The 64,444-nt window shown below is 30.4% G+C and overlaps 6 protein-coding genes and 1 pseudogene across 18 annotated transcripts; 2 read left to right on the top strand and 5 right to left on the bottom strand.

Moving 5' to 3' along the window:
- Window positions 1-6,217: 6,217 nt before the first annotated feature.
- On the bottom strand, window positions 6,218-10,537 carry LOC112489253 (uncharacterized). Of its 11 annotated transcripts, none has more exons than XR_007237463.2 (6): window positions 10,342-10,537; window positions 7,725-7,770; window positions 7,344-7,474; window positions 6,803-6,966; window positions 6,626-6,699; window positions 6,218-6,538 (listed from the first exon to the last, which is right to left on the bottom strand). XR_007237463.2 is itself a non-coding variant. In XM_048462231.2 (4 exons), the coding sequence occupies exons 2-4, from the start codon at window positions 7,727-7,729 to the stop codon at window positions 6,362-6,364; spliced, it is 294 nt and encodes a 97-aa protein (XP_048318188.1). In that variant the 5' UTR covers window positions 7,730-7,770; window positions 10,342-10,529; the 3' UTR covers window positions 6,218-6,361. The 11 variants fall into 11 exon arrangements, 2 of the variants coding, with proteins under 2 accessions (XP_048318188.1, XP_048318190.1); XR_007237461.2 differs by having other exon boundaries at window positions 6,803-6,914; XR_007237465.2 differs by lacking the exon at window positions 10,342-10,537 and adding an exon at window positions 8,023-9,513 and having other exon boundaries at window positions 6,803-6,914.
- Window positions 10,538-11,747: 1,210 nt separating this feature from the next.
- LOC107434443 (vacuolar fusion protein CCZ1 homolog B) lies at window positions 11,748-18,911 on the bottom strand. Of its 2 annotated transcripts, XM_016045912.4 has the most exons (11): window positions 18,566-18,911; window positions 17,907-18,118; window positions 17,394-17,487; window positions 16,515-16,698; window positions 16,378-16,416; window positions 16,160-16,269; window positions 14,849-14,944; window positions 14,165-14,620; window positions 13,133-13,288; window positions 12,421-12,650; window positions 11,748-12,120 (listed from the first exon to the last, which is right to left on the bottom strand). In XM_016045912.4, the coding sequence occupies exons 2-11, from the start codon at window positions 18,089-18,091 to the stop codon at window positions 12,090-12,092; spliced, it is 1,581 nt and encodes a 526-aa protein (XP_015901398.2). In that variant the 5' UTR covers window positions 18,092-18,118; window positions 18,566-18,911; the 3' UTR covers window positions 11,748-12,089. The 2 variants fall into 2 exon arrangements, with proteins under 2 accessions (XP_015901398.2, XP_015901400.2); XM_016045914.4 differs by lacking the exon at window positions 16,378-16,416 and having other exon boundaries at window positions 18,566-18,908.
- Window positions 18,912-20,468: 1,557 nt separating this feature from the next.
- Window positions 20,469-21,647, top strand: LOC107434436 (12-oxophytodienoate reductase 3-like; annotated as a pseudogene).
- Window positions 21,648-23,460: 1,813 nt separating this feature from the next.
- On the top strand, window positions 23,461-28,229 carry LOC107434438 (cyclin-SDS). The gene is made up of 7 exons (XM_016045906.4): window positions 23,461-24,707; window positions 24,804-24,971; window positions 25,918-26,084; window positions 26,619-26,747; window positions 26,933-27,113; window positions 27,423-27,467; window positions 27,667-28,229. Exons 1-7 carry the CDS (start codon window positions 23,607-23,609, stop codon window positions 27,694-27,696), a joined length of 1,821 nt encoding a protein of 606 aa, XP_015901392.3. The 5' UTR covers window positions 23,461-23,606; the 3' UTR covers window positions 27,697-28,229.
- Window positions 28,230-28,845: 616 nt separating this feature from the next.
- LOC107434445 (binding partner of ACD11 1) lies at window positions 28,846-33,056 on the bottom strand. Of its 2 annotated transcripts, XM_048462113.2 has the most exons (6): window positions 32,853-33,053; window positions 31,366-31,449; window positions 30,823-30,926; window positions 30,671-30,746; window positions 30,276-30,359; window positions 28,846-29,700 (listed from the first exon to the last, which is right to left on the bottom strand). In XM_048462113.2, the coding sequence occupies exons 1-6, from the start codon at window positions 32,856-32,858 to the stop codon at window positions 29,131-29,133; spliced, it is 924 nt and encodes a 307-aa protein (XP_048318070.2). In that variant the 5' UTR covers window positions 32,859-33,053; the 3' UTR covers window positions 28,846-29,130. The 2 variants fall into 2 exon arrangements, with proteins under 2 accessions (XP_048318070.2, XP_015901402.3); XM_016045916.4 differs by lacking the exon at window positions 30,823-30,926 and having other exon boundaries at window positions 32,853-33,056.
- A 4,351-nt stretch (window positions 33,057-37,407) lies between these two features.
- On the bottom strand, window positions 37,408-39,617 carry LOC107434439 (protein RGF1 INDUCIBLE TRANSCRIPTION FACTOR 1). Its single transcript, XM_048462776.2, has 4 exons — window positions 39,430-39,617; window positions 38,712-38,978; window positions 38,072-38,230; window positions 37,408-37,941 (listed from the first exon to the last, which is right to left on the bottom strand). Exons 1-4 carry the CDS (start codon window positions 39,430-39,432, stop codon window positions 37,693-37,695), a joined length of 678 nt encoding a protein of 225 aa, XP_048318733.1. The 5' UTR covers window positions 39,433-39,617; the 3' UTR covers window positions 37,408-37,692.
- Window positions 39,618-45,125: 5,508 nt separating this feature from the next.
- On the bottom strand, window positions 45,126-51,358 carry LOC107408524 (protein POLLEN DEFECTIVE IN GUIDANCE 1). Its single transcript, XM_016015924.4, has 11 exons — window positions 50,588-51,358; window positions 49,824-49,975; window positions 49,360-49,463; window positions 48,478-48,566; window positions 48,263-48,336; window positions 47,491-47,641; window positions 47,227-47,394; window positions 46,853-46,950; window positions 46,611-46,733; window positions 46,249-46,317; window positions 45,126-45,722 (listed from the first exon to the last, which is right to left on the bottom strand). The coding sequence occupies exons 1-11, from the start codon at window positions 51,279-51,281 to the stop codon at window positions 45,516-45,518; spliced, it is 1,929 nt and encodes a 642-aa protein (XP_015871410.4). The 5' UTR covers window positions 51,282-51,358; the 3' UTR covers window positions 45,126-45,515.
- Between the last annotated feature and the right edge of the window lie 13,086 nt (window positions 51,359-64,444).

Raw genomic sequence — 64,444 nt, 5'->3', positions numbered from 1 at the left:
GCTACCCAATATTGCAGTTGCCATCTAGATTTTTTAATTTATTTCTTCATATTGGGGTTACTGCATATATGTGGCCATTCTTTTGAATTATAAACCCAGTCCCTTTTTTCTCATCTCTGAAGCATGAGGAAAAGTTTAAGTTTTGCACTTATTACCTAGAATTCTTTGAACATGATCATTTATAAGTTAATTGTTTAAATTGGTATTTAATTGTCTAGATATTCTCACACCTCATTTCCATTAACTGCCTAATCTTTTCTATAACAAAATAATATATATGGCGAATTACAATTTAATACCTTCAACTTTTAAAATTTTACTATTTAGATCTTAATTTTCAAAATAAAAATTTAAATCTTCAAAATTTTTTAACTTGTTGTAAATTAATTCAATCTCCAATTTGATTAAACACATTGATAACAATTTTGTCCGCATTGTTTTTTCATTTACAAACTCTACTGCTTTCAATTCCATGATTGAAAACAAGTTCTTAGACAAAATAATAATTAACAATTTGTTTGGCCATATTGGAGATTGAACCGACCTATAAGAAATTGAAAAATTACGAACCTAATTAAAAAACTATTTTTGAAAGTTAAAAATTTATATAAAAAATTTTTACAAGTCAAAGATACCAAAATATTAACCCTAATATATATATATATATATATATGGCAACTGAAATGATAAGTCTTATCTGCTATGTCCGTTGAATCTTTAATGTATCAAAACTAATACTATGGGCTTGATTTTAGAATATAAAAAAATCAGAAAGTCTTTCGAGTGAACGAATGTGAAAATGGCAATTTGTCAAAGTGAAACCTGTAAATGATTTTTATGTATGTGGTTTTCATTTTTGCTTTGGCAATGCATGATCATTACTGCCCATACTGTGTTCTAATTTTCCTTGAGCCAACCACATATAAGAAAAAGCAAACAAAAAAAGCCCAAAAAACCTCCTCCAAACGTAATGTAACAAATTAAATTATAGAATTATCATCAACGCTACATGTATCAAAATATTTATTAAATTTATTTATCAAATAACACATATTAAAATATTATTAATCAATATATTTATATAATCTAATTATGAAAAAGAAAATTTTTAAATAGATAAGTAAATTAAAAAAAATAATTAAATATTATTATATCATTTGATAAATTAATTTGATAGTTTTAACATTATTATAGACCTGTATAATAAAATTAATATGATGAATTTAACAAAAAATAATATAGAAATCAAAACTAAAATCAAAAGAGGAAGTCTCAAAGGTGATCACCCTTTCGAGCCTACCTACTCATAGACCTTTATCATCACTTTATATTTTTCATTTTCAATCAATAATTACCCTTTATCATTATAACAACTAATTATAACAAAGTGTATATATATATATATATAAGATATATGAAATTAAATACAAATATTAATTGTGTATTGAAAATAGTAACTGCAATAAATAAATGTATTAAAAGTTTCATATAGAAAGTGAGTATGACTTTTTAAAGTTTCATTTTAATTTTTAAATTTAAAATGCTCTTGAAGTTATAAAAAAATAGGTGTGATTTTATTAATGGAAGCTTTTAAAGATCCTATTAAAGATGTACTTAGAATATAGAAAAAGATAAAAATTTGTTTTTGTTAACAAAGTAAAGTGTAGCATATGAAAATTTTGATCTTGATTTGTTTAAATTTTTAAGGGTATTTCTGATATTTTATTAATGGATGATTTTAGAATATAAAAATATCTTAAAAGTATAATATGGTTAATAAAAATTTATACTGTGAATAGAATTATTTATAAAGTAATATCAAAGATACATATTAGTCTATCAAATTAATTAGTAAATAATGATTTAACATTATATAATTAATTTTTATTTAATTATATTTATGTTTTAAAAGTTTTACTTATCTAAATATATTGAATCTTCAACCAATAAAATAAAAACACAATATTTTACTCTATTATTTTAATAAATATATTGTTAAACTAGTTGATAAAAAAAAAAAAAAACTAGTCGATATTCATATTTATATGGCAATTGACATGATAAATCTTATCCGATATCTTGTTTACATCGAATCTTTACCGTATCAAAACTAATACGTGTAAACAAACTTGAAATGGACACGTGAGCAAAGTAAAGCCTGTAAAGTAGTGATTTTTATATATGTGGTTTCTTTTTAATTTGCTTTGGGAATGCATGATCATTGCCGCCCATGCTGTGTTGTATCTTTTTTCTTGAGCCAACCACGTTCAAACCCCAAAAAGAAGAAGAAGAAGAAGAAGAAAAAAGTGATTGAGAAAGAAAGAAAAAATAGTTTGGCAATCACAATCATACTGGTCCATATGTAATGGCACTTGGAAGCCACACGCCCTGACAAAATGTTTGAGAAAAGGATAAGATTTAAGAAGCACGGGCACTGTCTTTTTCTTTTTATTTTTATTTTATAACACCATTAAACCACGAGCTATTGACCCCTCGAATATTTCTGAATGTTCCTTTCCTTCTTTTTCTTCTGTTCTTAGTTGGTTCTTCCAAAAAAAAAAAAAAAAAAGTGTATATTCTTTGGTAAAATTGAAAAAATAATATTCTTATCTCTCTGTCTGTTCTGTAATTATTATGTATATATCTGGAATATTATCACATTGGTCTTCAGGAAATTTTTGCAGACAAAGCTGAAAAAGTCTCAGTATTACAACAGCAAATTTGTATGGAAAGAAAAAGAGGGTATTTATCCTCTGCATGAAAAAGACCCCCTCAATCATAGACACACACGCATACACACACGCGTATATATATATATATATATATATGCAATTTAGATTTGTTGTAACTATAGTTCTTATGTTGAAAATTTTAGGGAGATGCAATATAGATTTGTTGTAATTATAGTCTCAATTTATGTTAAAAATCTTAGAGAGATGAGCAAATGATAAAAAGTTGCTACTACACAACTATAAGTTTTTATAATTTTAAAATCATTAAAGGTGATATTTTAAATACTTGATACAGATCTTCAATATCCACCATTTAAGTTTTTTAAGCACTAAAATTTGAAAATTTAACAGTCGATTAAATATTAGAACATTAAGATGGAAAAATATATTTTATATAGTCTCAACTCTCAAACAAATTTAAAATACATTTTGAAATATCAATTTTTGGAATAATTTAATTGCTAATAAATAAAGTTCTGTTTGTTTCTATCATAAATAATCTTGACTTGAGATTTCCTACATATATACATCATGGAAATTAATGGCAAAAACTCCAACTTCATTTACTTGCACGACTCTAAGATACTATATTTTCATGAAATATTCTTTCTTTTGGTTCTCTCCTTTTTTATTATTATTGTTTATTTTTTTCCTGATCAAAGTGTGGAAGTGGGGCTGGTAATCAATGTGGAGAAATAATGTTAGAAGGTATTTAAAATTGAGTAAGAGACTGTTACAACTTTTGGCTGGAAGGGCGAAGACTAAGTGCGTGGTAGGTCATTATGGAGCAAAGACTTTTTTAAACCTTTTTCTTGGCTTTATCTACAAAGGAATGTGGAGGACGCGTGCCCACTAAGATATTATCATTTCCCATTTCAACATGTTTTCTTTTATTCTCTCTGACCCAAGCCAACCATGAATGCGAAAGGACAAAATTTTAGGAAAAGGAACCGTAAATTGTCGTTTTTCCATTAATGAAACACCTCTCTTTCTCTCTCTCTCTCTCTCTCTCTCTCGCTCTTATATATATATATATATATATATAAAAGAGCGAGAGAGAGAGAGAGAGAGAGAGAAATTCTACAAATTCTACCGCTTGATTAAAAAAGCATTAGGCTAAGTATGATCCATATGCGAATCAATTCGCATAGTAAAACTACTTTTTATATATATAAAATATACATACTTTACTAAACAAGACTAGGTTTTTTTTTTTTTTTTTGAACTCCTAATTAAACGACACAAGTTGGCAACATGATAAGGAAGTTAGAACCAAGTAGGAACTAAAATAAAATAAATATGATTGAGAAAGATGCTTGTGTTCCTTATTTTTAAGTGGTGGAGAAAAATGTAATGCTAGCTTTTTGTGAGTTAGCTTACATTAATCCACTAAATCATTGACCAGCCAGGCTTGGCCTACATGAGGTGATATGTATTAGTTAATTACAGATCTATATATTTATTTAATTAAAAAAAATTACAGATCTGTACATGAATTGATAAGAATAGTTAATTATAGAGATCCCCTCAACTTTTTGCGTAGTTGTATATCTGTTTAACGAAACGATGATTTTGATCTCTTATCTTTTTGTATGATTGTATGATTGTATATTTATATATATTAGACTATTTTCACACGACTGTATAATTAACATATTAAATTAGAATTCAAAAGGAATATGTATACATACATGTAAATATATTTGCAAAAAATAAGAGAAAAATAAAAAAAAAGGATAGAAATATACACTATGCTGTTTAAAAATATTCATACGATTTTGCTACTCTTTTTACATGACTGTATAATTAACATATTAAATTTTAATTCAGATGGAGTACTATCTATATATATATATATATATATATATAATTCATATATCATTTGGTATATTGCCCAAGGAAATCTAAAATGAGTCCACCAATCTCTTCTAAGTACTGACTGGACGTCAAAACGGAACCAAAAATATAAAAAAACAAGGTACGCCAAATAAATTCTAAAAGCTCGATATATTATCTAATATTGGACTATAAACAATTCACCAAAAAAAGAAAGAAAAATTGCACTTACAAACAGAAAATGGAAATCTGTAAAACCAAAAGGAAAACAAACGCAGATGTCTTTTAAATTTGTTATTATTATTTTTTTTGTTAATAGGAGGCCAAAATACTATACTCTAAACAAATAGATATAATTATTAATTTTCTTTTGTATAAATTACATAGTTTAAAAATTATTTAAAATCTCTTCATATATATATATATATATAATTCAAATTTATATTATTATACACATAAATAAAATTGCTCAATCATTGAATTATCCGCTTGGTGATATATATCATATATCTTAGGCACTTACAATTACAAGGCAAGCACATTTATCTATGTATTAATATATGAAAAGAATCCGCGGGACAATATCTACTCAAAACTCTTTTAAGCAATTTTTTTTGGCAATCAAACCTTTTTTCAACGTTCCTTAAACTTTTTTAAGGAATTATTTATAAAATAAGTTCTAATACGACAAGAAAATATAAAAATTCTTAAGTCCTAAAAGTCCTTCAGCTTTTCTTCTGACTCTCAGACAGCTTCAACCTCAAGAATTCACAAAAATAATAATAATAATAATAATAATAATAATAATAATAATAGTAAATTTAAAAATTTAATTAAAAAGAAAAAAAAAAAAAAAAAACCGAAGAAGAAGAAGGAGAAGTCCACCATCGTTGCAGATAATGAACTATATATTAAGTTTGCAAACTTTCAATAAAGAAAATTAAAAATCAAAAAGTTTTCATACTTTAAGCAATATATCTATGCAACATTTCTTTTAGAATAAGCTGGAAACAAACTCAAATCAATTATGTATATAGATGCAACCAAACTCATATCAGGTTGATATCAACCAAAACGCCTTACAATCATCATTAACTCCAATATCATCAAATTATGTCCACAGCTATGAGGAACAAAATTACTGGTTGGCTCCACATCAATTGACAGGTTCCCACTTCTATAGTACTTTGTGATATCTCCTCTAAAATCCATTCCATCATTTATTGGTATATAAAAAGGCATTACCACTTTTGATTACCATCACCTCCACATTCCTCCATTTCCATATCAAATTTGACAACAAGTCAAAACTAACATACCACAGAAACCAAACCATCAACATCCTTGATTCCACACCACCACCACTATCCTAGAGATCAAATGCATTTTCATAGGCGTTATGATAATCCACTTTCACAAAATATTTCATTGACTACCTTCTTGTCAAATATACATAAAAAACGTCTCTAACCAAATACCACATCTAAAAGGTACAATTACAAATAGGCATCATATACTAACTCAGTGAAAGCTACTCTGTTTTAGATGGCAAGATTTTTCTTCATATAATTACTTTCACAAATTTCACTCCACTTTTAACGACTAACACGATTGACAAGAAATTAAAACTGCAATTAATATGCGCGCAATAAATATTTAATAATTGATAGATAAAGGTAATACTGAAAGCAATTCAGATAGGAGCTTCATATATCCACAAGTGGAGAAATATCATACTTCAATTAGTATTCATCTGTGTGTTATAAAATTTACCAGTTAAAGTAAGTACTATTTCAACTGACTGGTAAGATGGTAAGTTGTAGGAAAAAGGGTTTCACAGCTATTATGTCTATCTCAAAAGGATTTCTGACCACAATGATTACAGAATCTCCACGGGGGAACATCTTATTGATTAATCTGTCTTTGGTAACAGGACGGGCTTTTTTCTTGTCTTTCCCAGTTTGTGGCACCTACACAGATGAAACCTAAGTCATGCAGTGAATCTAGAAAAAAATATCATGATAAAAAAGGATGTCGAACAAAAATGAAATGCACACGTCATGTTGAAGTGGCAATCGAAAGCTCTAACTCAACCCAGAAGCTTTCTGTTCCTATGACAGTTGATGAGCACCTGTTTGCAAAATATTTATGAAATCCCAGGCAAAACAACTTTTACTTGACATGCAATACCAGCAATGAAAGCACAAATTTGTGACATGATAAAAGAGCATTACCTCCATGTTTGTGACATGATAAAAGAGCATTACCTCCATGTTGTTTTTGACACTCATCATCAAGAACGAGTGGTCCTGCGTTAAATTCCAAATCCTCACTCTTGCCTCCTTGCTGCAATTCGCTTAAGCATCAGAATAAGATGGTAGAGAAACAGCAGTGATTTCTAGAATTCCAAAATGAGCAGGGGCAAAAAAAAAAAAAAAAAAAAAAAAGACAACGAAGAAGAAGAAGTCATTTAAAGTTCCAAACACAAAATGACACCAAAGAAGTAAAAGCGGAAAGAAACCACTGAGAAAAAAGGACCAAGACAATGGAGATATTAATTTAATGGAGACAATAATTTTACCTCAATGTTTCAGAGCTATTTATATGATACCTAATAGATTCACTCATTGAAATCCTATATTGAATCTTATACAACATGAAGTGGCCTCCACTAATTTCGACGAGGCATTGGAACACTTCTAATACAAAACAACAAAAGTATAAAAGAAATCAAAAACTAATAATAATAAACTTTTCTACGCGTCAGAAAATTACCTAGTGTTGTATGACTCCTACAGAATTCTTGCTTATCCAATTTCATCAATTTGCCATGCAAATTCCCTTTCCAATATAATGGGAGAAGAATACTTGATGGCATATTGTTAAAAATTTAAACATATATCATTCTGCATTGGAAATCAAATCAATAAACAGGCTGGAACATGGTAATCAGAGAAACAGGATTAAAGACAGAACACCAACTAACAAAATGGAAGCAATATCATAATATGGTAACAAGACGAAGTGAGTACTAAATTAGGTTATGAGAAAATAATAACTTAAATCTTCATCCATCAGCCAGCTGGGAGGATAAACAGAAAGAGAAAGTTGATGACCAATGGACATGCCAAAAAGTAAAAAAGGATTAACAATTACCTCATTTTTAAGTCCTAGATCCTTTTTATTGAGATCCTTGATTGATCTGACAATAAATATGCCAACCAAAAAAAATCAAATTAGAAATAGCTAATTATGGATGAAAAAAGCTAATAGATATTTGCAACAAATATCTATACTCATTTCCTAATGCATCCAAGTCAAAACTGAGGAATATAAGAATTACAATTAATTATACTCATTTCCTAATGCATCCAAGTCAAAACCGAGGAATATAAGAATTACAATTAATTACATAAAATTAGGACTTCAAAAAAACATTTATAGAACACCAGACCTTGTATCTATTGGATACTCTAAGATGCAACTTTAAATCCCACAAAGTTAGCTGTATGTATCAAGTGATTTTTTAAGGCTCCATACAATTTGAGATGCAAACTTGGTAATTAATTGAAGTATTGATGTGAAACAAATGAAAAGTTTCCTGAGAGAAGTGAACAAAGTTACAGGAGAAACACAAGTTTGTTGATGAATATCTATGTTAAAAAAAATTTGATAAAAGCAACACATGAAAGAAAAACAAATATATATATATATATATATGAGCAAATCAAGAGATCTTAACATGTTCTGCAGCTCAGCTTTCCACATTTTCAGCGTCAAAGTCTTATTGGAAACATAACTAGAGGCACAAGAAGATCGCTGTTCACTCAAAAATTAAAAATTTGTTCTGGATTTTCAGGAATAATGCTATTAATTTATGATCCTCAAAATAAAAATCTGACTAATTAGGTGGGAATGTTTGCAAAATCGGAAAGTAAGTTTACCATAAATTATAAGAATAGAGTAACTGCATAAGTTAGAAATTGAAGATAACTTACATGTTTGAAAATGGAAACAATTAGTACAATTCAATTAATTGGACCTTAGTTTCAATTTCAAATTTTTGTACTTTCACGCTTAAGCCTCAGATATTTTATGCATTCACAACTACATGAGATAGAATAACCATTACATAGGAAGCAACAATCATTATCAAAAGTGTAAAAGAATAAAGGTTTAGTAAGTTTTAGCAACTGTCTTAATACTGATCAACTCAAGAGAAGTAAAGAAACATACAAGCATAAATACAAATAACACCCGGTACAAGCAAACATGGTCATTAGGCCCCATTCTAACCAAACCCAACCGAACAGTTTGGAAAGAGATTGGCTGGACACCAACACAAGTAAAATGTAAAAACTTATCACCCGGGCTTTGGTCACCCAATTTTCAATTTAGTAGGTTGAGCAAGCAATCACATTAGAGTTAATAGCATTTAAGGGCAATTGACGGGATTCAACTCTAACTGAGTTTAGCCCAGACATGATTTCCACACAACAATTTTTATGCCCTAAGGACAATAAGAACCATAACAAAATATAGAAGCAAAATGGGAATGGCAGAAGGGCAGGGAAAGACAGGATTGTCCCTGTCCGGTTCGTTCCCACCCCTGATATCAGTCTCCCTCGTCAGTCCCATATCCTATCAATAAACAAGATATCGAACAACTTCTATTGTACAAACAGACACACTCAAATGGACATTTTATTGCCAAGGGGGTTTTAAGGTAGCTAAAAAAAATTCCAGAAAATAAAGATAAAACTTCAATCATGATCCACGGATACCAAGCCCTTTTTTGTTTTTAACTTTTATTATTTTTAAAAGAGGAAGGAACAAACAAAAATTACAAACCACAGGGTTATTGTTCAGTTCAGGTCTCCAAAAATTTTCCACATTTGGAGTATAGGAATAAAGAAAATAAATTTGCTGTCATTCTCAGAGGCTATTGAAGTTTAAGACTCCAATAGATTATGCCAAAAAAAAAAAAAAAAAAAAAAAAGTGTATATCCAGGAACTAGAAGACACATACATGGCAGTTTTTAACATTTTAGAGTACACAACACAACCAAGCAAGTATTAGTCAATGGACGGGACTTATGAGTTCATAAGATCTTAGCCAAAGAAATTATGTAAAAAATTATTCATGAACTACATTAAGAACTAACTTAAATCAAGAGAAAACGTAAAGCACATATCTGAACTGAACCCAATAAACAACATGGCTAACCTGGAGCGTACTAAAAAGCTAAGCTAGAGACTTAAAATGTTCATAAATCTAGGGCCCTATAGTAAGTAACCCACAATGTCCCCAAAAAAATATATGTTCTATCTTTTACTTGCCTCCTAAGCTATCAAACAGTGCAAAATTCTTACAAAAGAAGTCAAAATGCCAAATGCCCAAGTACAGATAAAAGTAAATAAAGCGTAGAAAATCCAAAGAATTTCCAAAGACCCAAAAATTATCACCATAGTTTAGGTCTCTATAAGCAGAGTAGGAAGCAAAAGATTCAAATTCTGATAGACTGCTATGTATTGCAAATACCCAAAGAAACAAAAAAAAAAAAAAAAAAAAAAATGCTGAATATGTACTGAAACAAAATTTCATCGGAAAAAAATAAAATAAAATAAAACTTAATGCGCCAAAAACCAAATATAAAATAAAAGCAGCAAGCTCAAAACCCATGATGAGGTTGAAACGGACGAGGAACAAGTGAAAATTTGTTAAATATGTATAAAAAAAAATCTAAAATAGAATGTCAAAATTATAAAATACCTTGGATGAATGAATTTCCGGCAACGACGCAGCTAATACTGAACCGGCGACGAGAGGAAGGAACCACTCCGGTGGAGCCACATTTTGGAGAATAAATGGGTTTAGCGTGAAGCAAAAAATATAATAAAATAAAATAAAATTTAATAAAAAGGTGGAGTTTCACTCTCGTGTCAAATAGCAGGGCATTTCATAATTTATTAAGATACAACCACTGAACCACTTAATTTTAAGAATTAAAGAATCAACTTATATTTTATGGTTGAACTATATTATAAAATTACAATTTCTAATTTTTTGACTATTAAAACTAACTTGTAAACTAATATATGTAAAGTTTTTTATGTGAGTTGAAATGCAATTAAGATAATATGTTGCTTCATTTATTTTAAGTTACAAATATTCAAATTATAAAAAATACCATATACATTACATTGATATATTATAGTATATATATACATATAAATTTGCTAGAATAGATGTTTTATATTGTACACGTTTCATGTTAAGCAACCTTTTATGAGAAAGGCTAACGTTAGAATCATTAAATTATATCAATGGATTAGATTTTAATTTTTAAATAAAAATTAATTTTATTTTATATATATATATATGTTTTTTTATAATGTTTTCTGGGTAATCGTTATGAAATCTTCTTTTTTTTTTTTCCATATAATATATATTGGAATTGTTGTCAAGTTTAATTAATCCATAAATAAATTAGCAAAAAAAGATACATAAAATAATAATTAACCTATCCAAGAACGTAAAATAAAGTAAAATAAAATACAAAGAGCATCTCTAGAAATGGGCTTCTTTATATAAATTACCAACGCAACTTTTATTTCATTTTTTCACCAACCGACAAAACTTAAAGACCATTTTTCTACATTTTTTTGTAATTTCTTCAGACTTTTTGTTCCCTATTTTTAAAATAATAGTAATAAAAAAAAATTAATAATAATAATAAAGGATTGAGCATTGGCTCTTCAACAGATAATCCACAGTTTGATGGCTAAAAATTTGTTTTGTTTTTTGCCTTTATATATATATATATATTTTTAATAAAAAAGTCATTTCAAATTTAAAATAATAAAAAGGCAAATTATTTTGGGCCATTTGATAATTTGACTTGAATCCTCTTCTTTCTAACTTGAGTTATTTTGATCCATTAACTTAAAAAAAAAAAATTGCTTTATTTTGATTTAGCTTTTCTTCATTCATTCTTTATTTATTTGTTTTTGGATCAGGAAATTCAATGATCATGATCCTCGACCGGCCACACAGATTGTAAGCCATTGATATAAGTTCTCGTTCACTAAAAATCGATCAACAGAAAATAAAAACAAAAATGGAAAAATGAAATTCAAGTACATCGCCATGCAAGGCTTACTGGAACATTACAAAAATAAAGAATGAAGTATATAAAGGATAACTAGAAGGATATAAATACATGAACCAGTACCTTTCTTTTTCTTCTAAAAACATTTTGACAAATTTCCAATCCTTATTATTTCATTTTCTTGACAACCAAATCAAGCATTTTTGCAAACTCGGACTATTCTAGACAGCATGGAATGGCAAAGGTCATAGAAAGTGGGATTAATAGCACAAAAATCTACCACTACAAGGTACATACAACAAGGTTACAAAACAATCATTTTTCTCCTCTTAAATTCCATGCCACATATCTGCAGCAGATGGATTCAAGTCATTTGGGGATCGTGTGTTCGAAATCAAAGTATGCTTGGTTAATCCAATGAAAAAGCACCATTGCAGTATCTGCACAATTCAAAAACAAAATGATAAAACATGATTACTGACAATTCTACACATTATTGATTGGTTTCTAAGTATTTAACCATTATCAAAATGTATATATAAGCTATCAGCTCATAACAGATTTCTAGCAAGACACCAAATGAGATGATGTCGATTTCTTGTGGTCTGGCCAAACAATAATATAAGGTTTCGAAGAAAAGATTTTCCAACCACAAGTCATATTTGCAGAAGGAAAAGAGCCCATGTTCCTTCAATTCGATAACACAAGGCTACTTGTTTAAGTATTAACAGAGAAACTACCTGTTACTGAACTTCTCAACAGCATCAGAGGCATAGAGAAGTGTTTCATTTGCTTTCTCTAGTACCATATAAAGCTCTTTCCCTCTTGTAACCTTAGCAATAACCCAAGCATTGTTTTTAGCTCGAATGCTTACTTCCAATTCTTTTTCATGACCAGCATTATCCCAGTGCGCTGTATATTTATCCAAATCAACCTCTTCTCTGAGCTTACTCATGGCAAGTAAAGATTCCTGCAACAGAACAAAAATAAATAAATAAAAGAAACTAAACAACTTGACCAGCAAAGGTAAAGTTTAGTCATTCCACAATAGTCAAAGTGACAGAAGTATGAGCAAAGCTACCAGAGAAAATCAATAATTATGTTTCTGCAAAATGTTTGACCGAGTAAGATAATCCTTTGACCAACTAATCGATAAAAATGTTATGTATGGGCAAACTCCGAGAAAAAATCGTTGCCACAAACTAATAGAGAAATTTCTCTCTTTTTTCACCTTTTTTCCAACTCATCTTCCATTCATACCTTCTGAAGTAAGATTCTCGGTTGGTAAAATACTCATCTATTGGTTACACTACTAAAAGAATATGATGCCGTCAGTTGTCACATCATATATTACATCCAGTCAATGCTATGCAACAATATCAGGAAAAATGTGTACTTCATTGTGTTAAACCAGACACTATTTCCTAGCTCTATTTTGATAGGATGCTTTACCTTATAAAGTGTTGAAACCTTTCCTGATGGTGAAGCCCTGGATATATTTCTGTCACTATCCACTAGTAAATAACGATAACCACTAACATGATAAGCATTCTCACCACCCCATCCTTTTGATAGCTTCTCTTCAACTTTCAGCATCTTTAGGGCAGCCTGGTAGTTAGTAACTAAGAATATCAGATTTAACAGACAGAATGGTTGATGAATATGCTTCCCATTTTCGAAACTTTATAATAGTTTACTTTCCAAGATGAATATGATAAAAGCACATTCCAGCAAACAAGAAAGGTGTAAATTGTAATATGGCAAATATACCGCAGAAAAGTAAGTTCTAAATGATTAAGCTAACAGAGCTATCTTAAAAGTTGACAGTACCCGTATTGCATAGAGATTGATTCACATTTCATCAATAACAATGCATCCAGATAAGTCAACATCGTCTTTACAAGCGAGCACAGCAGAATCATTACATGTGATGACAAAATTTCCTGAAAGAGGAACTAAGTTTTTTTTTTTGTTGGGGCCATATGAATTACCTCCTATTAGTAATTTTTGTCTTTATTCCCGAAGGGATCTCATAAATCTTTCACTATATTGAAAATGTGTTCTCTACTTATGCCCCATTTGTTTCCCACTTTTCACATCTTTCCCTTCTCTTTCCCTCCCATCCTTCTTGTACTTTAAAGACAGTAAAACAAAAGACAACAAACTACCAAGCAATATGAATCGTTCAAATAAAGAATTATGATCAATGCTCCTTAATCCTGCCAGGATGAATGCTTGACATTATGAAGTTATCACAAAAAATAGTTAACATAACGATTTAACATAATCCAAAGGCAGATCAAAATCAAACATGTCCTAATAACAATCCTGGCGTTGTCCAGAAAATCATTATACAATTTAGAAATCTGAAGGATATTCATTGAAATGACATGAGACATAATATCAGTGATTAAAAACATTTAAATTTTGAAGAAGATGCTCAGCAGACTACATTTTATACACTAATAGAGGTAGAGAACTAACATTTTCTAGAACTTGCTGCTTCACCATTGAAATACCTTGCTCTCCATTTAATATAGAAGAAACAGGAAGGAGAAATATCAAGGTAAGGCTTTTATACTGAAGAGCACATAGATACATTTTTTCATCTGTCTGATGAAGCAACACTTTAGGTGTGGCAGGAATCCAGGTACCAGCTTCCACGCCCCAAATATCAGTGACAAGAAAACCATCTTTCCCTTTTGACCATTTATCATGACACAAGGGCCGTGTGACACGATAACCATTATCTACTGCAGTAGACAAGTCACCTGGGCCATAAAACGGTTCTGAAACAGTACCAGACTGGCCCAAGATAGATGAAGCGGCATCATGCGATGCAGTTCCTTTTCGTAAATAGGACCATGAACTTGCACCAGAGGATAAAGCACGTGGGGTCAACCTTAGAACTGCATATGTAAATAAGTTTATGGTGTCATCCTGACCAACAAAAGGGAAAAATCACAAACATTAGTATTTTACAAAGTAAATGCCCCCAGCAACAGCTGTCAACTGACATTATTCTTAACCATCTTCTCAACTTAATGACTGATATGAAAGTGGCAGAAGATACAGAGTTTTAAAAGAATAATTTAATTAAAAAAATAAAAAAATAAAAGGAAAAAAGAAAGAGAAAGAAAGAAACTAGGTCTTCAAGATCAAACATACCGGCAAAAGAGTAGTTGACACCAGCAGGTCCTGAAACAAAATTAATGAGTAGCATGGTGTGTTCCCAGCACATGATTCAATTACTCTGACAAGCGACTGCAAAACAAATCGAATTGCTATATAAGCAAAGGAACAGCTACAACTTTCCATTCACAATTATTCACACATGTAAACTACAATGAGAAGATTTTAAGTAGTCAGGTCAAAAAGGGAATGGAATAAATTCTTCAAGTATAGAGAAATGGAAAGTGTTCCATTAAACAGAAAAAATTGAAAGGAAGCAAAAAAAGATTAATTAATGCCAGTCGGATAGATTTAGGGCCTACTACACATAGCATTATAATTTCAGGAACCTCAAAGCAAATATGTCCGTGACATAGTAGGATAGGAGAGATTTTCTTGCTAAAGGTAAGATTAAGGAATATGGATAAGCAAATTTTATGAGTTCATATCAATTATACAGGAAAAAGTAGACCATATCCATTGAAGAACAGAATCATAATTCAAAAGTAAAAGTTCCCTGTATCACCAACCCCAAATTAAATTTGGGGCATCAAGAGATTAGTTCAAATGCCCAGTTCCTAGTGGAGCTAAAATGTCCAGATCCTAATGGAGTTAATTGAATAGCAGTTTTACAATCTAATAATATTCGAATCTAAACCTGTTTCAAATTCAGTTACAGGGGGGACTAAACTAAAAATGCTCAAAGCTAGCTTTTAGGAAAAGTGGTCCTTTAATTTGGTAGCTAGTTTAGTTGTCTGCTGGTATTGAGTATGGATCCTGTTTACTTCTACTGTGTTGGCTTGATCTACGTAGTTGAGTCCACTTCCTAAAAGTTTAATGTTTTGGGACTGATGGTATTTTTAACAATTTATACAACCAACAAAAAAGAAACTAAGAAACTATATAGCAATTAATATGAAGCCAGCTTATATTAATTCATTTCGGCAAATGTACGCCCAGTAAAATAAAATTTAAAAAAAAAATAGAAAAAGGTTATGTTCAGGCTCAGAAGAGTTGTTTTCTTAAGAAAGTGTCTAGCTTCATCATTAAATTATAGAAAGTGTGATTGAAAATACCATAACAACAGTTTTAATCATCAGAAGGCATGTTCAAGTAAATACTTCTATGTTAGCTGATTAATCCAAAAAATCACAAAATCAACGTATTCAAAATAGCTGTTTCACTAAGAAGATTGAAATTCAACTAAAAGTTCTTTAAGATTTTGAGCATTATTGTTGTTAAAGAATTTAATGAAGCTTCAAGTATTCCACATACATATAATTACTGGATCTGCTTTATAAAACAGACCTGAACTTCAATTGCTGCCTCTCGCCCTACAGTAAGCATCTGTACAGTTCCACGCTCCTTTAAACAGTCACGGAAGGATGGTAACATGAGTTTTTTTCCAACCAGAAAATCTGCCTCAGAGGAAAACTACGTATAAGGTACGAAATACAGCAACTTCAGCATTACTTAAGTAGCAAAAATCCAATCGAGAGTATTTGATACAGCAACTTCAGAATTACCCCAGCAGCACTTCTCCAATGGAGACCGTTTTTGGTATGCTGACAATTAGTGACTTCACAATGAAATATTTTGAACCAAGGATAACAGAAAATGGGACTTCAATGATTTAGCATGCACACAATAATAAATGACCTACCACTTAGATAATCCATGATGAAAGGGTACAAATGAGATCGAGCTAATCCTCCACCAGGCTCTTTATCTAGTAATGCTCTTATAGATCCATGAAACATCATAAAAAGAGAATGGACTTCCTTAAGAACCTTTCTTAGTGCCTCAATCCTCCAAATGGCTTCAGGCTCCTTGCTTTTCTCCACTATCTATCCTAACGAAGAGCATTAGTTAGAACTAACCAACACAACCAAACTCCTTAATCGAAATCCTATTTTAAGTAATCAGATACAATCAAATACTGATGCAGACAAACAAGAAGGAATCAAGCTGTTGTTTTCTTCAAATTGGCAAAGTTGATCATTTTAAGTTGTTTATATGTAAAGCACATGATAATTCTACAAGTAAGCATAACAGGCAGATCTCTTATTTGTCCAGCATCATAATACTTGAGCATCATGAGACAGAACTTTTACAAGTTAACCAAAAGACATTATTTTTTTCTTTAAAAAGAATAATATTAAAATGATATATATATATATATATATATACATAAGTATGGAGGAATTCATTTCATTACTAAACACATGGAGGAATTCATTTCATTACTAAACACAGTAAAGAGGATCTGATGTGTAATCAAGTGATATCAACATGCATTAACAGAAGCACAATTGCTTAGATCATAATTAGAGTTTGGAAATTTTACAAGAAAAATTATGGGAGGCAAGGCTACAGAATAACATTCCATAAATCGACAATTACATGCCACCCCATATAGGACAATGGTTTAATCAAACAAGGCATATAATTTGCTAAAATTATATATATATAAGTCACTTAACAAAATAATTTCAAACTGAAAGCATTAGTATCAATGGTTCTATACGAAGGAATAACACACCATCACCATCCAAATATCTGGCTCTGCCTCATAAAAAACATGGGAGTGCCTCTCTGCATCTATGACCTCACAAGCAGCCTCTGGAGAGAAAATTCTGCACAAGAGTCATTTTTATCTTCTTATGTAACAAGCAATGATAGAAGATGAAGATGATACTGATGAGGCATGTTTGGACACCACAATTAGACACAGATCAAAATTACTAACTAACATAAGATACTGCAGTGCCAAATCGACTGGTATCTACATTCATTTGTATAAGAAATTCAAGAAAGAAAAATGTACACCTTGCTTTGTTTTTTTGGCCAAAAGTTCAAATATAAATAATAGCATAAGAATCAACAAAATTGTTATAGATTAACAAGTTTCATGATGCTTTTCCTTTGTTCAATTTTTATTTTCCTCTGTTCTATCAAATTACCAGCTATATTCATTTCCATCAAATACTTTTCCAATAAAAAAGTTATTAACAATCACTTCCAAGAAACTCAATCATTGTTAAGGTCTACTAACCTTGTAAACGTGATAAGCCCTTCACTGAGCCCGATCACAGACAGCTGTGTCGAAAAGGGCAAATCAGCAGGAAAGAAAAACAATATCTTGTCCAATTCCTGCCCTTCATGTTGTCCCCTCCTCAAATCAAATATACAAAATTGTACGCCTTCAGCGGTAGTGGTCATATTAGATGATAAACCCATTACTTCAATTTCCTCTACTCATTAAACCTAAACAGAAAAATAAAAAATATATAACTTTCAGTGATCGTCCTCTCAATGCAACCTAAACCCTAAACCGGTAACTTAGGCAAAATTGAAACCCAAATGGTTTCCGAAAAAAATCCTCCAGTTTTATTTTCGGAAAAATAGCAGCTTGTCAGAGAGAATGAGGACCATCGGATCAAAGCCATTAATGTCATAACATAGGCTAGCTTGGAGGCCTTGTCTACGGAGAAATTCAAAGTAAACGACATTCAGAGTAAAATAAAGAAAATGGCTTTAACATAAAAATAAAAATAAAAATAAAAACAAAAAAAAATCCTGAAAACCATAGTTGATCGGAAAGGGTTCAAGCTAAGGTGATTGAAGGGAAACGATTTGCAGAAACCCTAATTTCTGAAAAACATATAAAAATAAATAAAAATAAAAATAAAAAGAAAGATTGGAATGGCTTACTTGTTTACTAGAAGTCGAGAATTGGAATTGCTGTTTGGAATTGGCACGGAGGCATTCGGACTCTTACTTACGATGGTAGAGAAGACTATCGAATTATTTTTATTTTATTTTTGGGTACAAAGGAGGATCAAACTTTGAAGGGTAGGTAATTTAGCCTAAAATTTTATTTGAATGGTAGGTAATCTTCTTTTTTTTTTTTTTTTTTTTTTTTTTTTTTGGTGAAACGAATAGTAGGTAATTCTTTCTACTTATCGCTACACTAATTATGTCACCAAAAAATACTTCAGTGAATAAAAAAAATGATTTTTTAAAACAAAATGGGATCCTATCACTAATCGCTACATTAATCCCGCCGGTGACCAATTATTCATCTGTTTACTTGGAAATATCTTTGGGGTATATATATATATATATATATAGATATGGTCATCATTAATAATTCATCATCATCATCATCTGGGCCTACGTCAAAATTCAAAAGCACAACCATCAAGGTTAAATTTACACCAAAAAAAAAAAAAAAAAAAGGAAGGTTAAATTTACAATCAAACACGCACCATTCATAATAAACAAGTTCTACAGACCAAATTTTATTACCAAAAATAATAATAATAATAATAATAAAAAGAGAAAAAAAAAAAAAAAGTTCTAGAGACCAAATTCACTTACGCCTTCTGCCATAATAATTAATTACCACCCACATTCATTCTGATTCTATTTTTATAGCTTCTTCATCCATCTTCTCATTCTCAATTTGCACATCGATAAAAACTTTTACGTACATTTCTTTCTTGAAGTCTAGAACTACAATGGCCGACGAAACTTTAGTACAAGCTAGGACCCTACACTGTTTTCTCCTTACAAGATGGGAAATTTCCACCTTTCCCACAGGTTAGGTCACTACAAAAACATTCTTGCGTTAATTGATTTGTAATAATCTTTACTATTAAAATGTAAATACTTATTATTTAGTTTATTTGTTTAAAGTTTTGAAATATATATATATATATATATAAATACATGGAATTTAATGTTAAATTACTATTAATTTTAAAAGTTTAAATTGTTAAATTATTATAAATTTAATATGTATATATTAGTTATAATAATATTTCTTTTTATTCGTAGATTATTTGTGATTTTTGAAAGTGTCTAAATTTTAATTAGTGGCATATAATGTGATTTGAATTTTAATTTTTAAGACTTTAAATTTTGATACCATATTAAATTATTATTAATTTTAAAATATTAAAAATAAATCTAATATGTATATCTAACTATGATAATACTTTAAGACTCAATTAATTTGGTGGCAAGGTATTACTGGCTCCCTTGACGAGAAGCGAAGCATTGGAGGGGATTCCTGTAAAGACTAAAGAGCAACTCATAGTCGTTGAAGGAAGGAAAAACCATCTTAGAAGCAGCCCAAGGGTTATAATTTGCTGACTACCAAGTTTTTTCCATCTCCATTTATGTATAATAATAATTATATTAGATATCTTGATTTCTTAAATTTAGAATAAAGTGTAATTTATTAATCTATATCCTATTAATTTCGTTATATAATCATTTTCGTATTAAGATATTATAATGAATTTACTATTTGGACCTTTATCATTAAATCGCAAATCGATTTTATAATTAAAGTTCAAAACTCTAATATTAGATTACATAAATCTAGTAACATATTAAAATTCTAACTAGAAGAATAAAATAAAACTCATATAAACTCATTTAAATTTTAAATAGATTTTAAAATTTTAGTAATTGAAGCGATCTAAAAACTAATATAAATGATATAGGTGGTGATCATATATAACTCCTCTAAAGTTCAGTTGAGCAGTCCTTATATATATATATATATATATATATATAAAGGACCAAGCGTAATACATTAATAAATATGGTAGAAGCATGTTTCCAAATGCTCCTGGATAGAAATGAATAACAAATATTGACATGGAAGAAAGTTGAGGACGTTCATGCGAAAGGCAGCATTTTTCTTGTGTCAACTTTGGCACGTAGGCCATGCATCTCACCAAGGCATATGTACCAAATTATCTTTATATATATATTAATTTCACCAACACAGCATCCTAATATATTATATATTATATATTACATATATATATATATATATATATATATATATATTTCCCTTTAATTTGACATGTTTGTTGAAGATTGTTATATATACCAAAGACTAATTCTGATCATTATTTTTTGAATTTGATTTAATAATGATCTCAGTTTATAAAACTGGTGGGGGTTCACCCATGTCATCACCCATCAAACCCACTTTTAGAAATCTGGAATATATATACTGCTACCTAATAATGGAATCCATGACACATACTCAAACCCTCAGGCTATGGAAACATATGAAATTCCACTAGTTGTTAAACACTATCGTCAATCGGCCCTAAATGCCATCCGAGCAGGTATTAATGGAGTTGAAATCAATGCTGCTCATGGTTATCTCATTGAACAATTTTTAAAATATAGTATTAACGACCGTGTAGACGAATATGGAGGAACATCCAGAACCGTTGCAAATTGTTAATGCAAGTGGTGGAAGCCGTAGTTGGAGCCGTTGGTGCTGAAAGATTCAAAGAGTCAGTTTCAGAATTTTACCAGCAATTGATTACAACGATGCTACTGACTTTGATCCACTAGGCCTTTGGTTTGGCAGTGATTGAGAGGCTTAACAAGCTCCAACTAAAGTTGGGGTCGTCAAAACTTGCTAATCTCCATGTGAACCAGCCAAGATTCACATCTTCTGAGGGTTAGAGACAAAACCATTGAAGAGGAAGATGCAAAATTTACAAGGACACTGGGGAATGCATATGAGGAAACATTCATTGCTAGTGGTGGCTATACTCGGGAGCTTGGAATGAAATCTGTACAAGAAAGTGAGGCAGATTTGGTCGTGTTATTATCTCAAAACCTGACTTGGTTTTGCCATTTAAGCTCAATGCTCCATTGAATAAGTATTGTTAGGGAAACTTTCTACACCAATGATCCTGTTGTTGGCCACACAGATTACCCTTTTCTCTACCACAAGGATGTGATAGAGAATTAGAGGAATAGCATTCATGCATGCTACTGATTCATATACATTCTCTTTGGAGGTTATAGTTAATAAATTGGCTTACAAAAACTAAAAATATATGTTATGATAGGAAAAAAGAGTCGTTTAATAAATTTGTTGTTGTACGTGAATTATTTCCTTTAGTTCTCAATTATACAATTTGGTTGTATTTTTACATTATATAATTTGTTGTATAAGAAAAAATATATTTGTAATTTTGGTTCCAGTTATAAAGCTATGTATATTTTCCTAGGAAACAACGAATAAAATATCCGATCCCCTGACTTTAAGGTGGATTGTTGCATATATAAGAGAATTTTCATATATGTATATTGGTCAACAAACAACTTATATGATGTTAGTTTGTCTATGAAAAAAAAGTTATCACTGTTGATTTCAAAACTGTAAGTTGATCCACACTTTGTTCCTAATTTTTTTTTTTTTTTTTTTTTTTTGTTCCCTCTTACTTTGGTCCTCAATTTTCTATGAATGCTTTTCGGTTAAGTCATTTTATTGCATCTTCCGCTGTGCACCTCATCTGTTACAGAGGGGCATTAATGTCTTTTCATATCTCAAGGGGTTCTGCTCTGCACGTGGGTGTCTTTTTTATTTTATTTTATTTTTTTTATTGTCGTTTACATGATTCGCTGTATTCATATATTGTACCATTTGTCGCATAAGAAAAAAATATTTGTTACTTTGTTTCCAGTTATAAGCTATATATACTTTGCTGGCCAACAATCAATAAATATCCAATTTCCTGCCTCTAATATGTTAATTCTAGCATTCCTTGATTTTTCTTTGGTTTTACTAATAGAAAGATTATTTCATCTTGAAACAGAACACTGCTGGCAGTTTTCAAGCTAGCTGTATCGAAACTATACCATAGGTTACAAACAATTAGAATTAATTTTTCCCTTTCACATTCACAACATGCATAAAATAATTTATTTCTGGAACTTAATTAAACTGAATTTCTTATTTTCTCATTAGGAAATCGGAGTTGGTAATTAAAATAGCTTGTCAATTTTGACTGTTTAAAAGATTGTTATTGAAGTAGGATAAAAAAAAATTGGAAATGTGAAATGTCATTTTTTTAACTTTTTGAGGATAACTATACTCTAACCTTAGCATTTCGAACCTCCCAAATCTCACCCATGGGACCCTTTTACCTTTTACAAAATATATATTTTTTGTTTGCTTTAAATTTATTGACGAAAAACCTTAAGCAGAGCGACAAACACTTGCTTAAAGTTGGCATGACTTCTCAGCTTTAAAAATTAATCATACAGAATTATGAATAATAATCCTCCTTAACAAAAGGTTCTTCATTATGGAGTATAGAAATTGTCAAAGTGACTAACAAATTGTAATATCACTACGCGATGCTCATTGCTTAATCTGTTAGCAGTCAAAAAAGTAATACTAATATCCAATATTACTGGGAATGAATTACTATCCCTAATAAAGGGGAAATATATAGAAATATGCTTGCAAACAAAACTTATACATAAAGTAAACAAAAATTATATGAACGTTGAAATATTTCAAACGCTTATTAAGGCAAAGTTGACGGCCCAGATTTATTTTAACCCTCAAGTAAGGCTTTGAAGACCGTCAGATTGAAAGACTTCTTATTCTTCTTGTTTTTTTGAAAAATGAAAGACTCTTATTTTGAAAAGACAATATAGGACCCAATAACTCCATGTACGGACGTGGGTAAGGAAGAGACGGTGACGTGGGTCCACACCATGCCATATTTAAACCCGCTTCAAAAAGCTTCCCACGCAGCCCTCAACTTCCATAACCGCTTGCTTCTTCAACTCGGACTCGGAACTCACTCAAATCTCTACTACCATTTCCTCTCTCTGTGTTCAAAAAACAGCAAAGCCTTCTAACTCTCCAAAAAAAAATCAATTTCGCATTCAATATTTTTTTTGCTTCGTGGAAATGAAACTCAAATCGAGCAGAGCGAAGCAAAAGCAGCAGAGAACGATGCCTAATTTGAAGAAGAAGCTTCGGTCAAAGCTTCCTCGCCGGAGACGAACTCAGATCTCTCCGATTCTGCGTTTGTATTCGATTTTCAATTCTCGTGTTAACAATTCTGGTTTCTCTGCCTTTTCTGTGGATTCTAGCTCTTGCTCTTACTTCGGCGCTGAAGTTTCTTGCAACTCGAATATGGTTTCGGTTGAATCGGAGTATAAGGCGAAGCCTAATTTGAAGAAGATCCGGATCGGAGAAATCGATTCTGGAACTGTGTTTTATACGAGATCGTATTGTAGAAGAAAGAAGGACTTCGAAGAGGATTGTGGAGGTGGAAAACCGGAGGTCTCTGAATCGTCTTGCGTGGAATCGAACTCTGGTGCTGATGCTGGATTTTCCAGAGACAAACGGTTGAAGTTGAAGATTGGAACAGGATGTGAGATTGTGAAGGAAATTAGAGGCAATGAAGGTTCAGAAATGGTTACTACTTCGGAGATTTCCTGCGTTGAACAAATCTCCGATGCCCGAAATATCAACGGCTCGTTATATTCTAAGAAAAACGAGGCGGTTTCGCATAATCCTGCAGTGAAATCTTGCTTTGAAGCTAAATTAGGAGAAAAAACGACCAAACACAGCGAAAACAGCGCATCTGGATTTGAATACTGTGAAATTTCAAAAAATAACGTGGATAAGAATTTAACGGTTTCGAATTCAGAATCGACCATAGAACAGAAGCCAGAGAGCTTCGGATTCGACTCCGAACTTGCTTGTACGGAGCAGTTCTCATACGAAGACGAATACGTCTACTCATCCAGTCACGGAACGGAATATTCTGAGTTCCAATCGGAGATTTTCCTGGAAAATTCGGACCTATATTTTTCTGAATACACTCCGTCCCTTTTCTTAGATTCTCAAAGCGAATTCTCCGAGAAATCCATTGGAGATTCAACTTCCTCACCCACTTTCGCCTTGCTCCTTCAGTACAGAGAAGAATTTTCCAGATCAACTTATGCTCTAGATTTTGAAGTCGGTTCAAGCATTGAAGAGGAGCCTAAATGTCAATCCCCGGTGAGATTTTCTCGAATTACAAATTTTAGTTTTCTCTTTTATTTGGTTTAATTTTTCTGAATGCTCTGGTTTCGGTTCTATGAATTTGTTTCAAAGTTTGTGAGATTCGAAGATGAGGACGACGAAGGAAGCTACCAGATGCTAAGGAAGAGAGAGAGGGCGAAGGTATATCTGCACGACTATACCGACGAGTACTGCTCCAAGACGGAGTACGGCAGCCTCGTCCTCCAACAGCGATCGTATATGATCCATTGGATCGTCGAGGTGAGTCTTTTTTGTATTCAACGTTTCGAAACTTTAAAATTTTCGCCGTAGTTTTAGAACACGAAACGCTGGGTTATAACTATTTGTTGGAAGTGCTCTGAGAGAGTTCGGAGCATGTTGTATGGGGAAGTAATGTAAAGTTTTAGTTAGAGGAGCAAATTTTTTCTGCGTTGACGTTTTTCCGCGAGCGCTATATCTGTCCACTAAGTTAGCGCCACGTCACTAAGATGATGATATCGGGCCCCACAGGACGTGTGCATCATTCACGTAACTATTCTCGTCGACACTCTCAGTGTTCTCCATAACTAGATTCGTTTTCCTCCTATTGGCCAAGCATGAATTCTTTGCATCCTTGGACATTATGGTTCACGGAGTTTCTATACAACTGTACACGTAGGCTGCCTGCTTAAATTTGAGTCAACCTGCTTTCCCTTTTCACACATCAATACCAAATAGTATATATCTCTTGGTGCCTCTTAACTTCTCAATTAGTATTTTCCTTCGAACTGAATAAGATGCACACAGTGCACCATGGTATCCAATCCGTTAAGCTTGTTGGACAAGTTTCAGCGTGTCTGATTTGCTGTGTATCCAAATATTTTAAAGGTGTAAAACAATTCCAAAGCAAATCTCAACATCTTTAATAAAATCTGAAAATGAATTTATAATTCTGTTTGTCAAAAGAAAAAAGAAGTATTATTGTAAGTCTTAGTCAAATTGTTAAAAAAAATAGACCCAATAATTCTCAAGTGTAATATAAATACATATATTTATTTATATTGATTGTTCTATAACTTAATTCTATGTGTGCAAGGGAAAATTCTTACTAGAATGTATAGTCTACAAATTTAGAAGAAGAATAGAGCATTATTTTTCTATGTGATTGCTTATGTATTAAAATCGCTAGTTAAATAATGTGGACAATTTAAATTCTTTAAACAAGCAGCACAGTACTGAAACGCAGCTTCATCAAGAGACGATGTTCCTAGGAGTTAGCCTCTTCGATCGATTTCTAAGCAAAGGATTCTTCAAAAGCAAGAGGATCCTTCAAATAGTTGGTATAGCTTGTATTACACTTGCCACCAGGATTGAAGAAAATCAGCCCTTTAACAGGTACCTATCCTTAAATTTCTTCCTTCTCTCTCATTTATTATTTATTTTTCAGAAACCATTGGGTAGACCAAGAAATATTCATATGAAAAAAAGATACCGATTTATATTCCAACACATCGTTGCCATATCGTACTTGGTCTTTATACATGCATGCTTTTCATCATTCTAAGTAAAATGTGAAACTCTATAGCCAAGTGACAAATCAAAATCCAATTAAGCAGTTCCGCCACTCCTGAAAATGTTATCTGTACTCCCCCATGTGAACTTGAGACTTGTCAAAACAAGAAGGATAAAGAACAAAAGCTAGTCTTTCCTGCTTTGTTTTCTCTGGAACCAGTCACATTTTGTGACTAATTAATCTTTCTTTGATCATGGTGGCCAATCCAAGCACGAATTTTGATCATGACAACAGACTACAGCCCCCATTCACTTGGATGGTGAACCTAGCTGATAAATTATATAAATACGCTTGCCTGTATTGATGAGAGGTATACTAACAGCAAGCCAACTTCCTCATGCATATGAATATTTCAGCGTCTGGAAAAAGAAATTCTCCGTTGGGAGCAATGAGTACAGTAGATGCGAAGTGGTGGCCATGGAATGGCTTGTTCAAGAGGTTCTCAACTTTCAATGTTTCCTGCCCACAATCTACAATTTCTTATGGTACACCACCCTAGTTCCCCACCTTTCCCCGGTCACATTCCTCGGAAAAAATGCATTTTCATTCTCTTATTGGGCAGGGAAGACAGCCTGCTCTCTTTGTCCATATGATCATTTTAAAAGAAAGTTTCCTGCCTTAGTGTATTCTTTTGTCTACTAATAAAGAAGGGTATTGGAAAATGTTATAGGTTCTATCTGAAAGCTGCCAGAGCTGATGGGGAGTTAGAGAAGAGGACCAAGTACTTGGCAATGTTGCAGCTGTTTGACCATGTGCAACTGTCTTTCTGGCCCTCAACAGTTGCGGCTGCGCTGGTCATCCTGGCTTCTTTAGAAAGCGATTACTTCGCAACTCGCCAACGTGTCATAGAGGTAATGCCACTAAAGGAGTAGCGTCGTTGACTAAACTGATTCATATGAATGAATATGTATAAAGCATTTAACTAAAAACTTGCTTCCTTCTGTTTTACTTAAAAATTCTTTCTACACTTTTTGCATCATATCCAATTTGTGTCGTTGGTGATGTACTTTTATTTATTTATTTTTTTTTTCACTTATTGATTTTCTTTTGAATTCCATTAAGTTTGCAAGAAAATAAATTACTACTGTGATTGTATGGGCCAATTATTCTCATAGAATATGCATGTGGATTCCCATCAACTTAATATTGTGAATTTGCAGACTCATATCAGAACAGGAGGTGAAGATTTACATGAATGCATAGAGGTATGTATACTTAAGAACAATATGATTCCATCATTAACATCATGCCCTTTCTCCTATATAAAGTTACACAGATTTTAGTTTGGAAGTCGAATATTATACCTATCAAATAGAGCATTACTTCTTTTAAAGTTTTAATATTCACATTAGTACTCTTCAAATTTACTTTAAGAAACAACTAATGGTGTGTTATATTTGGCAGAGCCTGGAGTGGTTGTTGAGGTATATATGATAGCTTGTATCAGCAGGGAAAGGAACATGACCATCAATTACTAATCTGTTGAGCTGTATTCACAAATATCTGAAGAAATGGGCAAAAAGCTATATACGATCGGATCAAGGTGACCTTCTTAAATCTGATCAATAAGTAACACTTCTTTTAATAACCTACCCGATGCCTAACGATTAAATCATCTCCAATTCATACATTCAAATCTAGCAGGAAAGAAAAGTTTTTGTTCTGTTCTGCTTTGTATTTCTTATTGTTTAGTGGAGATATCTTAGCTCTCCTGGCGTATTCATAGTATATATCTTGTAGTAATTGCTGTGGTTTACATTGGGATATGATGCTTTGGAATGTTTACATTCTAAAACCTTTAACATGCTGCCCACCGAAAATCCAAGGGGTTTCTCAGTACAAACAACAAATTCAGTATCCAATTTTTGTGTGTTTGATCTGAAAATAGAGGACCACATTTCCTCTTAACTTTTGAGTGTTCTTGTGATTAGGCATTAGAAGTGTATACTATTGTGCATCTATTTTGAGTTGATAGTTTTGAAAGGCTAAAATGCAGGTGTTCCCAAAATATTTCTGCAACACCATGCTTGAAGAAACTTCCTAACTTCATTTCTCATTAAAACTCAGATTATTGCTAGGGGGCAAATCAAACTTCGGGAGACACCAATCTTTGTCTCTTTGGAATGCTTCTAATATCTCAAAAATGTTTTTAAGCACTTTTCTTTTACAACTAATTAAAAATGTCAAAATATGTTTTCATTTGTGTTTCCTTAGAAAAATACTTTTTTTTCAGAGAAAAGGAACAAAAAAAAAAAAGAACAAAAACACAGACACACACATCCACACAAAACACTGGTTAATAACTTTTAAAATAGATTTCATGAAACTACTGCAAACCTAAATTCCTTGCCAGAGAGTGAACGTCAAAAACTTCGTTATATCTTTGAATGAACCATCAACAATCAAAACATCAGCATCGGCTCCCAGCTCCTTACCCCCTTTTTCTTCTTTGACAAAAAGGAGAAAATGTATTTGCTTTTGCTAACCTAGTTGTGTTTACAGTTTAGTATTAATTTAGCAGCACGGACAGAAAATTATACAGAACTAAATGAAACATTAGAAATGGAGCAATGCCAACTTAAATTCAAAGTAAAAAAATGCAAACTATAATCACATTTAAAAATCAGCTATTTTCAGAAGGTAGCAAATTGCTACCAAGATTTGAGTTATAGAGATATACAAAAAAACCAAAGTAAATGCCATACAAATATGGATGCCATTAGAATAACAAACATGACGTAAGGATTTATAGCATTCTATGGAATACAGACTCCTTGTATGTCATAAAGAATTCTTGTATCAACAATTGTCACACAGCAATCTATAAAGTAATTCCGATGTGGTGAGTAAACAAAAAATCCGAAGCACTCAAATAATTCCGAGTTTGTTGTCATCGGTTGAATTGACTGGAACAACCGGAGGTTCATCCAGATGGGTATGTGCAAAGTCAGTAATGATCCCAGTCCTTTCTTTGTAAACGATCTCCTTTTTCTCTTCCTCAGCCTTCTCAACCTTTTCCTTGGTCATCATGCTTACATCTCCAGCTGCCTTTGCAACTGCACCAAATGCACTTGAAACCCAAGAAGCTCCAGTTAATACATAATGATTGCTCAAAATAGCTGATCCTGCACTGCTTGCCTTCTGCTCGGCAATTGAAAATGCTGATTTCGTCTTTTCTGATACCTTGTACCTTTCATCCATCTCTCTCACCTTTTCATTCACCACAGCTGTTCCAATACTTAGCTTGTCACTCAACCCTATCTTACGGTCAATGGAAGCAACTGTAGCAGAGGCATTTGATGTCAATTGATGCCGCTCATAGAACGATTTTGCCTTACTGATGGCGTCCTTTCCCAAAATGAAACCCTTGGCAAGCATGGTGCTAACAACATTTTCAGCTTTCTTAACAGCAGGATTAGTATCAGCTACCTTTTTCTCCTTCAAAATTTAATAACACATATATCAAGCCAAAAATAATTTGTAAGACTAATTAAAGAAGAAATAGAGCTAGACACAAGAATGCATGCTTTATATTATTTTGCATCAATATTACGAATACCAAAAGTTCGATAAAAATCTCCTTTTCAATTGTTTGGATCTATAAAAAACAACACAGGCTCATTGTAAATAAAGCATCACTTGCCCCACATTTTTACTTTTGTATAATATCATCTAGTTATTAATAACAAATATCTACTATTTATTAATTAGTTTCAGCTGGAGCTGCTGAAGACTAGGGGAATACCGAAAGAGTAAAACAAAAAAAAATACATAGCAATTCTATAAGAAAATCAGATCTCTATCAAGTAGGTTTAAAGCTCACCAAAATACAGTAAACCTGGTATTCCTAAAAAGTGACCTCCACATAAAGATTAGATTTTGATTAATTCAAGTAACAATGCTTATTCTTGGCTATTGAACAGCATACATTCATACAAAGTTTTTATACTAGAATTAATGGCTATCTTCATGATGCACAGGAGCTATAATTCTATACAAGGTACAGGATTTACCGGGCTTGATGGAAGGGCTTCAGGTGGCAGCACGTAGTCTTCAACAGGTGTAATGGTGACACAAAGATCAACTATGGTGGCTCCCTGAATCCAAAAATAAGGAAGTTAATAACTAAAAAGTAACTTTTAGTGTAGAACTTTGTAATGGCTTAAAGAGGATGTGACATCCAATTTTGCCTTGAGATGTGGCCTTGAGTGCCAATATTAATTTTAACCATTGGATCTGCTAATATTATTTTCATTATATATTCATGTTTATTTTGCTAGAAGTCATTAAGTATTTTATGATATAGAAACTTAACGCTCAATGCAAATATATTTTGATAAATTCCTCCGCATAATTGATTTTTAGAACATTATAAGTTTCGTGTTGGAAATTCTGTTAAAAAGCATACCGACAGAAGCAATGCTGTATCGGCTCCCTGTGAATCCTTGAAAGTGACATAGGCAAGCTGGGTTGTTTCAGATTCTCTGCAAAATCAAATAGCAGTTTCTTCAGAACAACTTTCCTAATAACAGGGTTACAATTTAATTCAAATAGACTAACCTTTGCATTTCAACATATTGAATATCACCAGAGAATGAAAAAAATTCTTTGATATCCCTCTGACTAGCACCTAGAGAAATGTTGCTAACCTTAACGGTTTTTATCTGTAAGGAGTAAAAAATTGAATTAAATTTACCATAAAGGATGCAATAAGTTCTGAATCAAGGGCCTTGTGCACATGCGGATCGGCCCCCCTCACCACTCCCCTCCCCTCCCCCCCCAGAATTTGTCAGAACACCAACAAGGTTTACTGACAGAAATCTACCAACTAGTGATCAAGAAAACATAAATGTATCGTGTTTGTAACAACCTTAATTGAAACATAAAAACCCAAATTACTATTGAAAGAAATAATTTCTATAATTCCTAAAGTTGTCTGATATTTACGACAATTTTGATGCGTATATAAAAAATCTTATAAGAGCTTTTTTTATGGGAATGTTGAGAAAAAAGCATGCCACCTACAATACCTACAGGCCATGCATGAAACTCTATTGTTTTTAGTACCAAAAAATGCTTACTAATTTAAAGGTTTGTCCTCACATCTGAAACATTGATTGTCCAGTTTGGTGTGGCAGCTGGCTTGGATAATGCTCCAATCCCTTGATCTGTATGGTCCACCATGGCCTGCACTTCAGACTCTCAATAAGGTCTCTAATTGTATATAGCAACTTAACTAGAATACATCATATACTGATTTGACACAGTAAATAATAGATTAAAACAAAACAAAATAACAAATCTGTTTTTAAATGGAAAGGGCACGATTTTGACCAAAAAAGACAATAGGATAAGATAAGATCAAAGCAGTGGCAAAGCCAGTATATGTCTGCCTATCATAGCTAAATTCCTCCTACGTAATACAAACTAATCAATCTCCATATGGGCTTTTATAAAGAAGACTACATGCATATTTGTCATATGGGAGCTCCTGCTGTCAAGCTCACAAGTCACAAGTATTTCAGCTTTTATGTATTGGCTTATCGATACCATTATGATTCGACATATTTCTACCTTCAGGTAGAATGTGATTTATGGATAGTCACGGTTGCCAACAAAACAAGGTTCATGAGAAAGTTATCATTCAGTAAAGCAGTTTAGTGAACAGTAAGTGTGTAGGCTGCTTGGTAAGGGAGCGAATTTGTTCAAAATCTTAGCTGTTCTTTCTATTATTCTCAATGTTTTCCTTTTTTAACTTTTTAGTCTAGAACAGCAGAAAATCAGTAGCCCTTGCATTAAACCAGTAAAAATAAACAGATACTGGAATAAGATTGGCATAAAAAACTTAAAAAAAAAAAAAAAAAAAAAAAAAAAAAGAAGAAGAAGAGAAAAGGCAGTATAAACTGGCACTTATATTCCTAGTCCTAGAGGGAGGGCAAGGATATCAGTATTATAGTTATAAGGGCTGTAACTGAAATTGTCTTTTTGTTAAACCTAGCTCTTATCCAAAAACAACAAAACATTGCATCAACATAAACACAAGAGTTCAAAAAAGAAACAATAAAAAGTTTGTTAAGCTTAATTGAAGCAATTGCTCAACGGTAAGTTTTTTGGTTGTTAAGCTCAACGTTAAGCTTGTTAGGTCGGCATAATTTTGTCAAATGGGTTTAAGAAAATTAAAGAGAAAATAGCAACTATCATACTGAAACAAGCTGAAAGCATGGAATAGCTCACATTTTTTTTTTGGGGAACCAATGCAAGAGAATACTTAGCTCACATTTTTTAAGGGTTTAAAGTACCAAGAAAACAGAACATAGTGAGGTCCTTTTTCAGGGTTCAATATGATAACGGTTCCCAACTTCAGAAAATTTTCTCCTTTTTCATTTTTTTTTTTTCCCCACAGTACATTTTCCCAGAAACAAAACAGAGTACAAAACAAGAACATTGTCTAAAACACTAGAAATCAACGAATATAAATCCACGCAGAAAAATGGGAATCAACCAAAACCAATGGATCTAAGCCATACATAGATTGACAAGATCAAAAATAATAAAAAATAATAAAAAATAAAAAAATAAAAAAAACTTACCGACATTGTGCTAGATTTTCCACAGAATCAAAGGCAATGCAGGAACGTGAAGACACAGAAAGAGAATGAGAAGGAAAGTATGGAAATGGGTTTAGGCTTAGAAGAAGGAACGAAAGTCGAAATAGAGAAAAAGAAGTGAGATCTGTGAATTTTGTTTGTAAGGAAGAAAATACACGTCGTCGGGAAAGCGATAGTATTTGTATATTTTTTATTATTATTTATATACTTATTTTTATTATTTTTAGTGGCGGTTTATTTGGTTCCTTTAATTTCTCAGCGGGAAGTTCGCGGGTTGAGTGTCTCTTTCGGGTCGGTTTCAGCTCCTTTTCTATATAATATACATTTTCAAATTTTCTCTCTCTTCCTTTTTTTTTATTTTTTTATTTTTTTTAAGAGAAAAGTCTTCAATTGTTTGGTAAAAACTTCTAAGAGAAGAATTGAGAATTGTTAGAATTTAAAATTATAATGTAATTAATAACATGTGGATTTTTTCTTAGACTGAAATCAATGAGTAAAGAAAAATTTTCGACCAAAAAAAAAAAACATTGAGAAAAATTGCCGTAATCATTAATTGCTTTAATTAATTTTTCAAAAACAGAGAAAATAATCCTATTACCATCTAAGAACTTGTCTTCTTCTTTTTTTGATGGAATTAAATTTGTTTTGACATTTTATCAAGCTTCTTAAATAAAAATAAGATTATTTTGAGAAAGAGTAACAGTCATATACTTTCTTCAAAACGAAGTAACGAGTTCATAAATAGTGTTTAAAATTATTGCAATAAATAAATAAATAAATAGTGTTTCAAATTTATCTTTATCGATTAATCGTTCAACATAATATATATATATATATATATATAGCTTTATGAATTTAGGCTATCCTAGAATAAAATCACGCCGCATTCTTTGGTTTTTCATTAATTCTTTGACTCTACAATCAAGAAAAAATATTTTAATTTATATATTGACAACATGAATTCTAAAAATTGTATTATGTTTAATTAAATATAAAGCATATTTTAAACTTATTATTTGTCTTTATTAATAATAATTATCCACGATTACTCTTATATATTGATTTTTAATTCTATAAAATATAATATAATAAAAATAAATCTATTTGAATTTTATTTATAATGGTCGTTAAAACGGTGATAAATAATATTTTTATTTTTTTTAACTTGCTCCATATGTTTGAAAAAAGTTTGAAAACTTGCTCAGTACAATTATAAAAACAATAATCTAAAAGATTTCAAAATTATACTTTTCATTATAAGGAAACAATGGATTTTTCCATTATATTAGAGCATAGATATGATTATTTAGAGCTTAATTTGGTTATTCTCATGAACTAGACTTCTTTATCCAATCTCAAAATATCGTACAGATATTACATGTAGAAATAATTCATGTATATCAATTAGTTTATGGCTGATTTACTAGACTTTATTTTTAAAATTTATTCAATTATTTATTTTAGGAATTCAGTAGGAACAATTCAGGTTCAAATGATGACAGCATTTATCTCCTTCTTGTCAACTATTTGTTTCGTTGAATATAATTAATCAAACAACTTGCATTGTCCTTTACAATAAGTGAATAAGGAATAGTAGTTTTACGGATCCTCCAAAAAGTGAAAAAAAGAGAACAAATAAAGCAATAGCACAGATCACCTTTTTCTTTTTCTTTTTTTCTTTTTTTTTTCTTTTGTTTTTTTCTATTTTTAATTAAATTCTTTTCTATTTTTTCAACCATGACGGATTTGAATTTCTTCAATGTTTGACTTTTTACTTTTGAATGTGTGAAAGCATAAGTATCCTTCTAAAATGGAACTCGTGGGATAACACTCCAGGCAAGTCAAATTTACGAAGTCCAAGAAAAATATATGAGGTGGTGAAAATATTTTGCTCCTTGATATATTTATATTTTTTGACTTATATTGTACGATATCCATTCATCTCGTAGGATACAGTTCATCTTTTATTGAGGAAGAGATACAAACAATAATCTTTAATTTTTTTGAGTTTGTCCTTTATCCAAGCTTGCTTAGGTGAGTTACGTATAAATCTAACCAACACAAATATAAACATAAGATCGTTTTATAGTACGGATGTCCATATACATTCAAAAAAAAAAATTTAAAAATTATTACCGATGCTATTATATAAAATTATTTAAAATTTTATCAAAAACCACATCACACGTATATTAAATTTAAAAATTATTACCGATGCTATTATATAAAATTATTTAAAATTTTATCAAAAACCACATCACACGTATATGTAATATTTATATATGCATATAATAATTATTTAAATAAAATCGTATATATATCATATTCAAACTCTTTATATATTATACTAGCACTTCCAAAATTGTTTAAAAATACTAACACTTTGAGATACCATTAATATTCACTCTGCTCATTTATAGAATCACATATAGAATCACATATGAACATAGTATAAGGATTTCTAATATAATAAAATATTTATCAAAACTCTAACAATTAAACCAAAAATGTTAGTGTGGTTTTTTCAATAACAATTCTATTTTGAAAATGTCCGTACAATTATGGATATCCAAATCATAAAATTTTCCTATATATTAGATATTAGCTGTCCAAAAATTTTAAAAATAAATTAAAAAAAAAAAACATTATCATAGCCAAAAAAAAAAAAAAAAAAATCTTCTGTTTCAGTGCTGAAACAGCCCCGGCCAATGGACGCTGGTTCGAGTCTTTGGGAGGAAGGGTGGGGAAGGCCCGAAGGGGAGGCCTGGGGGCATAGCAAAAAAAACAAAAACAAAAAAAAAAGCTTCTGTTTCACTGCTGAATGTTGTCACCTTTAATAATTGTAGTATTGGGAGTCACAACCAAGGCAATGTAGCCATTAAAATAAAAGTGAAGTTCACTGTGTCTTTCTTTTTTTATTGATCTTTTATTTTTCCTAATTTATTAATTTTCTCATAGCCAAATGTGAAAACAAACAGTATAAGATCCATTCAGTCACAGAATGGAGCAAAAAGTAGGTTTCTCTGCATTTATATGGGGTCCATATGGATTTTCACATCTATCATTGATTGAATTGTATAAAGACCTAAAACTTACTATTATTATTATTTTTGCATCCCAACCATACGTCTCCTATGAAGTTAACAAAACCATGTTGATAGCCATTGAAACTGCATGCTATGTAAAATGGACCAACACATGCCATCCCATGACAGAGAAAATTTCCAATATTAAGGAGTATCATAAATTTCCAATATTTAGGAGTATCATGCTTTCCATCGGTGAGAGATAACGAAGCCAATTGACCCATCACATCCGCAGAAATGAAAGTTGCAATTCTGAGTTTTGATAATATTTCATTATTTTATTGAATGATCCTATGCTGTTATATCGTATGGCAAAGAATTGTCGGTCTAAGATCCATAATACACCATTAAGAGATCTCTTTTTTCTTTCCTAAAAAAAAATAAAAAAACCCTAATATCACACTTTCCATTCACAATCGCACCTAGAATTTTATACATTAAAATTGTGTGTTTGATACATTAAAATTATGTGTTTGCGAGTGGCATGCCATGTAATATGGACCAACATGCCATCCCATGACGGAAAAATCTTCAATTTTTTTTGTTTTTATTGGCTAAATTCAATGTTTATATTTAGGAGTCTCATACTTTCCATTCACTAATACATATAGATTCTTTATAGAAAAACTATATGCTAATGAAGGAAAGTGTCATATTCCAAAAATATAATTTTTTTTTCCCCATGTGGCAGCTGGGTCGGAATAGACAAGATAACGGTCAAATGGCTTATTTACCAATGAAAGACAGAGCATGAGATAATGCAGTTTTTTTAGGCCTCTTTCTTTAAGCAGTGAAAAAACTTACAAATTTTTTTTTTTTTTTCTTTTCCTTTTTTCTTTCACAATAACAAGCAGCCGCATATCTTTGATCTGACTGTGGAAGCATGGCAAGCAAAATATGGAGGAAGAAAAGTGAAAATGGCAATCCATGTGCAATATGCTTACAACTAAGCCCCTTGACCTTGTGTTCACATCATCCGCCGGATTCACGCAAATCCTATTCACTCTCACAGATCAAAACCTTTTGGGTTCCCTTTTTGTCTGCCATACATATACAAAGAAAAAAGGAAAAAAAAAAAAAAAAAACATTTTTGCCATAATGTTAGGGAAGGAGGGCCCCAACTAAACACCTACCAAAGACCATATAAATAACAATGAGACCCATCACTAATCCGACAAAGATTGAGACAAAGCCTCTCAATTTATGCCTGCCCAACAAATAAATATATATATATATATATTTATACTATTTGAGACCACCTTGAGAAACATTCCCCATCAAAGATCATTAAACAATTCAAAGAAAATTAAGTACCATTTGAGAGTATGTCATACTAAGTAGACAAATTTTTTTTCTGAAGATTATTTTATGCTATTTTATTTGAGGAATATCCATTTCAACCATAGGAGATACAAAAATTCCACCGAAAGAAAATTCAAAAAAGAAAAAGGTAAAAAAAAGAAATTGTATTGATATTCATCAAAACCCTCAAAGATAATACAAAGCTTTCTTTTGCTGTACAAACCCACAAAGAAACTCTCACACCAGACAATTTGGGGTTCTCTAGCTCTCAACTAACCCAACTAAAATCCCATCATAGGGTCTACTTGGGAGTGACTTTCTTCAATATTTTTAACATTGTAATAACATGTGGTTTTATTTTTAATATAGAACAAAAATGTGCAAAGACAATAAAATATGAAGAAAAGTAACATTAATCTTTGTAATTTAGAGCATTAACAGAATGGAGCTCTGAGAGGGATTCCTTTCCTCTTATGCGATAGTTTCCTTGGCTTCAAGGCTGCTCTTTCCCAAGCATGAACCTCCTCGACAGACTCAGACAACGACAGAGATGACTCCATTTCACTGGTTTCTGTTTCTGAATTATAGCTTTCTTTCAAAGAAAGGTCTCCATATTGTGGGATTGGTACAGTGAAGATCTTGTGATGACTTTGTTCTAGAGGCTGCATTGAAACTACTGAGACCTGAATTTGTGAACCACTCAAAATGTTAGTTATCTTTTTAACTTAAGAAGGGTGAAAAAAAAAAAAAAAAAAAAAAAAAAACAGAATGTGAATAAATAATTAGAAATGGAGTTGGATGTTCATTAATTACCTTACATGCTATGGAGCAGAAACAATTTGGATGGTCTTGAATGTATCTCCCACAAGCTTCACAGGAAGCAGCGCATTTGGACTTAGTTGATGGCTTGGTATCTTTGGATCGAGGTCGAGGATTTAGGTGCACAGCTTTTTCGCCATTGATTTTGTATGTCTGGAAAATATCAAGCAAATATAGTTTCCAATTAGTGAATTAAAGAAGAAAGCCAAAACTGATGAAATGAAATGAGTTATGCCATTAATTAAACACCTGGTCCTCAGCTCAAAAGGAAATTAATAAACCATGATTATCAACAACATCAACAATAAAATTCTTAATTGAACTGTATACAATTTATGTAAGCATATTGGAGACCAATTCTGGGATTAAAAACAACAAGAAATTGAACAATACAATTTGATGCCGTGATCAGAAAACTTTTGTGGAGTGAAACCAAAATCCATGATTGCAAACAAACATATAAATACAAGTTTGGAAACAATCAAGGTGGAGTTGGTATCAAAATTGTATCAAAAGAAGTTCAATAATGCACAAGTCACATCAAATTGGTAAACTAAAAAATAAATAAATAAAGAAATTAAAAAAAAAAAGAAAAAAAAAAAGCTCCATTATTGAAGATAGAGAATAGAGTAACCTGAATTTTTGAACAGTCCAGATGCTTCTGTATTTCCTGAAGTCTAACAACATCATGATAGACATATTTAAAGATCTGGAGCCGGCGATGAACACAATGAGCTGTGATACAGTGCTTACAGAATTCAACATTACAGTCTATGCAAAACAGATTCTTCTCATTTTTGCCAAATTCTTGATGATGATAACAAGAACTAAAGAATTCTTGATGCAGAAGAGTATTAAGCCAATCTGTATTGTTTTTCTTTATATAAAACTTGCATCCTACCTGCAGAAATTTAACCCATAAAATCAAACCCACTTGGTTAAAAGCAATATGAACCTAAATTTAGAGGAAAAATTAATAATACCCAACAACAAAACTGCATGAAAATTTTGATTAATTAGAAGTTGAAACACTAATTAACTCCAAAACTAAAACACATAAATTGGATTTCAGTTACACATTTTACAGAGAAAATAGAAAGTTTATCAACAACCAAAAAGATGAAAATTCATAAAAGAAGTATAAGATATGGTCTTCAAAGACTATGAATTCATTATTTTCGGAAGAATTACATACAAACCCAGAAATTGAAACTGTATAATTATCTAAGCCCAAAAATTGAAAATTCATAAAGAAGTATATAATTTGGTATTCAAAAACTATAAATTCATTGGTTTCATAAGAATTGAATACAAGCCCACTAATAATTAGAGAGAAGTAATCAAATACTTACCATTTCTTTTTGCTTTCAAATACAATTCACAACTATTGCTCTGCAGAGTTCATAAAACTGAAAAAACAGCAGAGAACTTGCAAAAGGGTTAAGGAAAGGAGGAATAAAAACAAAAAAACCATAAAAAAAAAGGGTTTGGAAAGATGGAGATAGTGAATGTTTATAGGGGGAAAAAAAAAAATATATATATATATATATATATATGGAATAAAAGTAAAAATGGAAACAGAAATCTTTGTCAAAAGCTGGTACAAAAACTTGCACTGAATTAAAATATAAAAACAAATAAAAATAAAAAAAGGAGGTGGCCTACTATCGGCGGGAATGTGAATCCCATTGACACCGTTGGATTGGAAAGTCATCGGACGGTTATTATAATTTTCAAAAACTTTGTATTTTTTTTTTTTTGACTATATGAAATTTAGGTTTGATAATCTTGTGGATCATGATAACGGCACGCGCTAAGATCCATTGATAAATACTTTCCAGCCGAAATAACCGTAATTTTCGCACATGTTTTTTGTATTTTTTATCATATGTATAATTATTTTTTATTTCATTATAAATTTATAGTTGATTATTTATTTATACAAAATTAATAAAAAAAAATTAATTTGTGGAATCAATATATATCTTTTCAAATGGACAAAAATTATGAATACGTAAAATAAATTAATTTAAATATTCTTTTTTTTAATGTAAATTAAAAATATTTAATTAAATAATTCTCTTTTTTAACGGAAATCTAACCCTAAAATTTTCCATTATTTGCAAATAAACATTTTTATATTGGTTTTCTCCTTCTAAATAAATTTGAATTCCCTTTGCGTCAAACATGTATTCGAAAATCTAAGTTCTATCAATCAAAAAAAAAAAAAAAATCTAAATTCTATCGCTTGGAATCTTGTTCTATATTGTTGTAACTGGGCAATGGAGAAGGATGCTAGTTGTTTTCTTTCTTTTCATTTTTTCGCTTTTTGTTTTTATATGTTCATATTGGGAAACAAAAATTATATGGTATTAAATTAATTAAATTAGGGAAGCAATTGAGCCTTAATTTTCTCTACCATTATATTCAGACCCCAACTTTAAAATGGTTTTTTTTTTTTTTTTTGTTTTTCCCCCATAAACAAACAAACAAAGAAAGTCAAAATTTACTTTTACCTAAATATGGTAGCGAAAAATAACAAACAATCCTGCGATAATTGACAGCACAAAAGGATCTCCTTAAGGAAAAAAAAATCTTTGACTTTTGCTGGCCATGAAACCCCTTTTTTTTGTTTTTTTTTTTTTTTGGGTGCAAAAATAAAAACTAAAAGCCATTTTATCATGGCGAAGGAAATAAAATATAAGATTATATAAGACATCCCATAAAGGTATACCTTCATAAAATCTATAATTTTGATACTTTTTTTTTTTTAAAAAAAAATTATTTTTAATATTGATAGTATGAACAAAATGAAATCTAGGTTGCGTTAGTCCTTGAAAATTTTATATAAATCTAACTATGTCCAATTTATATCTGAAAACTTAATTATTTTCTTCATTTTTGGTTAATTTGTTCTGAGAAAGAAAAATGGAGGGATGCATGCACCAACCCAATCATCTTCTGTGGGATGTGGACCCTTCCTCTGTCAAATCAAATATATGTATATATTTTTTTCTTGTCCAAACTTTTTATTGGTATAAATTGATTAATTTATTTTTTAGGGGATATAATTGATCTAAATTGATTGAAACGCTAAAAAATAATGCATAAATGACATGTAAAGTTTATTTCAATCACCATCTTATTTTAAGTGGATATCATAAGGAAATAAAATAATAGAGGTTTGGACTTTCAACTTTTTTTATGTACACATATTTATTAAGAGTACCTTACCAAAATTAAGTATGTATATTTATTAGATTGGAAACTTTTCAATTCATAATTATTTTTTTTGATGAATAATTAATAATTCTTATTATTTATTTATCTGTTTGTTGGTTTTCAACTTCCTTTTTGCTTTTGCTATTTTTTTTTAAAAAAAAAGACTAAATCCGCTTTTATTGTTGTTTTCTTATGAATGAAATGATGAAGTAAATGGACGGTTTTGATAAGACAAAAAATTTATTGAGATGAATTATAAAGAATAGTCATCTATAATTATCAAATTATAAAAATCATACAAATCTGTAGATATTGTCCATCGCAAGCTCTTTCCATATGTCTTTTACCATATCATTTTTTATTAAATGAATATATGATTTTCTTTTTTTTTTCTTTTTTTATTGAAAATGGATACATGATTATATGAGATTAAGCTTAAAGGATAAAACTAAAAAACTAAATTTTAAAGAAATCAAGTGCCAACCCTTTTTTCTTTTTTTTTGGTTGCTTGTGATATTATCAAGTGCCCAACCTTTAAGAAATTTTGTATAAGTTTGGTAACTTGATAATAACAAGCAACAAAATATATAGATGGAAGTATTATCAAAGTTAGGTTACACTTTGAATAGGCTGTTACTGCATTGAAGTCTCATTTTTCTTGGGACCTACTTAATGTTTGTGACATGATCATTTAAGGCAGGTGGGACCCCAAGTATAATAATTACAACATTTATTTTTTCATATTTTCAAACGTTATATTTATGTCAAACCAAGGATTAATTTTTTTTTTTTTTTTTTGCTTTTGTCCAATGACAATCATACAATATATATATATATATATATATTTGTGAATAAATGATAAATACACTCATATATAAGAAGCTGTATTATGAGGAATCTTCTCGAGCTGTACCCTCTATGTATTGAAGGTCCACTACAATAAGTTATCGTTTTAGTCACGAATTTTATTATCATATAAATTTTTGAAGATGTTAAAATTTTAATTATACGTACATATATATATATATAGAATAATTTCATGAGGACAGTTCATACTATAGAAACGCCGTGTGTGTATATATATATATATATTTAGTCTTACAAACTATAACTTTACAAAAGAAAGGAAAAGGATAAAATAAAAAAGAAAAAGAAAAAAAAATACAAGTTATAGACTGAGCTTATTTGGTGATAAATCAAACACACCGCATTTTAATTTTAAAATAAACTAAGCTGTTCCATTGTTAAAGAATTTATTAATATATATATATATATATATATTAATAATGTTCCATATGCCAAATCATTTACCAAATAATATTAGAAATGATATGTTAATATATAAATAATTAAAATTCATATAAACTATATGTGGTAAGTAAAAACTAAATACGCTAATAAAACATTGTTACATTAGTTATCATGTCATTGGTTAGTTTCTCCAATTTGCTGTCTCTAAAAAGTATCGCCATACAAAGGTGATATTGCTAAAATTTACCCCAAAAAAAAGGGTGATATTACCAAAATTTAGTATATTCTATTCATGTCGGTACAATATCCCAATTTCAAAAAAAATAAAAAAAAATAAAAAATCTATGAGAAGAAAATACAGATCAAAATTGCAACACCACATGAAATTCAACTGAAAGTGTATGCGGCTAAAACACCTATACATTTACATAATTTTTTACTTTTATAGCTTATCTTCTATATTTACCAAGAAAAAAAAAAGAGTTTATTTCAATCTCTTATTAGAACACCTTTATAAACTTTGGTACAGATTTTAACATTGTAATAAAGTATGAGAAATTTTTTTTATGCAATATGTTATATAATGTTAGAATCACATTAATTCTGTTAAAATGTGCTGAGATGAAAGATGACTGATCATATTAGTAATCTAATATATAATATACATATATATATATATATATATGATTTCATGTAAAAGACACAAAAATGTTTGAATAAAACTACTTGAAATAATTACAAAAATTCTGAAAAGTGGAATTATATAATTAGGCAGTGGATACCAGCCAATTAAAATGTACAAAATGCAACTTGGGATCAACAGGACCCCTAATAATGGTACCTTTTTGTTTTCCTAAGTCTTTTTTTTAACGCCTAACTTTTCTGCAGATCTAATCATAGTTTTCAGCCCAAAAAATATGCAGTCAAGAAACATTATAATCACAAAAGTGAATTTGGAACCAAAAAAAGAAAAAAAAAATTCTTTATTAATTTATTTTCTTTTTGAAAAGAAGCTTTTCAATTATATTCGGTCTTCTTCACCATTGAGGTGACTTTTCTGCGTTGAGATAAAGTAAAAATCAGACACCTTTTCTTTGAGATCTTATATCATTGCATTTGATTAGGTTGGTAGAGATGGGATCTTCAATCCTGTTTCCCAACAATGCAACTCCTGTGGAAACAAGGTTCTAACATATTCTCCAAAGTAGATCTGCATTCATGTTCATGGGTTATATTCGTATCAATCTATTTAATAATTATATATGATCTATTTATTAATCATATCATATAACTAAAATACTAATCCAATATATTTATAAATAGGTCAACACGATACGATCCATTTAATACGATTATTTTAACGAGTCATGTTGACCTATTAATCTGTTAATCTGAAATTGACCTGTTAATTTGAAAATTAACTTATTTATTTTTGTTTTATTAAAAATCTATTTTTATCTTTAAAAAATTAATAATAGAAAATTGTTTTTATAAAGTTTTTAATTTATAATATTTTTTAGTTATTAAATATTATATTATGGATAAAATTATAATTTAAATGGGTTGTAATAGGTATATAATCGTGTCGGATTGAAATTGACACGTTTAATAAATGGATCATAACAGATCAATTTCGAGTTAAATGGATCAATCCGAAAATGACACGATTAATAATCGTGTTAAATGAATTGATCCGATTATAACCCAAATCTATTTATGATAAACCCAAACCCATTTATTCTGTATCGTTTTCGAGTCGTATCATGGCCTAGATTGCCACCTCTACTCCAAAGTGCTCAAATCTAATTTGCAAAACCTTTTTTTTTTTTTTTTTTATGGGTTATATTATATATATTTTCAGAAAGAAAAAAAATTCATTTTAGGATAACAAAATTACCTTGCCAATTGCCAAACCTATGAAGAGCTCACGGTAAAAATGTCGAGCTGAAATTGCTGTTTACTTTTGTTCAACATCTCATTGCTTATGTAATATTTAGCTGATATGCATCTAAAAAGTAGGGTTATATTATTGTAATGCTAACCTATTGATATAATTCATCAATTTTAAACTGACTTTACGATTAGATTTATGCACTGAGGCAGCACTATTTAGGGTTCATATATAGATTTCCGCTAAATTGTTCTCCTCACAACATTATTTTTCTCAATATTAGATGTCTCAATAGAATTTGGTTTTAAGTTAACCCAAGAATAGAGAAAACATATTTATTTTAGTCGTGTTTGTAATTCCATGTAGGCAAGAAATTTCAGCTCAGCAAATATTTTTCGAAATAAAGCAAAGATCAACACACACACACACACACACACACACACACACACACACACACACACACGCACACGCACACACTAATCTTTCAGTCCATAAAGCACCCTATAAGCTTTGCATTAGATAACATGCATGGTACATTATAAAACATATTTAGCAGAACCATAGGAAATTAAAGCCAAGAAAACACAGAATGGTGAACGAACACAAGCAGGAGCACAAGATGGGTAAACATAAGAAAAGAAAACACAGAATGGTGAATGACCACAAGCAGGAGCACAAGATGGGTAATCAGAAGAAAAGAAAATATTATTATTATTTTTTTCTCTATCAAATAGCATTATAATTTTTTTAAAAATATTCGACCGAGACCTGAATTAGAACACTTACATAATAGATATGACAATGTAACGCGGCATATAGTTACATTTGTATACACAGCCGATTCCTGACTGAGCAAGTAAAGCTTTCTTTTGCGACAAAACTGAGAGGTAAAAACCCTGTATAACTTAAAAAAAACCAGACGCTGGGCTGCTCTGGCTGATGCTGTCCTCAAACATGTGCAAAAAGGGTTTGATCTTTAACTTATCAATGTCGGTTTCACAGGCAAAAACAAAACAACCATCAGCAGCCAGATCAGTTAGGACTGGTTATGTGTAAAGGTTTCTTCCTTCTAACTTAATCAGAATGGAGATGGTGTTTTCTTTTCCGGCACCTATTGATATACCAAGTGGCGTGTTTCTGTAGGCCCATGCCTATCATCACCTTGAGACTAGTGAGCATTACAAAGGTGATGGCAGACAGGAGGAAAATCCAAAATAGCCTCCATGGAAGGGGATTGCAGGGGATGAGAGCAGCATATACAGGAGTTAACACTCGAATGACCTGAAAAAATGAAAGTGAGAATTGAAAGTGCTGTGAACCATTTAAATTTAATGTAGATAAATTTCATTCCTATCCTACACAAAATTCTTGGAGTTTTATTTGAACCCCAGTTGTGGCTGCTAATTTATAACTCATGCCCATTTGCCCCACAAAAATGGAGCAGAAATGTTCTGTAGGTTTTGCCATTACTCCTAACGTTATTCCCATAGTATAAACATTCAATTACAGAAACCAGCATATTGGATTAATTGGCATTTAAGAAAATCTCATCTAGTGTCTTCCTAGTTTTAGAAAGAGCGGTAATCTCTCTATATCTATTTTACCAAGCATGCCTACTACACAGTGAATGTCTTGTTAATTTTCAGCACAGCCTTCGTCCTTCTCATATATTATATAGGCAAGACCATTACAGACCCAAGAGAGGAATAAACTTTGTGGAAGTGGCATAAATATTCCCACATATAAAAAGATTGAGGTCTTCAAATGAAAAAATCCACATGAAGTGCAGGTAAAAGAAAGAGCTTACCACACAAGCTGGTGCCAGTGGGACAAAAGTGAGGTTTTTCTTGGCATCTTCAGTTTGTAAATTTAAAGTCTTAAAGGATAAAAAGAAAACGAAAGGTCAGATAACCATAACACAGACTGTCCAGAAAACGAAAAATGGTATAAATTGTAATGGCTGTAAATATGAAAAAGATAAGGATCAACATATATTTTTGGTTCACTAAAATGGTAGCAAACCACTTGTGTGGATACACACAGAGAAACCAGCACAAATGGTATCCTTCATCCTAACCGGTGCATAACTTCACCAGACAACCAAATATTTAAAGTATCAAGCAAAATTCATTTATCAAATGGAATAAGAAAATATCCAAATATATATACCTGTTTGCAAAGGTCCTCAAGAAACTCAGAATATGCAATGGGCTTAATGTCATTAAATTTGGCAATGAAGGAATGCTTTATGATATCAATAACCATTTCACAGAAGTATACCAGGAGAGCATTCTGCATCATCCACATATAATTAGAAAAGGAGCCACACACAATATGCATTAAAAGAGCTGTTTCTTTAAAATATATTTTCCATAAACATGGTTCGACATACAATGATCAGGTAAACTTACAAAGAGAAAGCTTTCAAACCAGGGACCCTCAGCCTCCAGAATATTTTGAGCTAAAACAAATAAGACAAATGCTGAAATGTGGAATCTCTCTACTGAATCTGGTGGGAAGAAGTGGCACAAAAGACATAAATAAGAGATTAACACAAACCAAACCGTACAATTAGACCACGAGATTAACTAAAGATCAAAGTGCAAAATAACACCCTAGTCATTCTCTTCACCACAAAATGCAGCAAAGTGGCTGGATGATCCAATTTTTTGGTGGTTAAATTGCAAGAGGAATAATCTCTTTTTGTTTGATCGTATAAGGTGCAGTAAAAAAATGTATCTCTAGGAAAAGCCCATACAAGAAAAGTTAGAGAAAGCTAACTCACCAAAGTATACAAGACTATGAATGTTATCCTTACTATATCGCTTAAATACATTACTTTTTATCTCAGCAAAGTTATTTGACACCAGCAAAGCCAGCAAAGCATTATTATGAGCCACGATACAGGTGGACAAAGTAATTGCCTGAGCTAGCAAGATAAATGAATGAACAAGTGCAAATAGTTAAGGACACAAATGAGGTAGTCAAGGGGCTTAATGTGACGACCGGTATAATGAAGAGTTTATTATCAAAGTCAAAGTGAGGATATTGGAAGCAGCCAGAGCTAAACCCTGGTCGTAAATGTATCTCCAAATCCAAAAGCTCATGTTTTCTGGTTGAGAGTTTGCAAGACCGTCTGCTGAATTAAATAGAGTTTGCAATACATCGGGATTAAAACTTTGACATAGCTTGTCAAATATCTGCAAGGATGGCACAGGATCAGTAACATATAAATTTCAGCATGCAACAAAATGAGAAGCTGATAAATTGACGTTAGAGAAAAACTAATGCCTGATAGCCACAGACAAATCAGAGCGAATTGCAATAGCTAAATTATGTTCTGACTGGAACATAAAAGTTTTCAGACTTGGTAACTGAAAGATATGGAAAGTAGATAAATTCTGTTTTTGCAACCCTTAATAAGAAATATGAGGCCATGATCATCAGTATAAAGAAAATAACTAAACTGGGGGCTATTCTTTTAAATGTATGGCAGTAATTATTAATTTTTCCCTAGGGCTTTTTCCCGCCAATGTATTGCTAGTTTATTATTATTATTATTATTATTATTATTATTATTGCTAGGCAATAAAATTTTGAAAAGCTTTTGAGACTTTCAAACTTTAAATTTAAACCCCAGCTGATCGGAATTACTAACCTCCCACACATCGTGGACCACATATAATTTGCATTTTTCGCAAGGACTTTTTGCCACCAATATATTGCCAGTCCCCCCCCCCCCCCCAAGGAAACAAAATTTTGAAAAGCTTTTGATGCTTTCAAACTTTAAATTTAAAACCCAAATGATCAGAATCACTAACCTCCAACACATTGTAGACCACATATAATTTGATTGTTCCTTGACCACGAATCATGTGATATATTAAGCTGATATCTATGACAATAAAGGATAAAAATACAATAAATAACATTTATGGGCTCCAATTATAATAATTTCATCAAACTAGATTGCATAAAACTAAAAGGAAAGTGGTAGAAAACACAATTATAATATAGTATCATATCCTTACTGAACCTGTTCGCTCCAGAAGAATTACTCCACAAGCCATTATAATAAAACAGCCAAAATCAGACAGCTCAGCTGCAGACGGCCTCTTGAACTGCCTGGCAAAAGCATGGTTAGGTTACTCTGTATCATATGTTGTCATTATTCAAGAAAACAAACCCAAAAAGGCGAGAATTTTCTGAGGGAGATATTTGTTTGGAGACACTAGGACAGTTTTAACTTCACAAGGCAATAAGCCAATATCAGCCAGCTAAACTACGAACCATTATGCCCACAATTTCCAGCATCTTATTAAGTAGTGATAGTTGTATGAACGAGTTAAAATGGTATTAGCACTATCCCACATGCCTAGACTCATTTAATAACTGAATATAAGCATGCCTTCCATATGCAAAATAACAAATTACCAAAGGCAAGGGTCACCAAGATTTGAATACAAAGACTGAACATACATCCAAGGTAAAATACAAGTTAAGTTACTATCAACCTCAAAAGTTTAAATTGTTAGGAAGTGGATCAAACTATGTGTAGATTAAGGTGACATAAAACAAACTTAATGAGTTCCATATATTGTGTTTGAACAACAAGAAGTGCTACAAATGTTTCGAAGTGAAACGTACCCAAATTTAATGCTACCTAGGTAACTGTTTTTCTTAAACTTGTAACCTCATGAGAGATAGAGAGGCCTCCATTCACAGTATTAACAGAGCACTGGGTCATAATTTGTTTCACTAACAAAACGATTAAGAACATAGAAACAAAACTCCTAATGCATTTGACTCTCCATCGTTTGAACTACAATTTGAATAATCATCATTTGTAAGATTCCTCATATTTATACCAAAAGATGCTTTAATCCAAGAATAGAATTTAGAAGAATGAGAAACTAACCTTGCATTTAGAAGCCTCCAAAAGGTCATCAAAACTCTTGCTGGCATGATAGTTAACAATGAAAGGAATGAATCAAAGCAGACAAAAAAGCCAACATCTATGAGCTGCAAGAATGTGACACATCTGAGTATCACCAATTACACCTAATTTAAATAAATTAGTTCAGTGGTAAAATGAAATCCTAATTAGCTAATAATAATTTTGAATAACCCCTTCTAAAACCAAATCCTTTTGGGAAGTGAAGGAAAACTTTTGAATAAACCAAAAGTTCATAATCCTCAACCTAAATGGAAAGTTCAATCACTGAGACCAAAAAAAGAAGCAATTTACTAGGAAACTAATAGACCATTCAGTTAACATAAAAAGAGGACCCAGTTTCAATTAGATGAACAGGTGTTCATATACATATAAATGATTTTTGTACATGATAGATTCACATTTTGAAATGACAGCAGAGCCTTTACCAATTCACATCTCCATGGCAAGCGGAAGATTGTATCATAAACTCTCTCTCGTTCTTTCTCATTACCAAGAGTAGTTGTGCTCCGCAGCGAATTTCCACTGAACATTTCTTCCATGAAGTACTTCATTGGTGATTTTCCAACCGAAAACAAATCTGAGAGAAAAGCAAAAGTATCATAACATAGAAAAAATAATAAAGGAAAACCAATAAAAGTAAGCCTTATTCCAACTAATATATTCTTATCTATGAATTTTCGTTTTTGATTAATGAGAGTAGCATGTTTATTATTATCGTACACCAAGTCCTCAGGCCACCACAAGTCTGTGCCCTTTTCTCTCAACCAAACTAATATATTTGTTGCTTGCTTTCCAGCAGGCATTTTATCTTCTGCTTCTAAAACTGCATTTATCATTCCTATTATCAATCGTTAGAATTTTTAAACGGGTAAATGGAAAAATGGAAGCTTTTCATAAGAAACAGGAAAATCTTCCCCCCGGTGGTATCAACTATGGAAAACTGCATGGCTTTGTTAACGATGTCAAAAAAACACATTACTGGGAACTGGGAACTGGGAACTGAGAACTGAAGTACATTACAATGCCTAATTTCTAGCCAATATATCACCTGGAAACTGTAATTTGTCTTAAAACTTCATTGCCCTTCTTGTATAAGTAATCATATCAATATCAAAACCATAACACCAAAACTAAAAACATAAAAATATAAAACAAAGAAATAAAATTCGCAAACTTATCATAAACTTACAATTGGGATCATCTGCCATGAGCCGTTTCCAGTCCAACGACCCAGATGGCTCCAACGTCGGAGCAACACTCCCATTGGGCTCGCTCCTCTGCTTCCCAGTCGAACCCAACTCAGCGCTGTTCTCCTCCTTCCCATCATTACAAACCCTCGAACCCACGTCCTCAACAACTCCATCATTTCCTCCACTCCCATTCACAGTCCTCTGTCTCAACTCTCCATGATTAAATGCCTCACCACCTCGCAAATTCTGAAACCCCGTGTCAGCAGCGACCTTAGTCACCGTTCGAAAATTCCCTTCACTCTCCTCGCAAACAACGGTCCCTACACTATAAACCCTAAAATTTTTCATCTCCAATCCATTTTTGCAACTGCTTTTTTCTCTGTCCTCGGAAAACACATTTACAATGTCCGAGACCGCGTTTGTAGTTGTGGAATTATCTAAAACGGAATCAGAAGCAAATCGATTTTTCTCGGCGATCGGATCCTCCGGTATCGTGGTGGAGTCGATGATCGTCTTCTTCTTTTTCCGTCGCTTTTTCCGATTCGGCTTTTCCTGGGAAGCGAATTGGTTTCGAATTGGATCGGAGATTGAGCGGTGGATTTGGTTTTGTTCGTCTTCGTCTTCTTCTTCGACAGAGCTGGTTTTGCTCAGAATCTCGAACGATAGCTTTCTTCCGGTGGATCTCAACGCCATGGCCGCGAAGCAGATGAAGAAAAAAATAAATAAATAAATAAATAAATAGATAGAGAGCTTCTTCGTTATCAGTTATCACTTACTGGAAAAATTTTATTATATACTTGTTTATTTTTCCAAAATTTATTTTTAATTTAATTTGTTATCCACGTCATCATCTTTTTTACACTCTGTCACTTTTGAGTGGCACGTGCTTTGTCATTGAGAGGGCGCTACAAATGCCAGTGCCCAGCGGTAATCTTTTTGTTTGGAAGCAAAATTATACTTATTATTGCCAATGATTTTTCAGGAAAAAGAAATACTCAAATATATATTTATGTGTATATATATATATATGTTATTTATTTGTTTTTATAAATTAATACAATAAAAAATATTGTTGTTTTTATTTTTTTTTAAACTGAGATTATGTGGCTTTACATTAGCAGTTAAAAAATTTATATAATTTAAATTTGGATAAATAAACTCTTATTTTAAAATAAAATGGTTGAAAAAAAAGAAAAAAAAATTGTGTTTGTAATGTAATGTAAATAATCTAAAAATACAATGCCATGGGGCATTAGCAACTTAAATTAGAATTATAAAGGTATCAAATAAAAGGTATCAAATAACATGAAATTGTAGAGGTACCAAATAATATAACAGTTTATTAATAATTAATAACTTCAATTAACATAACTTAAAATTACGTGATTTATCAGAAAAAGAAAAAAAATAAAAAAATCAAAGTGTGATCTTGCCACTGTTTGTGTTATATCAAGTGGTACTAGTAAGTCATCTTTTTTTGTCCCTTTTTTTTTTTTGGCCCTGGATGTTGAAGGGCATATTACTAAAAAAAATTTTAATTATTGATCAGCATTCTAATGATTTAGATATCCGAATTGAATTCTGAAATTTAAGAACTATATTATATTTAAAATTTTAAAAATGCTTAGAATTTTAAATGTAAATAATTTATATTTTAAAAAAATTTATATAAATTTAATAATATTCAATTCATATTTTAATAGATTTTATATAAAAATTTATTAAAATTTAAATGTATTCAATTAGAAATTTGTATAGTTCTTTTAAAAATTATAAGTATTCAAAATGTTATTAATTTTAAAAAATGATGGATTTTAATAAATTTAAATGGATTTTAAAAGTAAAATTGTGAAAAAAATTGTTAATATGAAATCCAACTTGACCTAAAAGATTTCGTTGGATTCTTATAAATTAATTATAAAGTCTATAAAATTCCATAATAATCCATCAAATTTTTTAAATATATAATTTATTTATTACATAATAAATGTCAAATTTGAATATTACATAATAAATTAGTAAAAGCAAAAGACATAAATCAACAAAATTTAAATATGAGTTTTCTATGATAAATTAATATATAATTCAATAAAATTATATTATCAAAAAATAGGTAAAAGAAAATTTCGAAATTAACCTTAAATTTGTAAAATAATTAAATAAATTGTTGCAAAAAAATACTTAATTAATTAAAGACATAACAATATTTTCAAAAAGTGATAACATGCAGTAAATAGGTAAAATATAGAAATTCTTAAATTTTTTTTTTTAGGGTAAAGCTTAAATTCCTTTTTAGATATTTCCATTTAACAAACTATTGGGAAAAAGCAATGAAATGACTATCAAAATTATTTCTTAGACGGATTTAACTAAATGAATTTTAAAGAATTAATAACTTTAAAAAACTATACATAAAATCTATTCATTTTAATTTATAATATATTCAAACCATTTATATATGTGTCTGTATATATATATATATATATATATAGATTTAGGGACCCCGGCAAAATCCTTTTTTTTTTTTTTTTGGTTTTTCCCTCCTTTTCCTCTTTTATGGCTTCCATGTTATTTAATAAAAATAAAAGCAGAAAAATATCAAAAAATATATCTTAGCAAAAGGAAAAGAATCAAACCTTCTATAAACACTGACTAAAATCCTTTAAAAGCAAGGAAATTCGGGGAAGAAGATTTTAGAAGATTTTTCAAAGTAAAGGAAATTTGGGCTGTTGGTAAACTTGGGCTATAAGCCAAATCATTAGGACTGTAGGTCAATTTGATTATCCTGTATATTTTGCTTTTTCCTTACTGGGTATTGTTAAATATTGGTTTTTCCGCTGGTTTTTTTTTTATCGTAATTCGTATTTTTTCTGCTCTGAATTTTGTTTTCAAGCAGCGTCACATCAAGGTTATGCCATTGAGCTTTATTTGAATCCTGTGCTTGAGAGCCAGGTGTTGAAGACCTGGAATGTTCTTGCTTGACGTAAAATTAGCATCCAACCACCCTAATTGCATGGACAAATGATGCAATTAATACGTTGTATAGAATAAAGATCAATATATTATATGGCATTATCTAACATCTTGTTACTAAATTTATAAAACAACACACGATGCATTAATAGTATTACTTTAGCTTTAAAAAAGATCGACGATATAAAACGATGCATCTCAAAACTTTCAAAGAAAACGTGATGCTATTGAAATAAGTTGTTTATTTTTTGAGTTTTTGATTATGTCTTTATCAAATGTATCAAATTTTCCACTAAATTTTTAGTGACGTATTTATTAAATATGTCAGATTTTTCATCAAATTTTTAGCGATGCACTTTTACCGATATATTTATCATATGCATCAGATTTTCCATCAAATTTTTAGCGATCCATTTGTCAAATATGTTAGATTTTTATTTCAATTTTTAGCAATGCACTTTTAGCGACGCTTTCAACATATGAGCCAGATTTGATTGTCTACTTTTAGTGATGCATTTCACTTTACATTTAACGACTCTGTATGAAACAGTAGCTAAAAAATCTTTTAGCGACTGTTTTTTAAAGTGTCGCTAAATATATGCGTCGTTAAAAATAGCCAATGAAAGGAGATTTTTTGAAAAATGTCGCTAAATGTGGAAAAACAACATCGCCAAATATGTTAGGTGACATTGTTTGTTTTAATGAGTCGCCCTTTATTTATTTTTTTAAAATTTTGTGAAAATTAATTAAAATAGTAAAAATAATTAAAATACAAAAAAACTAAAACTAGCTTCATCCAAAATAATTAGAATAAAAAAATTTAAAATAAATATTTTCATAATAAAATAATTATCAAGTAAATTAAATATTATCCTATTGACATATTTTTAGATAATTTGGTAAACTATTGTATGTGCAAAAGCAAATTCAATATTAATTAAACTTCCATGAATGCATACTCATTGAGATGGAAGTTGACGTTCTCTTGTTGACGATATTACACTCTCATACTGCATATGGAAAAATTAAAAAAGTTATTAACACTTATGCAAAATAAATAAATATTAATCATTATTAAATTTGTAATTTAATAAATAAAAATTTAAAGAATTTTACCATTGTTCTTGAGATTTGGCGAGACACATTTCTCACAATTAAAAGTGGAAAACAGATAATGAAGTAGATCAAAAAAACAATTAAATGAATAATAATAAATGTCATAAATATTACTTAAAACATAATTAGAAGATATACGTACCAATTTATTTAGAATATATTATTTATCCATATCTCCTCACAATCATTACAAACATAGTCACTCTCACATTCATCCTCATTATCATTTTCATCAACACTTGACAACTGTATGACAAATGGATTGTAAGCCATCGTAGTATCGCCAAGAACATCTTCTTCAATCAGTTCTTCTTCAACAAAAATACAATGTTGTGGTGGAGTTCAAATAACAGACCATCTTGAATCAAGTTGATCTTCAATATAAAATATTTGTTGAACTTGTGAAGTCATGATGAATGGGTCAGATTTATATCCAATTTTATTAAAGTTAACACATGTAAACTCTATCTCATCAACTTTCACACCATTGCTGTTAACCTAATCGCACTTGAACATTGGAATTCGAAACATAGTATAATTGACATTCCAAATTTCTCTTATGATCCTATAGTATGCCATCTCAATTTAAAATTGGGTTATTATCCTTAGCATGCACTAGCAAAATACTCACTTTTGGCAATAACTTTGACACCACTATTATGGGTGACCCGCTTATTATCCATATCTAAAATGTTGAATCGAACCCCCTCTAATGACATATCCTTCATGTTTCGTTACCACTTATTGCGGACCATGGGCTAGCCATCTTAATGTTTTAGAAACTATGTGATTTGGTTGAGTTCGCTCCTGTTCAATCTAGTCAATTGAAAAAAATATAAAAAATTAAAGCTAAAATAATGATATTATATTGAATATTTAACTTTCCCATACCTTATCACGTAACCAGTACATAAATGTATGTTTGTGTTCGTCTTGAAACCATCTTCCTTTTTTTTTCTCAATTTTTTTTTTGTTGACTTCAAGACTTCAAAATGAATACTAAAACAAAGAAAAGTTTTTGTAATTAATAAAAATATCCAAAATATCAACTTATTTATGCATATTAATGTATTCAAAATATCAACTAAATTATACATGTTGACATATATATATTAAAAATATCAACTAATTTATACATCAACATATATATATGCACCTGACATACGGTTTCACTTCTGGTGCATTCGAAAGTACGCATCTATGGACTTGCTCCCAAAGTTGTTAGTCAATTGATTGATTTTTTCCATCTTTGATGGGGGCACCAACATCATCTTTATCATTTAACTTTTGATATCTACCAATGGGGTTTCCAACTGCATCTAACCCTCTTTGAAATTCACTACAAAACTCAATCACTTCTTCACATATGTAACTCTCGGCAATATAATCTTTTGGCCAATTTTTATTTCGAATATAACCTTTTAATACTTTCATGTACCTCTCAAACAGGTACATCCACCTGAATTTCAAAAATTCAAAAATTCTCCATGCTAAATTTTAGAAATTCATTCACCCCCTTAGCAAAATCGCTTGAGGTTCTATCTTTTGTTATCCATGATTTATCCATTTTCCTACCAATCTAAGCAAAACAATGTCAACAAACAAATTATCAACAAAAGCAAGACTAAGAAAACCCAGCAAACCTAACCTTTGGTTTTAATAAAAAAATAAAAAATAACCTAACCCACCACATGTCACCGCCAATCATAAAGAAAAAAGAAACTCACCGAAATGATGGAGAGGAAGAAAAAAGAAGCCAAGCTAACCATGAGGGCGACACAGAGAAATCCAGCTTCCAGACGGCAACATAGGCAAATGGAAAACTAAACCCGAAATATCCCACTCTTCAAGTCTCTCTTAGATTGCTTTCAATTCTACCATCTATTAGGTCGTTTACTAACATCTATTTTGTGAAAAGAAATAGTATTCAAAGGTGCGTGTAAAATTTTAAAATGCGCCAAAAATTTTTAGAAAATGGCAAAACAGGTGACACTTTTGAATAAACAGCGTCGCTAAAGGTTAGTACTGAAAAGAGATGCGGCGATGCAATTACATCTTTTAGCATCACCTAGTTTTGTTTTTTTTTTTTCTTTGTTAAAATTTTTTTTTTCCAAGGGAACAAGAGATGCAATGTCTTCTAATAGGGTTGCCTGTAATATTTTTTTTTTAAATGATTTTTCTTTAACTTCAAATAACCAGTGAAAATATTTAAGAAATATAATTGAAATAGTTATTCAATTATTTTGTTTTTCAAGTACTTTATATTTTCTGTTTAAACTGGCAAATTTCTCAATTTTTTTTTTTAAGAGAAATGGCAATGCAATTACTTCCTTTAGTGTCGCCTCTTTTTTTTTTTTTATTCTTTAAAATTTTTTTTCAAGTATGGTTTATTTTCTGCTTAAACTTGCAAGTATTTTAAATTGTATTTTTTTTATAAAAAAACTAGGGAAACAGGCTACACATTGTCTTTCGATAGTGTCACTTGTTCCTTTTTTTTTTTTTTTTTTCCCTCTTCCCCCCCCCCCCTTTAAATAGGATTTTGTACTTTATTTGAGTTTAAAATTTGCATTTGCTTTTAAAATATGCAAGTCTCATAAATGTTCCTTTTATGTCTCCAAAATTTTAAGAACAAGCGATGCAGTTGCATCTTAAAAGGGTCGCCTCATCCCCTAGTTTTTAAAATTTATTTGTAAGCTTTAATTAGTATTTTGAAATTTTATCTACATATATTTTCACATAACAATCCAATGAACATCAATTCCATTGATTTAAAAATAGAAAATAGTTTTGTCAATGCTCTTCTAAATTATTCACATATATACGTATACACGAAATACAAAAACACATCTCACGACCTAATTTGACATAGGGTATACCAATTGTATAATTGATCTAATGCAACAAGGACTTATAGTCCAATTTCTCTACATAAGTATGTTCAACGAGATGAACTTTTAGGTTTTTGGGTATCAATGATAGTTTATTTGCATTAAAATTTACAAACTCATTAATATTTTTTTTTAAAATAACAAGCGACGCATTTAAATACAAAAGAGTCGCCAGATAGTTCAAAGCGACTCATTCATATCCAAAAGAGTCGCCTTATACTTTTTAAATTTTTTGTATCAAATACTTAATTAAAATAAACGGACGACGCAGTACAATATTTTAATGTCCTTGTTATTTAAATTTTTTTTTTCCAAAGTACAATTTATTTTCTATTTAAACTTGCAAATCTCTCAATGTGTATGTTGTTTTAATAACAACAGGAATAGGCGATGCAATGTGTTCTCATAGCATCACCTGTTATAATTTTTTTTTTGGCCCTTTAAATAGGATTTTGTACTTTATTTAAGTTTAAAATTTGCATTTGCTTTTAAAATATGCAAGTCTCATAAATGTTTCTCTTTCTGTTTCTAAAATTTTAAGAACTGGCAATGTAGTTGCATTTTAAAAGGGTCGCCTTATCTCCTTGTTTTTAATATTTATTTTTAAGCTTTAATTAGTTTTTTGAAATTTCATCCACAAATATTTTCACGTAGCAATCCAATGAACATCAATTCCATTGATCTAAAAATAGAAAACAGTTTTGTCAATGCTCTTATCAATTATTCACATATATATATGTGTATACACGAAACACAAAAATACATCTCAGGACCTAATTTGAGATAGGGTATCCAATTGTATAATTGATCTAATGCAACAACGACTTATAGTCCAATTTCTCTGAACTATGCTCAATGAGATAACTTTCAGGTTTTTGGGTATCAATGATAGTTTATTTGCATTTAAAATTTGCAAATCCATTAATTTTTTTTTTAATTTGAAAGAACAAGCAACACACTAAATGATAAATGCATCGCTAGATAATTTCAAGCGACCCATTCACATCCAAAAGAGTCACCTTATACTTTTTTAATTTTCTGAACTAAGTACTTAATTTTGTTTATAAAAAAGGTACGGGCGATGCAATTTCATACTTTCGTGTCATCCTTTATTACATTTAAAAATAATTATTTTTCCAAATTACAACTTATTTTCTGTTTTAACTTGCAAGACTCTTAAAAAAAGGAATAGGCAACGCAACTGCTTCCTTATGCGCCGCCTGTTCCCTTTTTTTTTTTTTTTTTTAATCAATGTGATTTTTTTCAACTTCAAATAGCCAGTGAAAATATTTAAGCAATATAACTGAGGTGGTTTTTTGTTTTTGCATAAAGGGAACAGGCAATGCAACTGCTTCATTACACGTCGCCTGTTCCCTTTTTTTTTTTTTTTTTAATCAATGTGATATTTTTTCAACTTCAAATAACTAGTGAAAATATTTAAGCAATATAACTAAGATAGTTGTACAATTATTTTGTTTTTCATGTACAGTTTATTTTCTATTAATTAAACTTGCAAATATCTTAAATTGTATTTTTGTTTTTTTTTTTTAAAGATAAAGGGAATAGGTGACGCAACGGCTTCATTCCGCGTCACCTGTTACCTTTTTTTTTTTTTTTTTAAAATCAATCTGATTTTCTTTTAATTTCAAATAACCAGTGAAAATATTTAAACAATATAACTAAGGTGGTTTTTTATTTTTTATTATTATTATTTTTTTAAGATAAAGGGAACAAGCGTCGTAGCTGCTTCATTCCATGTTGCCTACTCCTTTTTTTTTTTTTTAATCAATCTGATTTTTTTTCAATTTCAAATAACTAGTAAAAATATTTAAGCAAAAAAAAAAATGAGGTGGTTTTTTAGTTTTTAGTTTTTTTTTTTTAAGATAAAGTGAACAGGCATCGCAACTGCTTCATTACTCGTCGCCTGTTCCCCTTTTTTTTTTCTTTTTTAATCAATGTGATATTTTTCAACGTTAAATAACTAGTAAAAATATTTAAGTAATATAACTGAGGTGGTTGCATGATTATTTTATTTTTCATGTACAGTTTATTTTCTATTAATTAAACTTGTAAATCCCTTAAATTATATTTTTGTTTTTTTTCAAAGATAAAGAGAACAGGCAACGCAATGACTTCATTTCGCGTCACCTGTTACCTTTTTTTTTTTTTTTTTTTAATCAATCTGATTTTCTTTCAACTTCAAATAATCAGTCAAAATATTTAAGCAATATAACTGAGGTGTTTTTTTGTTTTTTTTTTCTTTAAATAAAGTGAACAGGCGATACAACTACTTTATTATGCGTCACCTATTTCCTTTTTTTTTTAATTAATGTTATTTTTTTAACTTCAAATAATCAGTGAAAATATTTACTCAATATAATTGAGGCGGTTGTACAATTATTTCATTTTTCATATACAATTTATTTTCTATTAATTAAATTTGCAAATCTCTTAAATTGTACTTTTGTTTTTTTTTTTTTTTTTAAAGGTAAAAAGAACAGGCGACACAACGGCATCATTCCGCGTCACCTGTTGCTTTTTTTTTTTTTAAACCAATCTGATTTTCTTTCAACTTCAAATAACCAGTGAAAATATTTAAGCAATATAACTGAGGTGGTTTTTTATTTTTTATTTTTTTTTAGATAAAGGTAATAGGTGACGAAATTGCTTCTTTCTCTTCACTTGTTCCTTTTTTTTTTTTTTAATCAATCATATTTTCTTTCAACTTCAAATAACTCAATTATATTGCTTATTTGAAGTTAAAAGAAAATTAAATTGATTAAAAAAAAAAAAAAGGGAAACAGTGATGAGGAATGAAGCAGTTGCATTGCCTGTTCCTTTATCTTTAAAAAAAAAAAAAACAAAAATACAATTTTAGAAGTTTGCAAGTTTAATTAACAGAAAATAAACTGTACATGAAAAACAAAATAATTATACAACCACCTCAGTTATATTACTTAAATATTTTAATTGGTTATTTGAAGTTGAAAAAAATTACATTGATTAAAAAAAAAAAAAAGGAACGAGCGATGCAGAACGAAGACGTTGAGTCGCCTGTTCCATGTATTTAAAAAAAAAAAACTAAAACAAAAATACAATTTTAGAGATTTTCAAGTTTAAACAAAAAATAAACTATATATGAAAAACAAAATAATTGAACAACCACCTCAATTATATTACTTAAATATTTTCAATAGTTATTTGAAGTTGAAAGAAAATCACATTGATTAAAAAAAAAAAAAAGGAAATAGGCGATGTGTAATAAACGGGTTGCGTCGTCGGTTCCATTTATTAAAAAATAAAATAAAATACAATTGAAGATATTTGCAAGTTTAATTAATAGAAAATAAACTATACATGAAAAACAAAATAATTGTACAACCACTTCAGTTATATTGTTTAAATATTTTCATTAGTTATTTAAAGTTGAAAAAAAAATCACATTGATTAAAAAAAAAAAAGAGAACAGGCGATCTATAATGAAGCAATTGCGTCACCTTTTCCCTTTATCTAAAAATATATTGGTTAAATACTTTCACTGGTTATTTGAAATTGAAAAAAAATCAGATTGATTAAAAAAAAAAAAACAGGCAACCCGGAATGAAGCAGTTACGTCGCCTCTTCCCTTTATCAAAAATAAAAAAATAAAAAAAATACCTTAGTTATATTGCTTAAATATTTTTACTGATTATTTGAAGTTGAAAGAAAATCAGATTGATTTAAAAAAAAAAAAAAAAAGATAACAGGCGATGCGGAATGAAACAGTTATGTCACCTGTTCCCTTTATCTTAAAAAAAAAATATATACAATTTAAGAAATTTGCAAGTTTAATTAACAGAAAATAAACTGTACATTAAAAACAAAATAATTTTACAACCACCTCATTTATATTGGTTAAATATTTTAACTGGTTATTTGATGTTGAAAAAAATCACATTGATAAAAGAAAAAAAAAAAAAAAAGGGAACAAGCAACGCATAGTGGAGCAATTGCATCGCCTGCTCCCTTTATGTTAAAAAAAAAAAAAAAAAACACCTCAGTTATATTGCTTAAATATTTTCACTGATTATTTGATGTTGAAAAAAAATTACATTGATAAAAGAAAAAAAAAAAAAAAAGGGAACAAGCAACGCATAGTGAAGCAATTGCATCGCCTGCTCCCTTTACGTTAAAAAAAAAAAAAATGCCTCAGTTATATTGCTTAAATATTTTTACTAGTTACTTGAAGTTGAAAGAAAATCAGATTAATTAAAAAGAAGAAAAAGAAAAAGGAAACAAGCGACGCCTGTTCCCTTTATCGTAAAAGATAAAAATAAAAAACCACCTCAATTATATTGCTTAAGTATTTTCACTGGTTATTTGAAGTTGAAAAAAAATCCATTTGATTAAAAAAAAAAAAAAAAAGGGAACAAGTGACACGGAATGAAGCAGTTGCATCGCCTATTCGCTTTATCTTAAAAAAATAAATAAATAAAAGACGACCTCAATTATATTGCTTAAATATTTTTACTGGTTATTTGAAGTTGAAAGAAAATTACATTGATTAAAAAAAAAAACAAAAAGGGAACAGGTGACGCGAAATGAAGCTATTGCATCGCCTATTCCCTTTATCTTAAAAAAAAATAAAATTACCTCAGTTATATTGCTTAAATATTTTTATTAGTTGTTTGAAGTTGAAATAAAATCATATTGATTAAAAAATAGAAAATAAAAAGGGAACAGGCGACGCAGAATGAAACCGTTGCATCGCCTGTTCCGCTTATCTTAAGAAAAAACAAGAATACAAGAGATTTGCAAATTTAATTAACAGAAAATAAATTGTACATGAAAAATTAAATAATTGAACAATAACCTCAGTTATATTGCTTAAAAATTTTCACTAGTTATTTGAAATTGAAAAAAAATCCCATTGTTCAAAAAAAAAAAAAAAAAAAAGAACAAGTGGTGCGGAATGAAGTAGTTACATCGCCTGTGCCCTTTATCTTAAAAAAAAAAAAAAACAGAAATACAATTTAAGAGATTTGCAAGTTTAAGTAACAAAAAATAAACTGTATATGAAAAATTAAATAATTGAACAACAATCTCAGTTATATTGCTTTTTTGCAAGTTTAAGCGATTTTTCTTTTTTTATCATATCAAATATTAAACGACGCATTTTATATTATAAACATCGCCTATTTTCATCTATTTTGTAGTATTCATATAATTAAATTTTGTTATTATAAAAACATAGATAAAGGTGACTCTCTATTCAACCGCATATTCAGCGATGCTGAAGGGCAGCATCGCGTATTGTTGTTTTTAGCGACCATTTGACTTCGATAGTTTTTGAACGTGTCATATATTTTTGGAATTTTAACTAATGCTTTAGCTTGAGTGTCGCGGTTTTGTTTTTTCAGACGTGTTTGTTTCGTAGCTTTGCTAAACTAGTGTTGCTAGATCTCAATTTTCGTATAGTAAACTCATCGAAATCACAATCCTCACAAAATAAAAAATAAAAAAAAAAATATTTTTATTTTTATTTCAATTCTAATATTTCACTAAGCTTTTTTTTTTTTTTTAATTTTTCTCACTTCCATTTAGATCTGCAAAACCTTCGTCTTCTTCAATGGACTTTTCCTATTTTATTTTATTGTTGTTTAACATCAGCTCCACTTTTTATTTTATTTCTTGCAATTTTGTAGAAATTACATTTTTTTTTTTGGATAAAGAAGATATACATCCTATAAAACAAAATTGATAAAGTTAAACTTTTATAAATATATATTCAACTAATTACAACCTACAGTATTAAAATTCATAATAATCCACTAAAATGGAGGAAAAATAAAAAAAGTGTTTGTAACATCAATAATATCAAATTGCATTGCCATTTGCAGCTTAAATTAGAATTGTAGAAATCCTGTTTTTGCTGAAAAGAATTGTAGAAATCCTTTGTTGGAATAGATCATATTCATCAAATAAGTAATGCTAGACGTATTAAAGTTTGGATACTACATATCATCTAATATCAATAGAAGCGAATCTAATAAAACAGTGTTGCGTTATTTTGATATTGATGTTTTTAACAATCAATAGCTTTCAAAAAAATTTAACCATGCAGCTCTTAATGGCCAAAAACCTGATAATTTTCCATTTGAGAACTTCTTATTACGAGCTTCAATTCTTTCCCATAGTCTTTATAATAATAATATCAAACAAAACCAGGATGTTAAAACTTAAAAGCAAAAGAATATTCCCCACTTAAAATTCTCTCTCACACACACACCATTAGCAGAAATATACAATATTTAAAATTTATTAGATCTATGAAATATCCTATGGTTTAGAGGAGGTGCTTCCTGCTCTTTCCATATATTAAAAAAAAAGAAAAAAAAGAAAGAGAGAGATACCTCATTATTTATTTATTTATTTTTTTGCTTACATAAAAAGGTTTAAAACCCAGTAGAGAACCAAAGAGAAACACCCTACTAGCGAGAGCAGGCTTTAGTACCTCTCTCTTGCTGAACAAAAAGACAGGAAAACACTAGGCATAGTCTCTAAAGTTACATAACCACTGGTGTTATTACTCATACACCAAGTGCAAACAAAATGGGGCCAGGAACTTGTTCTCTTGTGGGCACCAACTGAATTGCACTTCCTGAAATAAAGTTTTCATTTGCATAATATCCTTCACCACTCCTTCAGCTAGCCAGTGAACTGTTTGACAGTCAGGGTTAATAAGGTTATCCGCTATATTTTTTGCATCAATTTCGCAGTTAATCAATTTTCATCCTTCCTCTAAGACCATATGCAAACCCTGAAGAACACCATACGCTTCCGCCAACTCAACCACAGCAATTTGGCAAAGTACTGACTTGATTTTCAAAATTTCTCCCT

Source organism: Ziziphus jujuba, chromosome 12 (genome assembly GCF_031755915.1).
Source record: "Ziziphus jujuba cultivar Dongzao chromosome 12, ASM3175591v1".
Lineage (NCBI taxonomy): Eukaryota > Viridiplantae > Streptophyta > Magnoliopsida > Rosales > Rhamnaceae > Ziziphus > Ziziphus jujuba.
Note: the sequence above shows the minus strand (reverse complement) of the source record. Positions and strands in the feature narration are given on the sequence as shown.

Excerpts from the sequence above, each read along its gene's own strand:
- LOC107434443 (XM_016045912.4), bottom strand. The coding sequence starts at position 18,091 with ATGGGTTTATCATCTAATATGACCACTACCGCTGAAGGCGTACAATTT. Across the intron at positions 16,270-16,377 it reads ATTGGAGAAGTGCTGCTGGG|ATTTTCTGGTTGGAAAAAAA; the intron begins GTAATTCTGAAG and ends CCTCTGAGGCAG. Across the intron at positions 12,651-13,132 it reads AGGTTTCAACACTTTATAAG|GAATCTTTACTTGCCATGAG; the intron begins GTAAAGCATCCT and ends GTTCTGTTGCAG.
- LOC107434445 (XM_048462113.2), bottom strand. Across the intron at positions 30,927-31,365 it reads GGACAATCAATGTTTCAGAT|ATAAAAACCGTTAAGGTTAG; the intron begins GTGAGGACAAAC and ends TACTCCTTACAG. Across the intron at positions 29,701-30,275 it reads AAGCCCTTCCATCAAGCCCG|GAGAAAAAGGTAGCTGATAC; the intron begins GTAAATCCTGTA and ends TAAATTTTGAAG.
- LOC107408524 (XM_016015924.4), bottom strand. The coding sequence starts at position 51,281 with ATGGCGTTGAGATCCACCGGAAGAAAGCTATCGTTCGAGATTCTGAGC. Across the intron at positions 48,567-49,359 it reads TGGAGGCTTCTAAATGCAAG|GCAGTTCAAGAGGCCGTCTG; the intron begins GTTAGTTTCTCA and ends TGCTTTTGCCAG. Across the intron at positions 45,723-46,248 it reads CACTGGCACCAGCTTGTGTG|GTCATTCGAGTGTTAACTCC; the intron begins GTAAGCTCTTTC and ends TCATTTTTTCAG.
- LOC112489253 (XM_048462231.2), bottom strand. Across the intron at positions 6,539-6,802 it reads ATCATGTCACAAACATGGAG|GTGCCACAAACTGGGAAAGA; the intron begins GTAATGCTCTTT and ends TCATCTGTGTAG.
- LOC107434438 (XM_016045906.4), top strand. The coding sequence starts at position 23,607 with ATGAAACTCAAATCGAGCAGAGCGAAGCAAAAGCAGCAGAGAACGATG. Across the intron at positions 24,708-24,803 it reads AGCCTAAATGTCAATCCCCG|TTTGTGAGATTCGAAGATGA; the intron begins GTGAGATTTTCT and ends TTTGTTTCAAAG. Across the intron at positions 26,748-26,932 it reads ACAATCTACAATTTCTTATG|GTTCTATCTGAAAGCTGCCA; the intron begins GTACACCACCCT and ends AAAATGTTATAG.
- LOC107434439 (XM_048462776.2), bottom strand. Across the intron at positions 38,231-38,711 it reads TGGACTGTTCAAAAATTCAG|ACATACAAAATCAATGGCGA; the intron begins GTTACTCTATTC and ends GATATTTTCCAG. Across the intron at positions 37,942-38,071 it reads TCTGCTCCATAGCATGTAAG|GTCTCAGTAGTTTCAATGCA; the intron begins GTAATTAATGAA and ends TCACAAATTCAG.